The following is a 71,785-nucleotide window of genomic DNA, read 5'->3' on the forward strand; positions in this document are numbered from 1 at the left end:
AGGTGGAAGTTTTTATTTGAAAACGTTATTCAAACCCCCCCTTTCTACCGTTTTTCATACCTTCAATTGGTATCAGAGCGCAAGTTCTGATTACCACACCTAACAGTGTTCAGTGATCCGGGCCGGTGTGAAAAACAATGGCTACCACCAGTGAAACTCAAAGAGATGGTTACAATGCAAAGCCTCCCATGTTCGATGGTCAAAGATTCGAATATTGGAAAGATAGACTTGAAAGTTTCTTTCTGGGTTTTGATGCAGATCTCTGGGATATTATTGTGGATGGCTATGAGCGTCCAACTGATGAAGAAGGCAAGAAGATTCCAAGGTCAGAGATGACTGCAGATCAAAAGAAGCTTTACTCACAACATCACAAAGCTAGAGCAATTCTTCTAAGTGCTATTTCTTATGAAGAGTACCAGAAGATTACAGATCGTGAGTATGCAAAAGGCATTTTTGAATCTCTGAAGATGTCTCATGAAGGAAACAAGAAAGTCAAAGAATCAAAGGCATTGTCTTTGATCCAAAAGTATGAATCCTTCGTCATGGAGCCAAACGAGTCCATTGAAGAAATGTTTTCCAGATTTCAGTTGCTTGTAGCTGGAATACGACCTCTCAACAAGAGCTACACAACTAAAGATCATGTCATAAGGGTCATCGGATGTCTTCCTGAAAGCTGGATGCCCTTAGTGACTTCAATAGAGCTCACAAGAGATGTTGAGCGTATGAGTTTAGAAGAACTCATCAGCATACTGAAGTGCCATGAGCTGAAGCGCTCAGAGATGCAAGATCTGAGGAAGAAGTCAATAGCCTTAAAATCCAAATCTGAGAAGGCTAAAGCAGAGAAGTCAAAAGCTCTTCAAGCTGAAGAAGAAGAATCTGAAGAAGCATCAGAAGATTCTGATGAAGATGAGCTGACTCTGATCTCTAAAAGACTCAACCGAATCTGGAAGCACAGGCAGAGCAAGTACAAAGGCTCTGGAAAGGCCAAAGGAAAGTCTGAATCCTCAGGTCAGAAGAAGTCCTCACTTAAGGAAGTCACATGCTTTGAGTGCAAAGAATCTGGGCACTACAAAAGTGACTGTCCAAAATTGAAGAAGGACAAGAAGCCAAAGAAGCACTTCAAGACCAAGAAAAGTCTGATGGTGACTTTTGATGAATCAGAGTCAGAGGATGTTGACTCTGATGGTGAAGTCCAAGGACTCATGGCTATTGTCAAAGACAAAGGAGCAGAGTCAAAGGAAGCCGTTGACTCTGACTCAGAATCAGAAGGAGATCCTAATTCAGACGATGAAAATGAGGTATTCGCTTCTTTCTCTACCTCTGAACTGAAACATGCTTTGTCTGATATTATGGATAAGTATAACTCTTTATTGTCTAAGCACAAGAAGCTGAAAAAGAACTTATCCGCTGTTTCTAAAACTCCTTCTGAACATGAGAAAATTATTTCTGATTTGAAAAATGATAATCATGCTTTGATCAATTCTAACTCTGTGCTTAAGAATCAAATTGCTAAGTTAGAAGAAATTATTGCCTGCGATGCCTCTGATAGTAAGCATGAATCTAAGTATGAAAAATCTTTTCAAAGATTCCTGGCTAAAAGCGTAGATAGAAGCTTGATGGCTTCAATGATCTATGGCGTGAGCAGAAATGGAATGCATGGCATTGGCTATTCTAAACCAATTAGAAATGAGCCTTCTATGCCTAAAGCTAAATCTTTGTATGAATGCTTTGTTCCCTCTGGTACCATATTGCCTGATCCTTTACCTGCTGAAGTTGCTAAACCTCCTCTTAAAAAGGGATCTTTCTCCATGTCTAAATATCATGCAAAAATTCCTTTACATTATCATGTTGAGAAACCCAAGGTGATCAGAACCTCTGAGGTAACTAACAAGAGAGGACCCAGAAAGTGGGTACCTAAGGATAAGATTATCTATGTTGCAGATATCCTTGATAGCTCCACTGAAACACCAGTCATGGTATCTGGACAGTGGATGCTCGCGTCACATGACGGGAGAAAGGCGTATGTTCCAAGAGCTAAAACTTAAGCCTGGAGGTGAAGTTGGCTTTGGTGGCAACGAAAAGGGTAAAATTGTTGGTACTGGTACTATTTGTGTAGATAGTATTCCATGCATTGATAATGTGTTATTGGTAGACGGCTTAACTCATAACTTATTGTCTATAAGTCAATTAGCTGACAAGGGTTATGATGTTATCTTTAATCAAAAGTCCTGCCGGGCTGTAAGTCAGATCGATGGCTCTGTTCTGTTTAACAGCAAGAGGAAGAACAACATATATAAGATCAGATTATCTGAGTTGGAGGATCAGAATGTGAAGTGCCTTCTGTCTGTTAATGAAGAGCAATGGGTATGGCATAGACGGTTAGGGCATGCCAGTATGAGAAAGATTTCTCAGCTGAGCAAGCTAAACCTTGTCAGGGGCTTGCCCACTCTGAAGTTCGCTTCAGACGCTCTTTGTGAAGCATGTTAGAAAAGCAAATTCACAAAAGTCCCTTTCAAGGCAAAGAATGTTGTCTCAACCTCAAGGCCGTTGGAACTTCTGCATATCGACCTTTTTGGACCAGTGAAAACTGAGTCTATAGGTGGCAAGAGATATGGGATGGTCATTGTTGACGACTATAGCCGCTGGACATGGGTAAAGTTTCTAACCCGCAAGGATGAGTCTCAAGCTGTGTTCTCTACCTTCATAGCCCAAGTGCAAAACGAGAAGGCTTGTAGGATTGTGCGTGTCAGAAGTGACCGCGGTGGAGAGTTTGAGAATGACAAGTTTGAGAGTCTGTTTGATTCCTATGGAATTGCACATGATTTCTCTTGTCCCAGAACTCCTCAACAAAATGGTGTTGTTGAGAGGAAGAACAGAATTCTTCAGGAGATGGCTAGAACCATGCTCCAAGAAACTGGCATGGCTAAGCACTTTTGGGCAGAGGCAGTAAATACAGCGTGTTACATTCAGAACAGAATCTCTGTGAGACCAATTCTGAATAAGACTCCCTATGAATTGTGGAAGAACATAAAACCCAACATTTCTTACTTTCATCCTTTTGGTTGTGTTTGTTATGTTCTTAATACTAAGGATAGATTGCATAAATTTGATGCTAAGTCTTCTAAATGTCTATTACTTAGTTACTTTGAGAGATCTAAAGGTTTTAGATTTTATAATACTGATGCTAAAACTATTGAAGAATCTATTCATGTTAGATTTGACGATAAGCTTGACTCTGATCAGTCAAAGCTAGTTGAGAAATTTGCAGATTTAAGTATAAATGTTTCTGACAAAGGCAAAGCTCCAGAGGAAGCTGAGCCAGAGGAAGATGAACCAGAAGAAGAAGCTGGTCCCTCTGATTCACAAACTCTGAAGAAGAGCAGAATCACTGCAGCTCATCCTAAGGAATTGATTCTGGGCAACAAAGATGAACCAGTCAGAACCAGATCAGCCTTCAGACCCTCTGAAGAGACTCTGCTCAGTCTGAAAGGATTGGTGTCCTTAATTGAACCCAAGTCCATAGATGAAGCTCTTCAGGACAAGGATTGGATTCTGGCCATGGAAGAAGAATTGAATCAATTCTCCAAGAACGATGTTTGGAGCTTAGTGAAGAAGCCTGAGAGTGTCCATATAATTAGAACAAAATGGGTGTTCAGAAACAAATTGAATGAGAAAGAAGATGTAGTCAGAAACAAGGCAAAGCTAGTTGCTCAAGGCTACAGCCAGCGGGAAGGAATAGACTACACAGAAACATTTGCTCCAATAGCAAGACTAGAAGCAATCAGACTGTTGATCTCTTTCTCAGTAAATCACAACATAGTTCTTCATCAGATGGATGTGAAGAGTGCCTTCCTAAATGGTTATATTTCAGAGGAAGTCTATGTTCATCAACCCCCAGGTTTTGAAGATGAGAAGAATCCAGACCATGTGTTCAAATTGAAGAAATCACTCTATGGTCTGAAGCAAGCTCCTAGAGCATGGTATGAGAGACTCAGCTCATTCCTTCTGGAGAATGAGTTTGTAAGGGGTAAAGTAGATACAACTCTCTTTTGCAAAACTTATAAAGATGATATCTTAATTGTGCAAATCTATGTTGATGATATTATATTTGGTTCTGCTAATCAATCTCTATGCAAAGAATTTTCTGAGATGATGCAGGCTGAATTTGAGATGAGTATGATGGGAGAACTTAAGTACTCTCTGGGAATACAAGTTGATCAAACACCAGAAGGAACATATATCCATCAGAGCAAGTACACTAAAGAACTTCTGAAGAAGTTCAATATTCTGGAATCGACAGTGGCCAAGACTCCAATGCATCCTACATGCATTCTGGAGAAAGAAGATGCAAGTGGTAAAGTTTGTCAGAAGCTCTATCGTGGTATGATAGGTTCACTTCTCTACTTAACTGCATCTAGGCCAGATATATTGTTTAGTGTTCATTTATGTGCTCGTTTCCAATCAGATCCAAGGGAAACCCACTTAACTGCTGTTAAGAGGATCCTAAGGTATCTGAAAGGCACCACTAACCTTGGCTTGATGTATAAGAAAACATCAGAGTATAAGCTTTCAGGTTATTGTGATGCTGATTATGCTGGAGATAGAACAGAGAGAAAAAGTACTTCTGGAAATTGTCAATTTCTGGGAAGTAATCTAGTCTCATGGGCAAGCAAGAGGCAATCAACCATTGCACTATCCACTGCAGAGGCAGAATATATCTCAGCAGCAATATGCAGCACTCAGATGCTCTGGATGAAACATCAGCTGGAGGATTATCAAATCCTTGAGAGCAATATCCCAATCTACTATGATAACACTGCTGCAATATCATTGAGTAAGAATCCTATCTTACATTTAAGGGCAAAGCACATTGAGGTAAAGTATCACTTTATTAGAGATTATGTACAGAAGGGCGTACTTCTTCTGAAGTTTGTTGATATTGACCATCAATGGGCAGATATCTTTACAAAGCCCTTAGCAGAGGATAGATTTAATTTTATTCTGAAAAATCTGAATATGGACTTTTGTCCAGAGTGAAGATGGATCAGAACCTCTGACTATGATACTTCTTGATCAGAAGATGTCTAGTCCAGAAGGTAACTCCATCAGAGTGTATGTACCCATTGGTGCTGACTCTGAAGTTGAGACAGTAACACGTGTGTCAGTATCTCTGATGCATAGTTCCTTGTGCCCGTGTGACAGTCTGTCATAATGAGTGTAGATGTGCTTCTCTCCTGTGTGTGATACGTGTATTTACTGTTACTATGATGTCTTTAATTTTTAACCGTTGATTTTAATTTGCTTTCTGAATCAACAACGGTTATTTGTCAAAACCCACTATACACACACGATCTCCTACACTCTCGGTTTTACTCTCTCTCTCTCTTCAGTTTTCCTAAAACCTCTCACCCACGATCTCTCTGTCTCTTTATTCATCACCTTCATCCTCAACTCTAACCTTCAACCGTTCAACAATGGTGAGACAAACTATAACTGAAGCCGCCGAAGCAACCAGGTTCCCTCACATGGTAGTTGGTCAAGCTACAGGACAGGCAGGTCCTGAGATTCCGAGAAATCAAGGTCAAGCTCAAGAGCAGATGATCCCTATCGCAGAACGGGACAGTGTCGTTCACTGCGTGTATGCTCCTGATGAACTTCAAGTACTTGCAGAATGGCGATTCGACCTCGACAATCTTGCTGCAAATGGGTATGACTTGCGTCCTGAAGTTCAAGCTCAGGGTTGGGAAGAATACTTCAACAGGCTCAGAGGACCAATCTATGACAAATTGGTCAAGGAATTCTGGAAGCATGCCGATTGCGACGACACTCAGGTGGTTTCCCACATTGCCGGAAGGAGAATCATCATCACTGAGAAGTCGATTGTGAATCTGCTGGGTGCAGAAACTGCACATGGGTATCGATTTCAACTGACAGAATCGAAGCTGAAACCCAAAACCAAGGATGAAACCAATAAGGCTCTGTACACCACATACAAATCGGGCAAGACTGACTACAAAGTGGTGGATCTTCATCCCAAGCTCAGAATCTGGCACAAGATTCTGCTGCACTGCATCAATCAGAGACCAAAGGGCAGTTCCCCAGACTACATCAACTTCTGCCATAAGGCGATGTTATTCTTCATCCAAGACAAGAAGAAGATCTGCCTCCCTTTATTCTTGTTCTCTTACCTGAAGGAATGCATCAGGAAGTCAAGGACAACTGCATCCCTCAAGTCTGCAATCAAGTATATTCCCTTTGGGAGACTGCTATCAGATCTTTTCATTGAGAGCAAATTTGTCGAAGATATGATCAAGGCTGGATGCACAGAGGATCTGACCACCATCGTTAGTGATATCTTCACTGCCAATTCCTTGAAGAAGATGGGTCTCGTCAAGAAGAAAATTGCCCCAGCTCATGAAGATACATCTGCTGAAATCAGACAGAGAAGGGTGCCTCTGAACGACTATCCTCTGTGGACACAGGCAGACAACCCAGAAGCTATTAGGTGCTATGTTGAAGGCCTAAGGGCTCAAGGTCTTGAAATTGACTTAGATGAATTCTTCAGAAGATTGCCTCCGGCTCCAGAGTTTGACTCTCCTCCCAAGAGGAAAGCTCAGAGGAAGATGGTCTTAGAAGAATCCTCTGAGGAATCTGATGTCCCTCTGACGAAGAGGAAGAAGGCTGACCAGCCAAAGAGGAAACATGATGAAACCACCAAGCCAGATGATGGTGATGATGATGGTGGTCCTCCTCCACCAAAGAAGAAGAAGCAAGTCAGAATAGTGATGAAGCCTACCCGGGTGGAACCAGCTGCTCAAGTGATCAGAAGGATTGGAACTCCTTCCAGAGTGACTAGGTCATCAGTACAATCATCAAGTAAGTCTGTTGTTGATTCTGATGCTGATTTGAATTCATTTGATGCACTCCCCATCTCTGCTATGCTCAAACGATCCTCAAACCCACTCACTCCTATTCCTGAGTCCCAACCAGCTGCACAAGCCACTTCTCCACCCCACTCACCAAGGTCTTCATTTTTCCAACCTTCTCCAAATGAAGCACCTCTCTGGAACATGCTTCAGAACCAACCTTCTAGACAAGATACACCAACCTCTCCCATTACCATCCAATACAACCCATTAACTTTTGAACCCATCATTCCTGAACAACCAGTTCTTAACCAAACAGAACCTGAACCCAGAACGTCTGATAAGTCTGTCCCCAGAGCTTCAGAACGTCTGGTTGCCAGAACCACTGATACAGATTCCTCCTCTGTCTATACCCCTGTATCATTCCCAATCAATGTTGCTGACTCCTCCCCTTCCAATAACTCTGAGTCCATTCGTAAATTCATGGAGGTCAGAAAAGAAAAGGTGTCTACCATGGAAGAGTATTACCTCACATGTCCAAGCCCTAGGAGATATCCTGGACCTAGACCTGACCGTCTATTTGACCCAGATGAACCTATCTTGGCTAACCCCCTACATGAGGCAGACCCTTTGGCTCAACCCGCTCAGTCTGACCCTGTCCATCAAGAGTCAGTTCAACCAGAACCAGAACACTCTGTGTCTAACCACTCTTCGGTTAGATCACCCCATCCTCTGGTTGAAACTTCTGAACGACACCTTGGAGCCTCTGTACCTCATGTCCAAACCTTTGACATTGGCTCTCCTCAAGGTGCTTCTGAAGCTCACAGTAGCAATCACCCAACCTCTCCAGAAACCAACCTCTCCATAGTTCCCTACACTTACCTCAGACCCACCTCTCTCTCTGAGTGTATCAATGTTTTCAATCATGAAGCTTCCTTGATGCTACGCAACGTGCAAGGTCACACTGACCTAAGTGAGAATGCTGAATCTGTTGCTGAAGAGTGGAATAGTCTGAGTACCTGGCTAGTAGCTCAGGTTCCTATTATGATGCAGCATCTGACTGCAGAAAGGGATCAGAGGATCAAGGCTGCAAAGCAGAGGTTTGCCAGAAGGGTGGCTCTTCATGAACAACAACAAAGACACAAGCTCCTTGAAGCTGTTGAAGAGGCCAGACGAAAGCAAGAGCAAGCAGAAGAAGCTGCACGTCAAGCCGCAGCTCAAGCTGAACAAGCAAGATTAGAGGCAGAGAGACTTGAAGCTGAAGCTGAAGCCCTTAGATGTCAAGCACTGGCACCAGTGGTTTTTACTCTTGCTGCTTCTGCTTCCATTCCAGCTCATCAAGCTGCTCAGAATGTTCCTTCCAGCTCCACACAGTCAAGCTCGTCCAGACTCGACCTAATGGAACAACGTCTTGATACTCATGAGTCTATGCTACAGGACATGAAGCAAATGATGATGGAACTTCTGCGTCGATCTGATAAACCCTAGTCTTAGGATCTCTTCGTTTTCCCTCTTAACTTAGTTTTATTTTAACTTTTTTTTATTTTTTTTCTTAAGTTACTCTCGTTATTCTGCTTTGTTATTTTCTATTTATCTTTATATATATATATATATATATATATATATACTTGTCACATTGTGTTTGCAAAAACTTTCTTTATTCATAATCATTATGTTTACATCATACATTTTCTTTTTTCCTAAAGTCTAGAATGGAGGATCCTTCCTCATTCTTCTGCACTCTTGGCGCTGCTCTGACCTCTCCCTCTCCAGACGATCCAGTGAATACTGGATGTTGTTGAGATTGACGATCAGCTCATTCCTCTCCAGAACCTCTTCTGTTGTCTTGAGTTTCCTTTCTATCGTGTCCTTCTCTTCCAGTAGCCTCAGCTCAAGCTGGCTGAGTTCTTGAACTTCTTCCACGAAGGCAAGAAATTCCCTTAAGTCTTTCTTCAGCTCTGGACGAAGGTCCTCCTCAAGCAGTGTCCTCGTCAGCTCTGATATGGTCGTTGTACCCTCTGGATGCCTTATGTTCAGGAACAAGTCCTCCTCGAACGCCTTCCTTTTGAGCTCTTCTAGTGCAACCATGTATGAAGCCATTTCTGATTATGGTCTTGATCGAGTTGTGAAGCTTTTTCTCCTCTCCATTGCTTTATATAGGCTTCATTCTCTCTCTGAAAGTTAATGCTTTTACAGTTTCTCGAGGTTAAGTTCTTGGTAACTGAAACTTCTTTTTACTCCCTTGGCCGGTGGTAAACGTTCTAATTGTGCATTAACTATTCTCTTTAATTCGCCTAACTCTGACTCATGCATCGTTTTATTTCTTTTGAAACTTAGACCTTCTCTAAGGGGGAGAACCTTGTACTTCAAGCTAAGTTTTTCACACCCCATGCTTTTTGCTTATGACAAAAAGGGGGAGTACACCCAGTTTTTGATGTGTAAGCTGTGTTAGTGTGATTTATTTTTCTTTTGGAGAATTTAAGAGTTCCACCTTTATGACCTTAGATGTGTCACTGGGCAAATACAAGGAATACATTTCACTTCTTCTGAAGTGATTTTAGTTTGACTCTGATACCCAAGACTCTGATACCTTGTCCGTTGACTCTGATTACTTATGCGCTCTGATTATTCTATTTCATCTATGTCATAAGTTTCTCACTCTGAACTCTTATATTATTTAGCTCAGAATCTAGACTTTTATAACGTTTTCATCAAGTATTAGATTCAGGGGGAGCTAAGCTCAGAATCAAGCTGTGACTTGAATTCAGAATGAGCAAGATAAACTATTCACATGAGGATAAGTCTTATTCTATATCCCTAAACTCTGAGTGAATTCAGTTTAATGTTTAAGAATTGTTCATCAAAAATCTTAGTTTTGTCATCATCAAAAAGGGGGAGATTGTAAGATCAAGTTTTGATCTAGTAGTACAACTTTATGTTTTGATGATTACAAGTTAACCTTTTGAGTATGAACAATTATGGTACTCTAACGTGTTTTTCTGAGTGTGCTATTTACAGGCTCTGACCTTGATTCAGTCTCACACAAATCAGAAGCACTGTGCATAAAGAGTGACCCAAGCAACGCTTTCGCAACATCTATGTTCACTCTGAACAGTAGAAATGCTTCAGAAGATCTGAAGTTATACAAGCTCTGATATGGACTCAGCCACCAGAAGTTCTGAAGATCCAGAAGTTCTGACAACCAAGAAACTCTGAAGGTTCAGATGTTCTGACGGTGTAGAAGACTCTGAAGATCCAGAAGCTGAACAGTGGAAACTCTGATGTCCAGAAGCAAGAAACTCTGAAGACCATGTACTTCTCTCTGAGCTCAGAATCAGAAGATACAATGGTCAGAGGATCTGTGCTTTCCCTCTGACTCTGATCAACCGGCTTCACAAGTTCCAACATGAAGCATTCCCCTGATCAGAAGTCTCCTAGGTTTAAAGGTCAAGTCGCTATCAAAGTACAAAAGCATATGTACTATCCTGACGACCTACCTAACGTTCTCAGCCACAGCAGAAGCTGGAATTTCCAGAACTGCCCTCCAACGGTAGCATTCCCATGCAGCGTTCAAACCCTAATCCTTGGAGTATAAATAGAGGCTGAAGATTGAAAGATGCGGTTGGAAGAATTACACACGCGCAAGCTATATTCAAAAACCTTCAAGCATTCTTTTATCTGAAATTCATTGTGTTTACTATTAGCTTTTCAGAAGCAAATCTCTTGTAAACATTCTTTGTTAAACAGTTTGTTTAGTTACCTTTAGGAGATCAAGGTTGATCGGATCCTAGAGAAGACTAAGAGAGTGAATCTTAGTGTGAGCTAAGTCAGTGTAATTGTTAGTCACGTGTAGGTTTCAAGTGCAGTTGTAACACTTTACCTGATTAGTAGATTGCCTTCATTCTAAGAAGGAAGAAATCACCTTGACGGGTGGACTGGATTAGCTTGAGGGATTTATCAAGTGAACCAGGATAAAAATCCTTGTGTGCTTTTCTATCTCTTATCTTTAGCACTTAAGTCTCGAAAGATTTGTTGAAATCTTTAAGGTGGAAGTTTTTATTTGAAAACGTTATTCAAACCCCCCTTTCTACCGTTTTTCATACCTTCAATTGTTGCTACGGATTGGTCTCTACCATTTGAGATCATGTGTTATGCTAGTGATTTAGCTTTAGGGGCTGTCTTGTGTCAAAAGAAAGAAAGAGTGTTGTACGTGATATACTATGCGAGTAGAGTTTTGAATGAGGCCCAAAGGAACTACACTACAACTGAAAAAGAATTGTTGGCTGTAGTCTTTGCTTGTGAGAAGTTTAGGCCTTACATTTTGGGTTTTAAAGTTATTGTTCATACTGACCATGCTGCTTTGAGACATTTGTTTGCTAAACAGGACTCTAAGCCGAGGTTGATTCGATGGGTCTTACTCCTTCAAGAGTTCGACCTTGTGATCATTGACCGAAGAGGCAAGGACAATGGAGTAGCAGACCATATGTCGAGATTGGAAGGTGGGGCATGCAGCCCAATACCTATTCAAGAGGAGTTCCCGGATGAGAAACTCCTAGCTGTTTCCACCGAGAAATCCCTACCCTGGTATGTACATTTTTCTAATTGCCGGGTTGCTGGACTTATTCCCCATGACTTGACCTGGCAGCAGAAGAAGAGATTCCTGCATGATGCAAAATCTTACCTCTGGGAGGATCCTTATCTTTTTAAAATTTGCTCTGATGGAGTCATAAGAAGGTGCATCCCGGAAGTTGATTTTGAGAAGATTCTTTGGCATTGCCATGGATCAAGTTATGGAGGACATTTTAGTGGGGAGAGGACTGCTGCTAAGGTCCTCCAAAGTGGTTTCTATTGGCCTACTCTGCATAAAGATAGTAGAGCTTTTGTTGAGAGTTGTGATAGGTGTCAGCGGACTGGTAACATCTCAAGGAGAAATGAGATGCCCCTAAAAAATATTTTGGAAATTGAGTTGTTTGATGTTTGGGGCATCGATTTCATGGGACCCTTCCCACTTTCTTTTGGTTGCCAGTATATTTTGGTGGCTTTTGACTATGTTTCTAAGTGGGTTGAAGCCGTTGCACTCTCAACAAATGACTCTAAAGTGGTGGTTTCTTTTCTGAAAAAGAACATTTTCACTAGGTTTGGTGTTCCTAGAGCGATTATAAGTGATGGGGGTACCCACTTTTGAAACAGAGCTTTCGAGTCTCTCTTGGAAAAATATGGTGTTAAGCATAAAGTGTCTACCCCCTATCACCCTCAAACTAGTGGGCAAGTTGAGATTTCTAATCGTGAGTTGAAACGTATTCTTGAAAAAGTGGTAGATTCTTCCAGAAGGGATTGGTCAAGGAAACTTGACGATGCCTTATGGGCTTACCGAATCGCTTTTAAAACTCCGATTGGTACTTCTCCTTTCCACCTAGTTTTTGGGAAAGCGTGTCACTTACCGGTGGAATTAGAACACAAGGCCTATTGGGCCATAAGGAAATTGAACTTTGATTGGAAAGTTGCTAGCGAAAAGAGACTCTTGCAATTGAATGAGCTTGATGAGTTTCGACTCCGAGCTTATGAGAGTGCTAGCATCTACAAGGAAAAGACAAAGAAGTGGCATGATAGGAATATTTTGGATAGGGAATTTGTCTCAGGGCAATTAGTGCTGCTCTTCAATTCTAGATTGAGGCTATTCCCTGGGAAACTGAAGTCTAGATGGTCTGGACCCTTTGTGGTTAAGAGGGTGTTCCCTCATGGAGCGGTAGAGGTTGAAAACCCAGAGACCAATAATACTTTCACTGTGAATGGGCAAAGGTTGAAAGTGTACTTAGGTGGTGAGGTACTGAAGTTAGAAACCATATTTTTCAAACCTCCAACTTGACAAGGAGGATAGTCTACCTAAGACTAAAACAATGGGCTGCTTGGGAGACAACCCAAGTCTTGTTTTATTCTGCATGTTGGTTGTTGTGTTTTTGCAGGGAATGGGAGCCTGAAGTTCAGAAAAAAGCGGTTCCGAGGCCTCTGTTATGTTTGGTAAAAGAGGTTACCCCTACTCTCTACACAGAATTCATGCATTTTTAGCATATTTTTCCTTTGTAGAGTTTCTTTAGTTGTTCGATCATGCATCGTTGCATATAGAGTCTTTTGTGTCTGGGTTGTTATTTCCCTATACTTTAATGGCATGCTTCTGAGTTTTGCTCTCTCACATGATGCTTGCTTTGAACATGTTTTTAAAAGGATACTTTGTGTTGTTTTGGGGAGTGATTGTATGTTTGGGAAAGAGAGGGAGAGACTTCGATCTTCTAAGTGTTGTCTTGAGGATAGAGTTGATGTGAGTCCACAAGGGTCCATCTTTGACCCTTCACTATATAATCTCCCTGGAGGATCCTGACTCACTTGCACTTCTTGGTTCTGTGTTGAATTCATTCTTTGCATACTCTGGGAGAATTGCGTTCTTGAGACTCGTAGGTTTTATTAGACTTCATAGCTTATACCATGCATTTTTGCCCCTAGTCGACCCTATTGAGCCTTTTGGGGAGTTCTTTGTTACACTTGTTGTGTGGGCTGCCTGTTTGGTTGGAAAAATGGGGAGTTGTGGTCTTTAAATTGTTTTGGAGCTAGGTAAAGTTTGAAATGTCTCTTGCCCCAAAAATAAGAAAAAAACAGAAGATGAAAAAGAAAAAAACTCCTAATCAAGTTGGAGTTAAAAAAAAAAAAAACAAAAGAAAGTTGAAAAAGGGGGTCAAGAGACTTGCGTTAGAAAAGTTGGTTATTGAAAGCTCCGGGGTTTCTAATAAGACCACACTCAAATTTTGTGCAGCCATAGTCTTCCTTATGGACCACCTACCTTGTGCTTTACCTAGCCAACACTTCAACCCTTTTGAAGTCTCATTGAATAATGCATTATCAACTTTAGTTGCTCTTGAGTGAATGATTCCCAGAACCTATGAACTTGCTTGTGTGCTCAGTGCACTAAACAATTGTCTCATGCTAGGATGTTAGTTCTAAATGCTTCTCATGGTGGACTCTAATTCTTCTTTATTAAGAGTTGCATGAAGATGATTGTTGAATCTTTTTCTTGGAACTAACTGCATTCGCTTGATCCCCCGGTTTTCTTAAGTTGTGTATCCCTCTTTTGGCTTGTGTGTTGGGAGTAATTCTTGGAGCTTGAGGGCAAGCTAATCTTAGTGATGCTCGAGGACGAGCTGTCGTTGAGTATAGTGGTGTGATGACCCTAGTTTAGTGGTGTTTTTAGGGTCATTCCTTTGTTAGTTTTGAGTCTTTTTGTTGAGTCTCATGTAGTGTTTCATGCATTGTCATGCATTTTTACAATTCTTTGAGTTTTTATTTTGTTTTCGTAAATTTGTAGTTTTATAGGGACATTTATTATATTTTAAGTAAGTTTAGGAATTGCATTTGTTTCAGCTTTAAGTATAAGGACTTGTGTGCTTTTAATCACTTGATCTTCTAGTTGTTTCTTCCTTAGCTTGGCCATCAAGTGTGCAGCTGAAACTGGTGAAGAGATAGGGGCAAATGGCATAAAAGATTGATTAATGCATTGAAAGGGGGGTTACAAGAAGATTAAAAGACTTTCAGGGCGGAGGATAGCGCTCAAGCGCCCTGAGCGCCAGCCCTCCAGAAGCGTTGTGGTTGTTTCTGCCACTTGGGCGCTCAAGCGTCCCAGGGCAGCGCTTGAGCGCCCTAGTTCGCATAGATTGTCTATAAATTGATTTTTTGTCATTTCTTTTGGAACCTTTTGTCATTTTATCACATTTCAATAAGTTAGAAGGGAGGGTTTGAGTTCTGGAGCTTGAGGAACTTTTCCTAGGCCTTATGTTCCAGGTTTTATTTTCATCTTCTTGTATGGATTCCATAGTCATGCTTGGCTAAAAACCCCTTTGTTTTGGGTTCTTTGTAAGACTTTGGATGTTTTAGCTTTTAATTCCTTTCCTATTCGTAATGTTCTGAGTAAACCCTTGAATCTCACTTCTATGCTTAATCTTTCAAGCTTGAATGCATGCTAGCTTCTTACTTTTCTATAATCATAACGATAGTTTGTTATAGAATTGGGACTTGTTGTGAGATTACTCCTCCTATACTTGCTGCTAGGAATAGAGGAAGAGTTGGGGTTGGTTTGCCTGAATTGTATGCTTATTGCTTCTATCAAATGCTTAGGTTATCAAGGAATTGAACCTATCTTTTGGTTAGAAAGGGTTTTCTTTACGAGGCATCGATAGATGACTATCTAGGCTAGAACTTCAAGGAGAGACTCAGGATTTATTGGATAGGAAGGTTTGCTAAAACTGAATTAGTTGAACAAGAACCCAAGGCAATCTCATTTCTGAATTTCGATCACTTTACTACTTGTTCATTTATCTGTTACATAATCAAAGAAACTTTCAATCTTAAAAACTGAATTTTACTCGCTTTTTAAACTTGAACTTGACTCTTAAAGTGAATTCACATTCTAATTCCCTGTGGTTCGATAATTTAAAACCCGGAGATATATGTACACTTGCAGATTGACCAACAGATTTGTTTATAAATCTACAAAAACAGATTATAACCTTGGTTGCTGTCAAGATCATGCGTGAACAAAGCTTTCACATGGATGATACTATCTGGTGCTTTCCCCCATGTTTTGTGGTTAGATTTCAAAGAGTTCCTGATCTGCATGATATTTTTCATATTATTGAAGTCCTATATGTTTTTATTGTTAAAATAGGAGGATGTTTACAATGGCTTTTCTGTTGAGAAATTGTGTATGGAATACTTGAGGCCATTCATGTATCCATACAACACTTTGAAATATGTAAGTTTTGTTTAAGTTTCATAAGTGAAAGCATATGTCTTAACTCTCTATCATTAATGACTGTGATGCACCTTTGAACATATTTACTTGCATATGTAGATCTACATTCCTATCAAGATTGAATCTGGCCATTGGTATTTGTGCATCATTTCCATTGGGGATTACACCATTTACCACTTGGACTCCCATCTTAATGTGGAGGACATACCGGTTAGATGTGCATCCATGAAAACATTGGTAATGTTTATATAATACTTCACTTCAATCTGAATACTTTTCACATTCTAGCTTCATACTTTAATTTGTTTGCTTTTATTGTATGTCAATGCAACACATTGGTTGAAATGATGACCACAAAGGACAGATATGTGGAAACTAATTTTTACCGGAAAATGGTGGACTTTCATTCTTGAAAGCTAAAGGAAGCAAGGGGCATCCTCAATACTGGTAGCAGGTAGTCCTTATTGAAATTGAACTGCATACATTTAATTTAATAATTTTGTCAAGTTTTGGTAACTCTTCCCTGTTATTATGTTTACTGCAGCCATGATTCAGCTATGTGGCTGTTAAGTTGGCTTGAATTGGGTTCTGGGTTTAATCCCAATCGATCTGGCTATGTAAGTAAATAGTCATATTCATGGTTTATGGCTGTTTTGTTGGTTTGTGATTGTGTGTTGTAAGAATTAATTTCTGTTTTTTTTCTTATGCCAACCAAATGAAAGGGTTGTTCGTATGAACACTGCCACCACTCTGTTATGTGGTGAGCATAATGACACTCGGAGGAGCTTGGAGGAGAAGGCCACTGTCTTCTGGAATGCATATCACACTGCTGATGTTGAAGGGGTGGCTACGACTTTGTGAAGTCTGTGGTTGAAGGGCAAGTATTATTTTTTGTTGGTTGTATTTTTAACACAGGCAGCAGTAGGAGTTAATAGGCAGCAGTAGGAGTTAATAGTTGGCTGCATTTTTTGTTGTGCATATATATGTGTGTTGCACAAATTTTGGTCATGTAAAATAATCTAACCTAACTTTACAACAATGATGCGTTGGATTTGGTGGTGGTAAAACAATGCATTGAATATCCTATGATAGGCAGTGCATTGTTTAACCATTTGTTTGTCACCTTTTGGGTGGATCCTGAACTTAGCCCCCACTATGGAGTATTTGTTTAGTTACCTGGATTCCATGATCTGGTTGAATGTTTGCATTTAGTTGAAATTTTAATGTTTGCATTTAACTGATATCAATTCCTCCCCCCCCCCCCCAATTGTACAAAACCATCATTTCCCTCCCCTAAACGGTCAATGCTATCAATTCCCCTATTAATGATTCTTGGTCAGAGGAATCATGTCATAACTCTATTTACTGTTTTTACTGTTTCTAAGTGTGGTCAAATCTCTAACTTTTGAAACAGCTTTTTTGCATGTTTGTGTTCTCAACACCATCATTCCCAAAGTCCTCACTCACCCCCCCCCTCCCCCCAACTTTATCTATAAAAGTCACTATTGCCTATCTATAAAAACCACCACTATCTCTCTCAATTAGCTGTGTCCCATTCTTTCCTCTCTCCCATTATTTCTTGCTTCTCATCTCTCAATTATCTCTCAATGGCCAGCTCTAGCCAATTCCCACCCCCAAACGAATCTCAGGTTATTGACATCTCATCTGATACTGATTCTGATGCTGAGGTTTTTTATGAAAGTGATTCTGATGGTTCTGATGATTACCCTTATGGATGAATTCGAAGAAATGATCCAAGGTTTGTAGGGAAGGAGGTTAGGGTAGGTGAAATTCCATTTGGTCCAGGCTTTGTTAAACCCATTACAAAGTCTCAAGCTACAAAGGGTCAAGCATTGGTAAGCATTTTTTCTTACAACCATGGTTTCATCACTTCATTCATGAATTCCCACAAAACGCATATATTGCTAAGCATTTTTTCATACATGTTAATTTCCATCATGTTAATTTCACCACTTCATGTAGGGGGTTCCTGCATGGTTTGCGGAAAAGTGGTTGGATAGGAAATATAAAAAGGTCGTTTTGGTATATGAGTATGTGAAGCTTTATTCTGTCAAAGTGGTGTGGCACTATGCCACTGGAAACCAGTGTTCATTTGCAAAGGGTTGGTATGAATTCAAGGTGGAGAATCATGTTGGGCCTGGAGACCATATATATTGCATGCCAACAGTTTTTGAAGATGTTTTTACCATTGACATCTCGCGCGCAGCTGACCGCCGTGTGTGAAGGATTCGGTATCATGCTCTGCCCGTGTGAACAAAATAATTTCTACTTTTGTGTCCCCTTTATTGTCATCCCCTTTGTCCCTCTTCCATTTTGTAGCCAAGTATGGTCATTACTATTTCAATGAAGTTCACTTTGTGTTGGGCATATATTTTTCCATTACAACTTAACATAACACATTAACACTCTGTTTGGTTGTGAAGAGAGAGATAGAGAAGAGAGAGTAGAGAAGAGAGAAGTTGAGTAGAGAGAAATTGGTGAGAGATAGAGTAGATTTAGAGGTTATTTGGTATGATAAAAAGAGAAGAGAGATAGAGAAGAGAGAATGACGTGGATCTCTCTCTCTTTGTTTGGTTGAATAGATAGTGGAAAGAGAGAAGGTTACTTTTTGTGTTAAAAGACATTTTTGCCCAAACTCTAATGTGACATCATGTACTGGACAAGTAATTTCTGTCGGTTCCAAAAAAACGTGTTGGGGGCTCAAAACCGCCAGAAATGTATTTTCTAACATGAAGTGGCCACAATTACTAGTACTGCATGCTTGTAAAAAATCCAGATGCCTGTGAAAAATCTACCTGCAATTCCTAACAGATTTGAGACCTCGTTGAAAGATGCCCAATTGCTGTCAATTCATGTCTGACTTTAATCCCACCATAAACAAAACTAAATGTCAATACAACACTTTGCAAGAACAACACCTTATCACTTATGCAGAAATAGTAACAGATCCCTATCATGACCACCATCATTTCATACATTTGTAAGAAACACCTCAGCCAAACCTGCCATGTACAATTCAAGAGCAACCCATTGAGTGCCACTCCTTTGGCAATATAACAGCAATAGGCCACCGGCATCCTATCAAAACTTCTGCTCTTGACCCAATGCATTGGCAGACCATCCAGAACAGCAAAAACATTACAAAACAAGTCATTATTATATCAAAATTACTTAAATGTGGCTGCTCCAAATCACCCTGCAAAATCAATAAAAAGATAGCAAGCAATATAGGTAGCAATGATTCAATTCCAACCCTCCAAGGACTGCCACATCATGCAAGGAAATAACTCCCTTTGTATTAGACAACAATATACCAGCAAATATATACCTCTTAAGACTAAACCAGCACATGAAGCAATTGCAGTAGTAACCATGCACCAATTAACAATGCCCCTCCTTCAAAAAAAGCAATTGCAGTAGTAACCAGGCACCAATTAACTCAAATGAGAGTGAAATCATAATAAAGACATCAAATGTGATAAATATAAAGAAAAAGAAAAAGAAATTTGCTAATATATATTAAGATAGGGAAAATCAATAATAGAAGTAATTATATTACATTTGCTATAATCCATACATAATGTTTGAGTCTATTACATTCAAAAGGCTTACAAAGCATATGACTGCCACCAAAACAAAAAAACATATCCTTTTACATCAAAAAACCCTTCCTTAGCTTCCTACTTCTTTCCATAATAGATTACATATTAGTAACACAAAATAGCTAAAGGCACTAGAAGATGTCTTCAGTACAAACACCCCAAAATGTACATAATGCACACTAGCAAAAAAACATAGGCTGAACATGAATTGTCACTGCAGCCCACCGACATTCATCATTTGAAACAGAGTCTGCAGGCGCATGTGAGCTGGTACACCAAAAAGCAGGCGCGTCTTTTGATCATTAGTGCATAAAAATTCATAGCACTGCATGCGGAGGTGATCGATTACATTCAGTTCAGTCAACATGTTCCACACATCTGATTCAGTATATATACGTGGTTTACTATGTTTAAAGACGGTCAACTGGTCTTTGTAAATTTCATTACGCTCTTCAATTGCTACAACTTGACGTTCTGCGACTCCCACCTGCCTTTCAGCCACATCATGTAGCTTACTAGAAATACAATTACCACTAATCAATGCATCAGACATCAATCCAAGAGCACTAGTCATTTTCTCCACTTGAGAATCAAAGGAATCAATCATCGGTGTCTTACGCTTTATTCCTCGTGAACCAGATGTACCTGTAGATTGATGGGAGGGTGCTTGGGCTGGGCTAAAATAGTCGACATTAGGAGGGGAGAATTGCCCCCCCTCAAAGACATCAGCATTTGGTTCCAGCATAGAAGTGTCATCGCCAGCATCATTTAAGCCCACAGTTTCCTTCTCCATTTCACGCAATATTTGGCCAGCACTTAAGGCTTTTTTTCCCGTTGCTCGATCAGCACCAAAAAGCTCCTTCAATGTATCATAGTGCTTGACTTGCGATCGTTTCCATGAGGTTTTTCCTTTCACAAATTAAATGACAACATTAGTTAGTATTATGTTGTGTAAATAAATAGCATAATGATCAGCATCACATGTCATGAATAATGCAACTCACCTTAATTAATTCCTCCCATACATGATCCTCAGCCTCAAACCTCTTAGTCATTGGACTCCATGCAAAGCCACTAAGACCTTTGAATAGATCATAAGCCTCAGTGAAGTTATCCTTCATGGTTTTCATTCTATTTTTAATATTTTGCTTTGTCATGGTTGGTGAAACGCCAGCCTTTAATGCCTCAAGTACATTAGCATAGCCTTGCGTTGTCCATGCACCATCCGGCCTATTTCCCTTGGTAACCTCCTCACAAAAGGCATCCAGTAATATTTGGTCCATGTCTTCAGTCCACCTCAAGATCACAACACGGACTTGAGTAGGTTCCCCAGCTTGACCTTTACTCTTTGACATCTTTCAACCTATAAATACAATTGTGGTAAATAGATAGAAGGATAGAGAATGCTGACCATTGTATTTTAGGAATCAATGACAAATACATATGAAAAGAATAGTCTTTGACATTACCCAAATCAATTCAATACTTCACAGATAAATTAATAACAAGTAGAAAGAATAACCCAACACTAATGACATATGGAAAACATGAATAACAACATCAAAGTTTACATGCACATAATCCAAGTATAAATTACAAGATGAAGACCTAGGAACCATGAGACAACAACACTAAACTTGATAAACATTCCACATTTCATTTGCAATATTATCCCTTAGAAGTTGGCCTTGTCTGTACTCCTCATCACGTTGAGCCTGGGATCTATCTATGTCACGTTGAAGCAATTCACGGTCAACTTCAGCCATTAAGGCTTCATCAATGTCCACACCCATTAAAAAATTATGCAGTATATTGCAAGCAACTACTATGTTCCTCATTACTTCAAACGAATAATGTGGTTCTGTTCCGCTGAATATGATGGGAAATCTTTTTTTTAATACACCAAAAGTTCTCTCTATGACATTTCTGAGTGAAGAGTGGCGTAGGTTGAACAACTCTCTAGGATTTTGGGGGCCTCGAGTTGAATACTCCTTCAAGTGATAACGAACACCTCTATATGGTGTAAGTATCCCAGGTTTAAGCATAAATCGCGCATCCCCAAGATAAAATTTTCCTACATAAAGGTTGAGATAAATTACAACACATTAGATCGAGTAAAAGAATTGAAAATTGAATGGTTTTTACAAATTGAAAGGTTTTTACTAACCTTCTGGTATTATTAAAGGGTCTTCCCTACTCAAGGCATCCTTTAAAATTCTAGAGTCTGAAGCTGTTCCTTCCCACCCTGCTAGAACGTATGTGAATTTCATGTCGAAATCACATGCAGCGAAGACATTTTGCGTGGGGCAATCCTTTCTTCAACGAAAGCGAGGGGCTTCTGCCCTTGGAACCTTGACCCGAACATGTGTCCCATCTATAGCTCCAATGCAATCCTTTGGTCATAAATAGTAATGTTAGTTTTGTATATAATCATTAAAAATGGTAAGATAACCACAAGTAAAAAAAACCACCCTCATACCTTTAAAAATGGATAGAATCTGTCATTGTGAAGTATTTGTGCCGAGACATCCGCACCTGATGGTTGGATACAAAATTCTTCTTGTAATGAGATTAGGGAATGCAACACATTATGAAAATGACGGCTAACTGTCTCTCCGGAACGATGGAAGAAGAACGAAACCACACGATTTTTAACATTATGTCCTATAATGTGTAAAAATTTCGCCACTTGCTCCTCTACAGTGGACCATATATTATCCTTTACTAAACCTGTGCCTCTTATTTTCTGGCACAATCGAAGGAATGCTTCAGGCCCCATGCGTATAATGTCGCGACACTTCTCTGTATGTGTTAGGTAACCCATTAACTCACGACGCCTACGCTCTCTTTGTAGATCCACATCTTGGACTCGTCGATGAAAAGAAGTGGTCACCATTTGAAACAAATGCAATGCATGTACCACATAACATAGCAAGACAACAACACCAATGTATTGCCTCTTTTCCAACTCTTGTCGGGTACTATTCAAAATTTGCACTTGAATCGACATTCCAAGATCAATATGGTCATCTTCGTCCCTCTCAACTTGATTTAACAGTTCAGTATGATCATCAATATTGACATCTTCATGGTTATCACAATTCAAGGCTCTATCCATAGGACAAACTAAAAAGAGACCTTATGCAAGACATGAACAAATGAGAAAATTTTGAATACAGAAACCAGAAAACAAAATAAATTTCAATCTCAATTATGAAATTGCAAAGTGGCATGTCTTTATAATCAAGGATGAAATATCTGTAAGCTTACCTCTATTACATGTCTTTATAATCAAGTTTTATTTTTTATTTTTATAAGCTTACCTCTAATTACCTCTTTATAATCAAGTGACAATTTTTACAAATGGCATGTCTTACCTCTACAGTTCCATCAATGCTCTAGAATTTAAATTCATGTGAAAGAGTACAACTTGGAGCAAAACAATATTTGCCCCATTTCACGCAATAATAACAGCACTAATATGAAGAAAGAATCAATCCCAAACAACACAGTAAACCAAAGAATCGATATGTAATTATAATAGACATCAATCCTTCAATAGAATGAAATAAATGGATTAGAGACACAAAAACAGTGTGTCGAGTTGAAGGATGAAATACTTGAGTTTGGTGACAGATTAAAATGCGCTCGGTGGCAGTGGGTCGTAAGATGAGTCGGAAATGGTGGTGGGCAAGATCTATCCACTTAAATAAACAAAGATCAAGCACCCTTTGCTGGTGGGTCGACGCCGGATGCTCAGCCACCGAAGGTTACGTCGGTGTCGCTGCTACACACATGGAGTAGGAGAATATTTATCAGAAAACAAGGAAGAACACGCGGGAGAACAAGGAAGAACTCGCTGGAAAAGAAGGGTAGAAAAGGCAGAAAGAAAAGGGGTGAGCGTTCCTCTTATTATCTCTTTGCAATTTGGGGGAACCATAAAAAGTGGTAGGGCCCACATAAATTAACCATCTCTCTTCTGTTTATGTTGCAACCAAACGAGGGTGCCTCAAGTATCTCTTCTCTATCTCTCTCTCTCTTCCCTCAATCTCTTCTCTATCTCTCTACAACCAAACAAAGTGTAAGGGCATGAATTTGTGACATTCAATTTTGGGAGTATAAGGGTTTTTCCATATAAAAAGCCACGTATAAAATGAAAGGGAGTATAAGGGTATGAATTTTGTGACATTCCAATTCAAGGAAATATAGGAGGACGAATGAAGTAATAATGAACCTAATTCAACCTCTATAAAATTAGCAAGATGGGCAACCAAATCAAGTAGTTATTGGTTTTTTTTTGTATTATTCTGTAATATGAATAGAAACGTGTTGAATTTAATCTCATCCATTGAATTTAATCTAAGGGTTAAAAACCACACCTCTCACTCTCACATAAAAATCAGTCCTATCACTAGATACTCAAGGAATAAACAAATAGCATGTTTGACAACCATGTCTAAACCCCACAAATTTACAAGTGAAATAAACATCAATTTGTAACATACCATGTCAAATGTAACAAGCGTATGGTACCATCCATGAATTTGAAAACAGACCATTTAAAGTACTGATGGTTCAAATAAAACAACATTACAAATCCACACAATATCCCAAAGCATCATATGCCCTACTAAACATTGCAAATCCACACAAGTTTGTTAAAAAGATCATTACAAATCCACGAATTACATTACTAAAACAACCATGCTACAAAGAGCATCCAACATCCACCTGCGAGATTCCCTTCCAAGATAGATAGTGTGTGATTCCCTTCCAAGAGTGCACCCCCACCTGTGAGATGACAAAAACAGTGGCAAATTACAAGTCAGTGGTAATACGTTTGTTCATATAATTTTACATTTGTTGCATATATTGCAGATGAAGGGGTGATAAGAAATACACAATGCCTAGGGTTGCCACTAACATAACCATGTACATAAATGCAGATTATTAAAATCATAAAGTAAGTAAAAATATTCACTTCACTGTGTAGCCCGTAGGCATGTTTTTCGATTATGGCCTGCCCCGCCACAAAGACCACAGTGGGAAGTACGCCTCCCCGGTCCACTACCTCTAGAAGCACCACCAATGCGCCTTTTGATGGGTTTGAGTGGGTCACGCAAGTATTGTTCAGCATCGTTGGTCACCACATGTACAGTTTGTTTCACTCCATCACCTTTCTCCAATTTCTCCAGCTTCCTTGCTTGCTTTAGAACCAGTTCATTTGTGTCCCGGAATGTTTCCAGTGTTCTACATGCTGCTTTAGACATTCGCCTGCAGTTTTCCCTCAATACTGTAAATCTACAAAGATCCATGGGGTCCCATGTACCCAATTGTTCCCCACGCAGCTCAAGACCCTCTTTTGCATCCTTGGTCCATCTCCCCATAATTAATGATGAGGGAATTCCAGGCATGTCTAGATATCTACAAACAGCAAGAATATGATCGCATGGAATGCCATATGATTCCATCCTCATACAAGAGCATTTGAACTCACTGGTTGTTTTGCACATAGTCACATTCCATTTCCTACTAGACAAAGAAAACCTTGAAACAAAGTAAATGATGCAAGTTGAAGTCTCCTTGAAAAGACTGACCTTTAGCATCAAACACCGGTGAAGACCCTTAGAGACAAGCCTGAAAATGTTGTTCGTGTAATGGTTGGAAGCTGACTTTTCAAGCCTCTTCAATTGTGTTTGCGGCACATGGTCACCGTGCATTGATGCAAAATCTGCTTCAAGTTCCCTTTGTCGCTGATAACTCATATATCGAAAAAAGTTGTGCATAAAATCAGTCAAATTGTTCCATGAGTCTACAAACTTCCCAACTTGGGCATGTAATCCCTCAACCCGAGAGGTTGTACGAAAGCCAGCAAAGAATTCACCCCGCATATATGCAGCAGCCCACATCTTCTTCTGCTCATACAAATCATGAACCCACACATTGTCTTCACACCCACATTCAATAACCATTTGAGTCCATCTGTCCTCAAACTCCACAATTTCAAGATCCCAAAGCATGCATCTTGAAAACATTTGAACAAACTTTGGTTCCGCAACATTGCTTACTGCATTCCGAAGAAGATGCCAAGCACATAAATTGTGATGCGCATTTGGAAACACACTTTTAATTGCATTTTTCATTGTCGGATCTCCATTTGTGATTACTAATACCGGTGCTTTCCCCCGCATTGCATCTAACAAACTGTGAAGCAACCAAACATATGTCTCCTCTTTCTCATTAGAAACTAAAGCAGCAGCAAAGATAATTGTCTGATTGTGATGATTAACTCCGGAGAAAATTACAAGTGGCCGCTTGTACTTGTTTTTCTTGTATGTGGCATCAAATGCCAACACATCCCCAAACAATAAATAGTTGTCCCGGCTACAACCATCACTCCAAAACAACTTGTCCAACCTTCCTTCCTCATTAGAAGTGTGTTTCCACATGAAGTCAGGATCCTTTTCCTTCAAATTACGTAAGAAAGCGATAACACCTCTAGCATCAGATACTTCCATCTTCTCCTTTTTAAATTTTTCATTGTACTTTTGTCTAGGTCCAAATGGAACATTTTGATATCCACCCATCTGGTTGGCAAACACACCATAAGCCTGTGGAGTTGTAATTCCTGACTTCCTAAAGCAATTCAATTGAGTAATGTCAGCCTCATTCATTCTCCTATGAGTAGGTAACAATCCAATCAAATTTTCTTCAACAAGTACATGATTATGATCATCACAAACAGATCTAACATGTCAACGCTTGTTATCCTTATGAACATGGACCTGAAAATAAGTCTTACACTCACATCTTGTGGCTTTTTTCGGAAAACGCTTTCTCTTTTCACCAGCATGACCATCAACCTCTGGCTCATCTTTCTCTTTCCTTTTACCCTCCCTAAAGCAAACAAATCTCTGTTGGATTACATCTCTGTGATTTTTTTTAGAACCTTAGCCTTCCTCGCAGCAAATCCATGCATCCGAGCATACCAACTGTAGAACAAGTAAGCAACCTCACGATCCGGAAAGTGATAGGTGACTATATCATTGACAGATAGTTGTTTGAAATTTACCATCCCCAAATCTTCTAAACCATTGATAGCAATCTCAGTTGGCGGCTCCACATCAACATTTTGTTCTTCAACCCCATTTTCAGACTCTTTTTCATCTTCTTCTTCATCAGAATCAGTCCCTTGTTCTTCACCAGTTTCATGTTCTTCATCAGTCCCCTGTTCTTCATCAACAGAGACATGAACATCACCTTCCACTCCTTTAACCACTACTCTGCCAACATGCTCAGCACCCTGGCACAGTAAAATTCCCAAATCAAACAACCCATCAACACAACATGAACATGAAATCAAACACTTACCCAAATAAATGATTTTTCATGGAATGAAAAAATTTCCCAAATAAATGACTTTTCATGGAATGAAACACTTTCCCAAATAAATGATAATATGCAAAAAAAAAATCCATAAATCAAAGACAACATTCCAATCTGTTACCTGAAGTGCGGAGGAATCAAGAGCTAGTTCATCATTCCGAGTGTTCGACCTAGACTCCTGGGTATGGGAAGACATGTTCAACAGCCAACTAACCCCACAAACAACTTTAACCACCACTGGAAAAGCCCACGAAACCCGTTCCCACCAAGGAACCAAACACCCCACTGAAACGGAGCTCGAGCTCAAACTACTGCATAGGAAACCCACGAAAAGACAAAAACTCACGAACAAAGCTCACGGAAGGAAGCGGGAGCAAAGCTCACGAACAAAGCTCTAGAGTACAGAGATGTCATCAGAAAAGATGGAGGAAAAGGGAAAAGGGATGGATGGGCCAGATCGGGTTGAGGATGGCTCACGAACCCTAGCCGTCCTGGACTTGAAAATGAGGAACAAAGCTGGTTGATGATAAATGAATGAATCGGGTAAAGGGATTTTGAGTTAGAAAGAAGAAGGAGCTGTTTAGGTTGTATTAATTATGTTACATGTTTAATTTCTTACTGATGTAATTACCTGACCCAATTAGTTGTATTAATTATGTTCCAGATTTAATTTTTTACTGAGGCAATTACCTGACTCAATTAGTGCAAATCATATTAAGAGGTTCTAACTATATAACTAATTATATATAATATATTAATTTTTTATTTTTTAAAAATTACTAAAATACCTGTTGGACCTGCTATTGCAGGTCAAAAGCAAGTGGTGTAACCATGGACCACAAAAAAGTGGTCCATAGTAAACGGACCCTAAAGTACCAACCTGCACCAAAAAGAAAAATGTAAGTAGCAATCATGACTTCTCACTCAGTTTTCTAACGTCTAAGCTTCTAGCTCACTGGATTTCAAAAAAATTCTTGCACACAAAAACAAACGTGGAGTCATATATTACTTTTGGAAAAAAAGTTTGCCTCCCCTTTTCAAAGTAATAATCAGACAACCATTTTATGTATGTAAATCAGTGTTCTGAAAATCGGACCGACCCGGCCGATCCGATCGGTTTAACCGGGAACCGGGCATATGGCCGGTTCTGTCAGTATATAAAATCGGGCACTTGTCAAACCGGTGAACGAACCGCTGATCCGGTGGGCGAATAGGGGAAACCAGTAAGAACCAGCCGGTTCACAATTTTTGAATAAATAGAAAAAATTGGGGAATAAATAGAAAAAATTGGGGAAATTTGCATGTAGCAAGGTTTGAACCCAGGACGTGAAGCAATAAAAAAGGTAAGCATACCAACTGTGCCAGCATTGAAGTTATGTAATTGAAGGTACAGTTTTATATATATATATATATATATATATATATATATAATATTTATTGGATGAAATGTTGAACTTAAAGTTTTTTAACAATACTATCTTTAACTTATGACTTGTGACTTATGAGTAATGATTACTTGGATACACAAGAATTATTATATACAAATTTTGGATATATTAGTTTATATTTATTTAAGTATAGAGATAAATTAAGTAATAAATTTTTTTTACATCAAAAAACATTGAAATTCATTTTCCAATGATTGATTTTTGAACCTTACCTTCCTCAAACTATGTCCTTAATTCTTATCACTTGAGCTTTCCTTTAGAGACTAAATAATAATTTATGTTATTGTAGTATTATATTCTTTATTTTTATATTTAATAAAAAAGAATTTTATTATATATTATTAATAAGCTATTCATTATTCACAAATATAAAATATATTATCTATATTAATATATGTAATATATCATATAAATTATCACGGTCGGATCCCGGTTCAACCTCGGTTCGACCTTTGAACCTTGAACCTGTGCCTCGACCGGTTTGATGACCGGTCCAATTTTCTAAACATTGATGTAAATACTAAATTTTAAAAGTGACAAAAAAGTTATATTAACACTTTTTGTGATTCATTTTTGGTATATCGAAAAAATAAATTGCACCCGCCAGGAATTGAAGCCTAGACATCTCCCTACCTCACTCATATGTCCTCTAACTCCTACCACTTGAGCTATGATACGAGTTCCACTTTTTGTGTTTCATGAATAAAAATAATTATGAACTAGAAGTTAAAAGGCTTAATTGCACTTTTAGTCCCCCAACTTTGCCCTTCATGCGAAAATCGTCCTCAAACTTCAAAATTAGCAAAAAAACGTCCCTAAAGTTTACACCCGGTTGCAAAATTGGTTTTCCGTTAAATTCTGTCTAAAAACTAACAGAATATTCTGTTAAAATGAATTCAACAATAAATAAAAAACAAAATTGAGAAAAATAGTATTCTTCATTTATCTTTTCTTTCTCATATCTAACATCAGAAAGAAAATTTTACTCACTATCATCTTCATCATTCTTTTATCATTCAACAACAACAAAAGCAAACCAGAAAAAAAAAATATATCCAAACCAAACTCAAGCTAGCAAGAAAGATTTCCAAAAATCAACATGTGTATATCCCAAATAATTACATCAGAGCAAGAAAGATTGATGGACGTATGGCAGCATGGAAATCCCTTCTTTTTCTCATAGCCCAAAAGCTTGGTGCTTCAATGGTGAACAAAAAGGAACCACATTTGCACCTGGTTTAGGGAGAATCTCAATTGGGGTTTTCAGTTTTTGTGGTTTTGATAATTTGAGTTTTTGAATTTTCTGAGTTTATGGGTCATAACGACTCAGTGATTCACAATTCTAGCACTGGAATTGAGTTTGGATCCCATCAAATCCATCATCGTTTATGAGTGAAACCAGATCCGGTTCTTCCTCAGACCTTCTCTTTCCGATCTCGGCCAAACCATGAGCCATCTAAAGGAATCACCACCACCAGCATACTCCCCTCGCCGTCTGCAACAAAAGCCCCAAGTCAGATAGACGTTCCGTCGCTGCCGGCCGCCGCCGTCGCCACCTGTAAATGGATTTTCCGGCTGATTCGTTCAGCCTTTGAGAAATGAACACCACCACGACGATCCCCACCACGGGGAGAAGAGGTTTCAACCCTCAGTTCTTCTCCGGCGACTTCGCCGCCGTTCGCCGGTGGTGGGGGTGGGTTTTGGGTGATGGTGGTGGAGTGAAGAGAGGTTGGTGATGATGGGTTCATTGTTGAAACCAGATCCAATTAATCTAATGTTTTGCTTAAGAAATATGTTTTTTAATTTTTTATAACAAGAAAAAGTTAGTTTTTAGACCGAATTTAACGGAAAACCATTTTTGCAACCGGATGTAAACTTCGGGGACGTTTTTTTGCTAATTTTGAAGTTTAGGGACGATTTTCGCAAGAAGACCAAAGTTGGGAGACCAAAAGTACAATTAAGTCAAGTTAAAAATCAGTCATGCTTATGAAAGTCATAGTTTTTCCGCAAAGATGAGTAAACACCACATCCATGTGGATATGTTCTCAGCTCTAAAGGCACTTTGATTACAAAGAGCTTTTGTTTTTATGTTCTTATCCAAAAAATAATACACGGTAAGGATAAAATAACAAAAAGATAACTCCTACCTATACAATAGTTAAATAATAAATAAATAAATAAATTTTTTTTAAAAGACACTTTAACAAAAAGATAACTTCTACTTCCTAATTTTGAGAGGCTACACGGAGCTGTATTCTTTTTGTTGTTTATGATTTTTTTTTTCTCACTAAAATACTTATGAGCCGATTAGTATCACTTACACTTAAGCTAATCTTATATGTCTTATTTGAACAAAAATACTTATGTTTTTTTTGGCACATTTTTTATTTGATAATAAAAATTAAAATTTTCTTATAAATTATATTCCTGTAAATCTTAGTATCATTTTGAAATTCATGTCTCCATCCCTACATGATAACCTAGATCTATTTTAAGATCCTATAACATTGTATATACTTACATATAAGTCCCCGAATGATAGCTCAAGTGGTCAGAGTTAGAGACATAAGGGTTGGGTGAGATGAATGGTGAAGGGTTCAGGGTTGAACCCTGAAGATGACTAATTTACTAACAACTAACATTTACCCATAAAAAAATACTTACCTATAATTTAACTAATATGCACTGATAGTGTGCGGTGACACATCTTTCCATCTTGTCTTTTTAATTTTTAAAATTTGAATTTAGTTATGGTATGATAAAAAGGTTTTCTTTTTAAACGTGATGATAAGAAGGTTTTTTTAAACCAATGATAAGAAGGTTAAAACCTTGTAAAATTGAGTTTTCAACGAGTAATGTTTCATTGACTCCAACCTTATCTTCTATTTTATTTCTACTCATTTCTTTTCATATTTCTCTCCTCCTACATTTACAATAGCATATCATTTATTTATTTATTTCTCTTCTATCTTGTTTTTATTTTATTTTTTTATATTTCTCTTCTCCTACGTTTACAATCACATCTCATGTTATATCATTTATTTCTTTCTCTTCAATCTTGTTTTCATTCATTTTATGGGTAAATGGTCACATTAGTCCCTGGATGTTCGCACCGACTTCAGAATCGTCCCTGAATGAATTTTATTAGGCTTGCGGTCCCCAGATGTGGCAAAAAATAGTCATATTAGTCCCTGACGTTAAAATCCCCTAACGTCCGTTAACCCAATTAATAAAAGTCAACATTATATTTCTAATTTTTTTTCACTTTGGTCCCTTTCTTCTTTCTTCCACCCTCTTCACCCCCTTCTTCCATCATTTTCACCAAAACCCACCCCCATCATGCTTCAGAAACCCAGAATGTAAACCCACAATCTTCACTTCCTTCATCTTCATCTTGTTCATCTTCACTTTATTCATCTTCATCCCCTTCTTCCATCATCTTCACCAAAAACTCCTCCCCTTCTTCATCAACTCATTCCCCTTTTTTTTTCTTTTTTTTCATATCATCATCATCAACACTCTTCTTCTCCTTCTTCAACCAACCATGCCCAAACCTTCTCTCCAAGATTTAACACAAACCCAACTCAGATTTAACACCAAATTTACCCTCCTTCTCTCCCAAGTTGGGTTTGTGAGTAACATTAAAATATTAGACGATGTATGGGTTGTTTCACTGTTACAATTCACCCTAACATGTGGGGCTCAATCAATAATTAAAATCAAAAACTGCCTTGAACTTCTTCACTTCACAAAACCCAGATCTGCTTCTTCTCTTCTCCACCCACAAAACCCATTTTCTCTTCAAAACATATTCTCTGCATCAACTCTCTCCTCGACTTCCCAGGCTCAACCACAGCCACCGAGCAGGACCTCGTCCACATCTGCGTGTCTCTCGCTCTCTCTATGTCTCTCTCTGCTTTGTGCCCGGGTTTTGATTTTGGTTCTGGTGACGGTGTCGCCGGCGAGTTCTCCGGTTGAGAGTAGGATCTGGGTTGCAGGTTTGAAGATCAGGGAGGTGACCTCGTCCATATATATGTTTTGCAGCGGAGGTGACCTCGTCCATATATATGTTTTGCAGCGTGAGAGGAATCAGTTGAGGGAGGTAGAGGTGGAGGAACTGGTTGACCATGGCGGAGGCGGAGAAGCCTGAAGTGTTGGAGGCTGTGTTGAAGGAAGCTGTGGATTTACTAGCAAACCAGATCTGAATTTGTTTTTGCTTTTCTTTAGAGTAACATTGAATTTGCTTCACGGGTAGAGAGAGAGAACAAAATCTGGATTGTGGCCGGTGGGAACAAGAGAATGCGGCGGCAATGTTGTTAGGGTCGGAAACCCAAAACGTAAACCCACAAACCCAACTTTCTGGGTTTCTGAAGCATGTTGGGGGGTGGATTTTGGTGAAAATGATGGAAGAAGGGGGTGAAGAGGGTGGAAGAAAGAAGAAAGGGACCAAAGTGAAAGAAAATTAGAAAGATAATGTTAACTTTTATTAATTGGGTTAACGGACGTTAGGGGATTTTAACGTTAGGGACTAATATGACTATTTTTTTCCACATCTGGGGACCGCAAGCCTAATAAATTTCATCCAGGGACGATTCTGAAGTCGGTGCGAACATCCAGGGACCAATGTGACCATTTACCCTTCATTTTATTCATATTTCTCTCCTCCTACATTTACAATCACTTCTCATCCATTCATTTCTTTCTTTCTTTTTTAATCTCACTTTAGGTGTGAATGAAAGTAACATTTAAATAGAACATTGTTCATTACCATCTTTTCTAAATAGGAGGAAAAACAAAATAAGCAAAATCCAATCCACAATAAAAGCAAGGGAAGCTTAACCCACTTCATCTATCACCCAAGGGATTAAATGGGACCTGCAAGTGGACCCATTCAATCCTGTACTATTTGTCTGTATTCGTTTTACTTTCGTAAGCACTACCATTATCCACCATTATCCCCATCCCCAAGGCTGTCTTTCTACAAAAAATCAGACCATCTCTCACTGTCATTCTCTCTCTCTCTAGAATTTCCAGCACACACAGAGTCAGATACATCGTATTCACGTGACTGTGCATGCCCCTACCAACACACCTTAATACCCATTAATACCATCACATCTCAACCCCATCCCTTACCATAAACCACTCCACGTACCCTTCCCTTATTGCTTCCCAGAACACCCTAGAGTTTCACTTGAAATAGAAGAAAAAACCAAAGTTGGATTGTGAGAAATTGGGAATCATCATCTTACCGGCGATGAGTAACGCTGCTGAAACCACCGTCAGGCACTTGCCGGAGGAGATCCTGTTGAAGGTGTTCTCCGGGGTTAGTGATACCCGGACGCGGAACTCGCTCTCGCTTGTTTGCCGGAGCTTCTACTGCTTCGAGCGCAGGACGCGCTCCTCCCTCACGCTCCGGGGAATCGCGCGTGACCTCTACTTGATCCCGACCTGCTTCGCGCACGTCACGCACCTCGACTTGTCGCTCCTCTCGCCGTGGGGCCACGCGCTGCTCTGCTCGTCCTCCACCGCCGACCCTCACCACCTTGCCCAACGCCTCCGCGACGCCTTCCCGCGCGTGACCTCGCTCGTCGTCTACGCGCGCGAACCGACCACGCTCCACCTTCTCCTGCTCTCTCCCTGGCCGGAGCTCCGCCATGTTCGCCTTGTCCGATGGCACCAGCGCCCGCCGTCGTCGCCAGCTGGATCTGACTTCGCGACTTTGTTCTCGCGCTGCCGATCGCTCACCTCGCTGGATCTCTCCGCCTTCTACCACTGGCCGGAGGATCTCCCGCCTGTCCTGACAGCGAACCCCGCCGCCGCCGCATCTCTACGGCGGCTGAACCTCCTAAAGACGTCGTTCACGGAGGGCTTCAAGTCTCACGAAATCGAATCCATCACCGCATCTTGCCCTAACCTGGAGCACTTTCTCGTGGCCTGCACTTTCGATCCGAGATACATAGGGTTCGTCGGTGACGAGACGCTGTCGGCGATCCCTTCCAATTGCCCCAAGCTCTCGCTCCTTCACCTTGCTGATACGTCATCGTTTTCGAACCGGAGCGACGATGACGGTAACGGCGGGGAGGACGCGAGGATTAGCCACGAGACGCTGGTGGCGTTGTTCTCCGGGCTTCCCCTTTTGGAAGAGCTGGTGCTAGATGTTTGTAAAAATGTCAGAGAGAGTAGTTTTGCTATGGAGGTTTTGAGTAAGAAGTGTCCCAATTTGAGGGTTCTCAGGTTGGGTCAGTTTCAGGGGATTTGCTTGGCCATTGGGTCAAAGCTCGATGGAATTGCCCTTTGCCAAGGGCTTCGATCCTTGTCCATTCATGGCTGTGCGGACCTCGATGACATGGGGTTGATTGAGATTGCAAGAGGTTGTTCCAGGTTGGTTCAGTTTGAGCTTCAGGGCTGCAAGCTTGTCACGGAGAAAGGGTTGGGGACCATGGCTTGCTTGCTTCGTAAGACTCTTGTGGATGTCAAGGTTTCTTGCTGTGTCAATCTCGACACCGCGGCGGCACTCAGAGCTCTGGACCCTATCCGGGACCGGATTGAGCGGCTTCATGTGGATTGCGTGTGGAATGGCTTGAAGGACAGTGATGACAACATGGGAGGTGGTCTTCTCAATTTTGACCTGAATGACCCCAATGGTGGTGCTGAAATCATGGATTGCTTTGGGGATGAGGAATGTGAAGACCCAAGCAAAAGGAAGAGGCAGAGATGCGAGTATGGACTAGAGGGTGATGATTCCTTGGTGCAAAGCAATGGCAATGGTTACTATGGCAAGAACTGGGACAGGCTGCGTTATCTCTCTCTTTGGATAAAGGTTGGTGATCTTCTGAATCTCTTACCGGTGGCAGGGTTGGAGGATTGCCCTAACCTGGAAGAGATTCGTGTGAAGGTTGAAGGAGATTGCAGGGGGCAGCCAAAACCAGCTGAGAGTGAATTTGGTCTCAGCATCCTGGCTTGTTATCCACAGCTATCAAAGATGCAGCTGGATTGTGGTGATACAAGAGGCTATGTGCTCACAGCGCCTTCAGGGCAGATGGATCTGAGCTTGTGGGAGAGGTTTTTTCTCAATGGGATTAGTAGTTTGAGTCTGAATGAGCTTCATTACTGGCCACCACAAGATGAGGACGTAAACCTGAGGAGTGTTTCACTTCCAGCTGCCGGCTTACTTCAAGAATGTTACACCCTGAGGAAGCTTATCATTCATGGGACAGCTCATGAACATTTCATGAATTTTTTCCTCAAGATCCCAAACCTGAGGGATGTGCAGCTGCGAGAGGATTATTATCCAGCACCGGCAAGTGACATGAGCACGGAGATCAGGGTGGGTTCATGCAGCCGCTTTGAAGATGCATTAAACAGGCGTCATATCTGTGATTGACTTGTAACAGTGCTCAAGCCTATACGATGAAATTGCTATGCAGAGAGACCGAGAGAGAGAAAATAAGTTCTTAAGGATAAAGTTGTTCCTGCTACTTATTAACATCATCCAAATGTGTATCTTATCTGTTTCCTTCCCTCTTTTTTTACACTTGTAACAATGAGGGATCGCCCAATCTTTGTGTCAAGAATAAATCATTTCATACTCGAACTAGAAATAGATTTTGTTCTTTTCATTGCACAGAAGTGCTATCTGGGTAGAAATCAGTTTTGTTTTCTCTCATTGCCCGGCATACAGACGAAAAATGTTTGCACCAAAGGTGTAAGAAATAAAACGATAAAAGCACACAGGCCCATTTCAACATGTTTTTAGAAAAGGCCCAAAATTCATACAGGTTATACAACATTAGCCGATAACGCAAGGTACTAGCTCTACCCAAAGTTCACTATGTACAAAAGATAAACGGCAAATACAGCAACAGATAGACAGCAAACACAGCATCAGAAACGGCAAACGCAGCATCAGAAACGGCAAACGCAGCAGCATCAGTCCATGGAGTACTCGATGTCCACCAAGCGAGAGAGGATCTCCTCACAACTTGGCCTCTCATGCGGTTCTGCCCAACATTCTGCACAAGAATATCAAATAACCAGTTAAACTAGATGGGATCTGAATCATACCATCAATATAATAAGATTAAAAATAATAGAAATAATAATGATAATAAAATGCTTTGAATCCAGTGAATATCTTGGCAGATGCAGTAAACCTGATATCAGCCGGCCTAGTGGGCCTTCAGGAATCTCCAATCTGGAACCTTCGTGAGCAACGGAATAAACCACCTAATCAGCAGAGAAGAGAATGTCTTAACATAATCATTTTAGTTTCAGGACCCGAATGAAAATTTTCAATAACATTAGATACTTTTCAACAAATACTTTCAATAACATTAGATACTTATCAACAAATAAATATCAAACCATAATGGAGATAGAAATCTTCAGGGAAGATAAACAAATCCTCTTATCAAACTTACCCTCTCCGGAGGCACGCCTAACCATGGCCTTTTCAAGGTGCAGAGCTCCCACATAATCACCCCCAGGCTAAAGATATCACATTTTTCAGTGAATGGCTCATTTCGAATCAGTTCAGGAGCCATCCATTCTGGGGTTCCAGCTGAAGAAGAATCCCTCATGGGTGAATCAGTTACAATTCTGGAAAGTCCAAAATCACAGATTTTCACTGTCCAGTGCCTATCCACAAGGCAATTGGCACTTTTCACGTCGCGGTGAATAATCTTCATACGATGTATGTGCATCAAGCCCCTATTCACCATCAAGGTATTTCCATCAATGTTAACACATACATCGCAATATTACCAACTATCAAAATGAGATAGGAGGCCTGCTAGATTGTACCAATATAACCCAATAAAACTTATGCAATGATGATGTGGCAAAATCATGTAGCTTTGGTGGAAATGTTACTAAATAAATTAGTTGAAAACCACTGCTGAATTGTAAATTCCATTTCTTTCATAGAGACAAAACTTAAAAAGTCATGTTTTTTATTTGTTTTATATTCACTATCGTAGGATCCGTCTCAGTATTCCACTGGGCTGAATGAACATAAATTAATTTACTACTCCTCCATCATCAAATATACTTTTATATGAGAAGTTATGTAAAGCATAGAAACAATGCAGATGCCCCACATGAACATAAATGGACTACCGAATTTAGTTCACTTATATCAGAAAATAATGGAGAGCCAATGGATGTGTTTAATAAAGAGAAAGTGCTGGAAGGCATGAAGAACCAGAACACTTACCTGCTTATGTCCCGTAACATCTTTAGTCTTTTCCGCCAGCTAAGCTTCTTCTTCTGACCGCTCATATGAATCAAGTAAAACAAGGATCCCATCTCCATGTATTCAGTCACCATTGACAAGCCTGGAGGCTTTGTGCATGCACCAAGAAATAAGATGACTGCATAAAATTTAAACAATTGGTAAGTAACAGGTAATCTCAAAGGAAACATGCTACATGAGATCTTCAGATCTTCATTCTTATAAATACGGAAATATTGAGCAAGGAAGAATTTGGTAAACTGATTATTCCAGTAGTCATAATAAAATAATAAACAATTTACAAGAAAATGTGCATATCTGCGAAACAAAATGTACAAGATCTATAAGTGAAAAGCCTTAACAATTTGTTAGAATGTTAGAGATTACCATTAGGATGTCGGAGTCGGCTGGAGAAAGAAAAAAAAGCACACAAAAGAGAAGAGACTCAATCAGCAGATGTTGGATCTACAAGAAACTTGTTGACAAACAGAAAATAAAAAAATAAGATAAAATTTAACAACCACCTGAGAATAGATATCTCATTGCAGAAATCTTCCATGTTCTCAGCCGTTAAATCTTGCTCCAGGAAAACCTTGATGGCTACATCTGTGCCATTCCATGTGCCACGGAAAACTTCTCCGAAGAACCCTGGAAAGAAAAAGAGCAACCAAGTTCCATAAATTAGAAGCTAGTTTTCTTCAGGGCAGTTCAAATCATGAATTGCAAAAAAGAGATAGTTTCTGAATCATAAGGGCAGTAAGGTGAAAAAACTAATAAATTGACCAAACCGCGAACACAAATTCAGTAACAATAGTACCGAATCTAATTTTCTAATTTTATTGTCCCCAGATACGGAGACTCCAATTCTGATTTCTTAATAAATTCTAAAAGTTAATTTTGTTCCTTGTTATGTTTGAATAGTTTTAGGTTCTTCCATTAGTAATTCATAGGTAGATTTCTTTACTAATTTACTCATAATTTAATTTCTTTCCACCTTCCCATGCACATATCCTTGGCCGAAATTTACCTATACTGCTTCCTTTCATTTTTTCCTTATTCTTCCCTTAAAGGAGATACACATTCAAAGACAGCTCCACCCCTTAAAATTATTGAAACCAGAAAGGGGGAAACAAAAAAGAATCATCCAATTTTATTTCCTTTTTTTACGCCTGGGAGAAGTAGATTTAGTGCTGAAGGTTTTCTTCTATTTAAAATCAAATAATGAAAATACAAGGAAATTTTCAAGTTGGCTGTGCCAGATCTGTCCGGATCTTTTATAATCAAGCACGGATATGTAGAAATACAACCTAATGAAATAGTAGGAGTCAGCTCCAACCCTTAAAATTGTAGAAACAAGAAAGGGGGAAACAAAAAAGAATGTTCCAATTCTTTTCCTATTTTTCTTTTTTACACCTGCGAGAAGTAGAATTAGTACTGAAAGTTTTCTTCTATTTAAAATCAGATAATGGAAAACCAAGGAAAATTTCGAGTTGGCTGTGACAGATCTGTCCAGATCTGATATAGATCTGTCCAGATCTTTTATAGTCAAGCACAAATATGTAGAAATCCAACCTCATGAAACAGTTGGAGTCAGCTCCAACCCTTAAAATTGTAGAAACCAGAAAGGGGGAAATAAAAAAGAATCATCCATTTTTTTTTCTTTTTTTCTTTTTACACTCGAGAGAAGTATAATTAGTACTGAAGGTTTTCTTCTATTTAAAGTCAGATAATGGAAAGAAAAGGAAAATTTCCAGTTGTCTGTGACAGACCTAATCCAGATCGGTCCATATCTTTTATAATCAAGCCCAAATATGTAGAAATCCAACCTCATCAAATAGTTGGGGTTAGGTGATTCAGCCAGAAGCTGATTCACAATCATTTCAGTGGTTCGACACTGAATCGCACCGAGATAATCACAAATCTATGATTTTAAGAACTATGAGGGGTAAAAGTTAAAACTTACCGATCCCAATACGAGTTCCAACAGACAATTCTGAGAAGTCGATCTTCCACTCTTCATATGGCAACAGAGGTCTATTATTAAACATTGGTGATTCAAGGACTTTATTCCAAGTCGACTCTAGTTCATCATTCATTCCATATTCGGATGGCCCGCTTCTCTCTGAAGTTTGTCCTCTATAATCATGTGGTGAAGAGGGTAATGACATTGCCTTCTGAGAAGTTGCATTGTCACGATGAAGCGAATATAAGGGGGATCTTTCACGATGACCATCAAGATGAAAATTTAACACCTGTATTGCAGTAGAGGAATCACGTGTCGGAATTTGTGGGTTAAAACAGAAAATAATCCAATTTTTGTTTATATAAATTAACATGTTTATCCTTTGATCATCAATAATGAAACCATGTTTAAAGCCTTTTCTCACTAAGTGAGATCGGTTTCTATCATGTAATGACGATTTCCCTATAGTTTTCCTTAGGGTCTATTTGTGAGTTGAGATTTGGAGGGAAGGGGGAGGCTAATGAGAAGCCCTCATAAGCCCTCCCCTTGTTTGGGAGATTTTAAGATCGGGGGGCAGGGTTTGGGGTATTTCTGAAAACCCTCGAAGATCCCTCCAAGACCCCCCTCTTAATTATAGTTGTTACTTCAACCAAATGGGCGGGTAGCTGGGGGGGGGGGCGTGTTTGAGGAATTGGGAACTTCCAAACAATGGAAGGGCTTCCCCCCCCCTCCCTCTTGCCCTACCCTCAAAGCCTTTTCCTCCTCTCCCCTATAAACTATAAACTCTCAAAAAAAGCCTTAGTCTCCTTCTGCCTCTAACTATTGGACTATTTTCCATCTAGTCCGCCTACTTTTCTGGGGCTTCTGTACATGTTAGCCTTACATGCTCAAACCACCTAAAGTGAAACACTATCATCAACAATGAAACGCATGCACATAACTCAATAATCATTATGGAATTAGGGTTCCATTCTCAGTTGTTGTAAAACAAATGCTTTTTTGTTACAAACAGCACATTGCCCTTTTCTAGTTTTCATGATTGCAATCAAACCGTAGTTGTGATGCATAGGAGATGCTAATAGTGCCATGTGCAGAGAAAGAAGATTAGTATAACAGCATACTTCATTTTTACCATAACTATAGACATACATTTTTCTGAAGATCTGCAGTGCTAGTTCTATCATTTGGAGAGTGGGACAATGGACTATCATCCCCTTGTTCTCTCAGAAGACGATTTTGCTTTAGCTTTTCATTCATAGCCCGTACAGCCCTACAGAGATTAGATCAGGAGTTATCGCAGTAATACAACAACTTGTAAAGCAGCAATAACGCAATACAATACATTACACATTGAATTAAGATGACTGATGAGTATGCACCATGGAAATTGGAAATAAAGGATCAATAATTTACTTGATCGAAGTGCAAATACAGGCAATGCGTTCTTTGTGTTTGTTATTTAGCCCACAGCGGAACCATTTTAAACAGGCAAGCATCTAACAATGTAAGAAATTAATAGGTTGAATTATAACACAAGCAATGGTTAATTGATCAAACAATAAAGGAAAAAACACAGCAATTCCCTTTCATATCAGATAACAGAAACCCTTCCTACAGCAAAGCTCTAGCCCCATGCACATGTCCATCAAGAGGGAAAAATTCGAATTCCAATAGAAGATGAGGTGCTAACTAACTACAACTTAAAATTCATGCAGCACAGTTTAAGGCAGCACAGTTTTCTGGCAAAAAAGACAACTAACTCCATAACATCACAGCAAATTAGTTCTAACAGCATAAACTTTAATGGTGAGATTGTTAGGAACCCACTCACACAACAACAAATAGCAAGGTAAATACTGAAAGTGATTGTTTATTGATACTGAAGAAGATTTACAGAGAAGGAATGAACCCAGAATACTCTGCCCAGAGCTATGCTCCTAAGGAAGCTAGTGCTTCCTTTCCATACTAATATCTCAGCAATTCTCTAGGATACCCACTCAACCTCTCTTACTCTCCTTATATATCGGAGATATTACAACCACTCTATCTCTCTCCATTCTGCTAGTCAGTTAGCCACTAATCCCTTTCTTACCCCTCCTAGAATATACCCTCCAAACCTTAGGCCCCACCTCCTCATGATGAGCCAATCTATCCTGTGGCCTTGACTCCTGCCCAACGTTCCTAACAGAGATCATACAAACTTTTGTAATCATAACATCGTTTTGTGGAAGTCTCAACGAAAACCTTAAAAGGCCAGAAATAAGTAACTTTCAACATCAAATGACAAAAGAAACTTCTAAGTGGACCAAGTCAACCTCTACTTTCTAAAAGCAAAATCCAAGGTATTAAACATTTCTAGTCATTTTAAAACAACTTAATACAGAACCTCTACTTGAGCTTTGTGCTAAGGTCATCATTGATTATCTGTTCATGAAATAGGGTAACAGAGTCTCCAATTGTTGACAAAACTCTGTTGCAACCTAAAGGGGGGAAAACTGAACCTTCTAAGTTCTAACCTTGAACAACAAAGTGCACAAAATAAATGAAATGAAAGAAATAAAAAATACACACAACATATACAGGTGATTAACAAACGAAATGATCCAGGGAAATTATCATCTTTAACATGTCCATGAGCTACATTAACTTGCATATGGAAAATGATTTCCACGGTATAAGTCTGAGTTTGAATTCGCTTATCCTTTTTCCAGAAAAAAAAAACAAAAAACAAAACTTGTAATCAAAATGTTCGAGATAGATTTTGGCTAAAAGCTATTTTTGAGTGCAAAGTAATCAATACCCTTAATGCAATAAACAATATTGATCTTCTAAAGGATATTGTTTATTGCATTAAGGGTATTGTTTAAACAATACCCTTAGTTAAGCATCTACCAATCCAGAAGCATAGTAGAGCAACAACCAACCTTACGATATCATCACCAATTTCTGGTGTAATGGTGATGCTTCTTCGTATTCTACGAGCTTCTGATGAGGATGCACCATCTGACTTATAGCTGGATCTGAAAAATGAATAAACTCATCTATTTGAAAATGTGAGGAAGAAGAAGGCAATTTCATGAAGGTACATATGAAATGAACATATGCCCACACCATCAAGTTTATGTTCACTACACCTAGAGTGATGATAATTTATCATTTATATTATATTTACTTAGTTAGTTTTCGGCCTTGTCTCTTCAGATGAAATTCAACTAACCGATGATTTTATCATGAACTTGAACTGACACTGAATGTTATGGTTTTTTTTTTCAAGTTATTACGGCTTTATCCATGCAACAAAGTTTCATTAAGTAAATGCAACATGATTATGTCTAGAACCCATAGAAGTTACAAAATTACATGTTTTGATAAATAGTTACATATATACAACCAAAAAACAGGTGAAAAACATGACAGAACAAACCAAACTTGGATACAAAGAAATTGTGGAGTTAAGGAGCAACTGGTTTCCATTCAGTAAATAAGAACCCAGTAAAGAAATTTAATATAAGTGAAAAATAAAGTAGCCAGCAGCCAATCAAAGGCAAGGGGCAAATATTAGGAGCCATAAAGGCATAAACCTTGAAGTAGCCTGGTCATCGGCGAAATCCCTAAATGCAGTCCTGTCACCACTAAGCATGGACCGTCCACGCGCTCGAAATGATGGATGTTCTGGACTGTAAAACCAGATATATATGAAGACTAATAAGAGACTGAGCATAAATTATTAATAAGCTAAGATAGTAAGCACGATGAATTTGGAGATCATTCAAATACCACTTCCACTGATTCACAAGTAGACAATACATAGACCGATTAAAAAGACAAATTGGCATATCACATTCACATCATCAATATACAAGGAGGTCACGCATCACTTTTTCAGCAGCAGAAAAGTCATCTTTAACCAATAGAAATAAGAAACCAAGTATGAGCACAAACATAGATAATACACAGGCACATGCACAAGCACATCAAAATCGAAAGCTTGATACTTCAAACCAAGAATAGTTTGTAGCAGAATACGGGTTTTTCTAATCCAACCATTAGATTTTAGGGATTATTATGTTAATCATACATTCAGAATAAATACAATTGAATAGCACAAATGTGTAGACAATATTGTACATTTATCAACAAAATAAAATTTATCTGAGATCTTCTAGTCACAGGTTACAAAGGCCTCTAGTATCACATACACAAGCTGCAGAAAATAAGACCAGAGCAAATATTGACTTAAAATATAACTGGTTTCACAGAACTTGTGGTGGTCATAGCAGCATATCATCAAACACTTATTCTAAAAGTACCTGAAAATAGGTCTTTTGTATATTCTGATTGCTTACAAAATTTTATCCAAAACAAGTGAAAATGTGAGAAGAGATTTTCTTTAGAATACTTTTGTAAAATCATTTGAAACGAAGTCAAGAAAATACCCATAGAGCCAGCTAGCGAGTTAAATTGAAGGCTTTATCTAAAAAAAATCAAATCTAAAGGAAGTTTATATTTTATAAGCACCATGAATAAGTAACTAAAATCAAGATAATGATTAAATGAACAATACCGATAACTTATTCTGAATCTAAAATGCATACTCATATCCAGAAAAACATAAGGAAAATATGGATAACCTTGAACTAGCAGTCCTCTGTTCAGCAATGACCTTCCTCCGACTACGCCGACCAAATGCAGTTGTAATGTTGGGTTCACTATGAGAGAAACTGAGGGAATTGACAAAACCATTCAACAAAATATGGTTGGTATTCTACATCTTTAAGAGATTCTAGTCAAATAAGGTTCACAAACAATTGAAAGGGGTGAAAACTGATCATATTGAGGAAAACCCCTTTTAAAGTGATATGGTAAAAAAAACTAAGAATAGAATCTTTAACTGATAAAAAGGTAAACGGGACAACACATAAGATCCCAGGAATAGATGGAAGTTTTACCTCAATTTCCTGTCCAGAGTAGAATTTGATCGTAACATCATATTTCGCAAGGGAATTCCTGAAACATTTGAAGATGCTTCAAATCTTCTATGGAATTGGAGGTTATCCTCCTTCTCTGCACTGTAAGAGAGCCAAGAAAATTAATAAAAGTCAATTGAATTTTCTTGTCGATGACAACATATGGCTTAAAAGGTCAATTGATCAATGTATAGTCAGATGTTGCAATCAAAAGTGCAAATTCAAAAGGTTTAGGGTCCATTTGTTTTCAAGTTGAGTAGAATACCTATTGATAGATTAAGTTAAAAAAATAAAATTTTGAAAGAATGCATTGTGTTAGAATCATTTGTCTGCAGAATTACTTGTGACGTGTAAACTGGGAATTGTGAGAGAAATAGAACAACTGAATCTGAATCTGTTATTGTATTGTTGAAAGGTGAATACAACTATGACTTAACTACTATATTTATACTAGAAGCAAAGCTTCTTACACAAGCTATTACTATTGTACTCTAATAGTTGGGAATACACGTGTCAGTTTGGTATCCCACATTAGTTAAAAGTGGCTAGATGAAGTTAATATAAGATAACAGACCCATATACCAAATTGTTTTAAGATTTTGGGAAAAGATGTGGTGTCAGGTTTTCTTGGTGGTCTGTTGCTTTGCCCCATTGGTGCAACTGTGCAAGTCCCCCTCAGAAAGTGCTATCACAGCCAATGGTTCGACTACTGAGTATTTGAAGGAGGTGATTAGGTTATGTCTTTGGTCCTAGGCCATGTTTGTGAGACATGTTAGGAGCACGCTTTGGCTCTTTGTGAGAACTTTTGTGACACGTTTGTAAGGAAGAGCCATTAGGCCTAAGGGAGAGCATAGTAACGTATTGTAGTGTGGTAGTAAAGATTTTTGGGAATCCAAGTTTAAGTTTGAGTTCCACATTGGTTAAGAGTGGGCTAGATGAAGATAGTATAAGAGAATAGACCCATATACGGATATACCCAATATTTTAAGGTTTTGGGTTAATATGTGGTGTCGGGTTCTCTTGGTGGTCTATTGATTTGAACCGTTGGTGCGGGCACTATCTGGCCAACATGTTCAATAAATATAGTTAAATTTTATGAGTCTCACACGTAGAAGACCTTTTCTCAATGGAAAAGTTATCCATGTTGACGTGATTAATTGTAGCATTGGTTAAGGGATTGAGACAACAAGGCTTAATTGGATGGATATGAAAATTGAGGACAAGATTGTCAATCTGTTGCAATATAATTAGGGGACAATCCAGTTCTGAGAAACAAAAAGATAGCAAATTGCAACTGAGCCAAAGCAAAAAAAATAAAAAAATAGCCAGTTTCCAAGCCTTTCAGGATCTTACCTCTCTGAAACCCCATATAAAGGACTGTTTGGTTCTAATGGTGAATCACAAGAATCATTTTCTGCTGAATCACTCTCACCTGCTGCAGAAATGTGTGTCATAAGAATTGACTTGATTGATTGTGGTAATAGTTGACCAGGAAAGCGCATAAGATCCACTAGGAATTCCACAGAATTTAACACAACTACAACAGACATATGCTTGTATGAGTCTACACATTCAGCAGCCCCATCATTTGGAAAACCCTGTAAAAGAGAAACAGTAATCCTTCAAAATTAGATACAAATACAATAGTAAAAAAAGTTGAATATCTGTAGTTCTTTTGCTAAATATATTCTCATTAGATTGTAAGCAACAGTAAACAAGTAGTGACGTGTTAGGCAGGGAGTGATTCTGATTAGCAACAAAAGAAATCAAACCTTACCATCATAAGTTTACTTTCAAGACCTACAGTATCTGCTAATACTTTAAATAAGATAGCTCGAGGACGGCATGAACCATGTTTTATTTGCCCAAGCATCTGGACACCACGATTCTCAAACACGTGGGAGCATTCCTCAAGTGCAGCTTTTGCTGGACTTTCTGCATTTGGCCGCTTATAAAAATCAGAAACCTGTGCAGAAAGTGAGGTCAAAGTAAATGCAGAGCACCTATACACTAAACTTAGAAAATAAACTGCATAATGAATTGAGATAATAACAAAAATTCTTATATATAATTGACATATGCCTAGCCTACCACGTACCTACAAAGTTGCAATTGATAATTAAGACGAATAATTTTTCACCTAAAAAAAAGTTCAAGCTGACTAAAACAAGAAATTAGAAAATATAAATAGCAGAACCTACTAAAATGAACAAGTTTCTTAAAGATTGACAATGGAACTATTTTGGAAAGTATTGGCATTGTAAAAAACATTTTTGTACCAGGAAAAAAAAATTATGACGTGATGACAATAGAACAAATAATACTATATGAGGAAATCCATACATGGTAAACAAGAGCTACAAAATAAGATATAATAAAAGTCCATACTAATCCAGCAATCTTCTTAATCACCGCAGCTGGATTGGAGTTCAATCCCTTAACCAATGCCACAATTAATTGCTTCAACATGGATAACTTTCTATCTTTCTCTGCATCCACAACAATGATATCAGCCCTAAAACCCTCTGCACCCAAAGCATGAAGCTCGTCCAAAGTAGGAATACTATCAAGAAAATTCTTGAGCCTTTTCTCCTGCACAATTTCAGATTAATTAGTGATAATAAAAGATGTTGGAAAAAACATTTTAGTTACATTATAAGAACAGGGATACCACATATAAATTAATACAATATTCATGCCAAAAATGAGCTGAAGGTTATTGTAAAACAATGGAACGTTTTAAAACTATACTGCTAAGTAAATGGCTGGTACAAGTAATAATTAGAATTCAACAAAATACATATATTAAAATGAATGGGCTGAATTATGATAGTCTTCCACCAAGAAACCTCAATAGCATATAATCATAACCATGTTGAATTCCAAAATATACTTAGTTTAACTCTTCCTGCAAAACTAAATGATTCTTTCTTTTACAATCAATGATACCTCTAACAATAGTATGACCCTATAAACACCAACTATACTGCATAGGCTAAAGAATTTTTACAATTCTTTGCCCTAGTATGCACCAGGCAAAGTAAACATGTGAATTGTGATGTCAAGTTAACAAGCACCTTCACATGCAGATTGCTATCCAGCTCCACTAATTGCGTCAAGCACCACTTACATGTATGCTACACCACTCATACCAAGAAGAAGCAAAAGATCCCTAAAGCATGTTCCTATTTCTTAAAATTTGTATAATCTGAGTACTTAAACTCAATGATTGTAGTTTGAGTACACCTGAACTTCCATCAAAAGAATTATAAAGAGGATGAACAAGATAGTACAGAACGGAAGAAAATGTCCTCCCACTAAGTGAAGTTATATAAATAAAGAAAAAATGCCAAAAAAGATACATAGAAATTAATTGAAAATTGATAATAAATAGGTTTCCTCCCATGTGACTCCAGCAAGAAGCTTCAACTCAGCGCAATTGTTATGAAGCCTCAACAAAAGGAATGTAACTGGTTTTCTAACAATTCTAAAGGCCTATATTGTATAGAAAATACAACTATCCTCCAAGCTCGAGCAATTATAACAAGATCCATCAAAATATTTTGTGCTAGGAACTTACTGTATAAGAAAACAAGTACATAATAACAGCTATATAAAGAAAAGATACATAAGACTCGAGAACTTCAGGGGAAGGTTTGGAAAATAAAAAAACAAAGGAAAATAAAAATCAAAACTGTTACAAACTTCGGAATTTTTCTCTAATGAGTATAAAATTTCACTTTTCAGTAACAATTATGCACAAGAAATTACTAGTGATTCTACCAAGAGCAATTGTATATCCTCACTCAGGGAGCATATGAATCAATCCTCACCGGAACGACTGAATAAAAGCCATTTGGTATTGGTTCTGAAAGCATTCCAGTGCGCCAGAGAATTTGTGATGCCTTCTGAGGTGTCATGAAATCTTGGTTACAATGTCTAGGTGATTCTTTATTATTTAAAGTCTCATCTTGAGAGTCCAAAGAAACAGATCCAAATTTTTCAACGAAATCTGAAGGCCACCATGACACATTGGATGGCCTTTGCGCTACCGGCCCGGCATCTACTCGTGTCACCTCCATGATCTTATAAATTTGGAATGTAAGACCATTTCTGCACTTCTTAACTCATAAGAGGCGTATCAAAGCTAATGGTAGTTCTAAAACCACAAATCATTGAAAGACATGCTTTAGCTGCTCCAAGTTCTTCAAGCTGGAGACCACGTAGCCTGCATGAACCCAAATTTGAAGGTACATTACAAATCATCACATACGACATGAAACAGAAGCATTTCCAGTCAACAGTCAATGAAGTCACGTACAAAGATAAAAAGTTGATAATTTTGTTCAAAAAACCCTAAGCTCCTCTTGCGTAAATTTCTTAACTTGATTATACAGCCACAGTATAAAATTCCAAAACAGATGAATAAAAACAATTTAACATTAAACAACCAGAAGTAGTAAATCTCTGTGCAAGTCTATTATTCCTAATAAATTTTCATGGGTATGTGATAGGAACAGAGAATTATATTATAGAATAATTATACAAGCGCTGGTTTTCGAGAGCCAGCCTCTCCTAGTTCTGGAATTTGAGAGTCCAGACCTCTCCCACCATAACACACAACTTCTGAATAATCCTAACAGAAGATACAACTCCTATTTATAACCACTCCTATATTATTTAAATTCAAACCATAGCAGTTACCTAACTGCTTTAATCATAAAATTACCCAACTAATAAATTAAATAATAACTTCCTAACTGCTACTGTTCACGAGTACTGTTCATGCAGTTTCCTATCAATACCCTGCCCTAAAAGATCCACCTTGTCCCCAAGGTGATAATTCAGAAAAGTTTCTTGCACTATGGCCACAGATTTGCCAACTGATTTCACATGAAGGAAGCCTGAATCCGGTGGCTTTGCCGGAGGTCGTTTGGCGGTTACCAAATGGCATGGAATACAGCCCAAGGTGTTGGGATCACCGACAGAGAGGTCTGGTGGCTTAGCCGGCGGACGATTGACGGTCATTGTCTTGCAACGGAGTGAGTCCGGCGGTTTTCGTGGTAGCCTTCCCGTGCGAACTGCAACGCTGTTCTGGAATTGCAGAGTCTCAACCTTTGTCACCCTCAATTTCATCTTTACTATAAACTCAAAATACAGCGATGGTGAGTGTTCAACCCGCAATTTCAGTCTTCCTGTACCATCGAACCCTAAGTTGGCCTTTTGGGGCCAAACAGTGGATTCGTCCTCCGTTTCCCGTTGAAAGATGCAATCCTGTCTTTCCACCATGGTCGAACCATGCTGCAGCAACTGCTGGATGAGAGAGATCTTCTCTATTTCGTCCTTTCTCTGACATGCGATTTCCTCTCTCAAATCTGCAATCTCCTTCTTTATTTGTCTAAGAAGGCCAATTGTTGTCTCCTTCTCCATTTCTTCACGATTCATTTGCACCACAGCACCTGGATGGTGCTCTGATACCAAATTGATAGGAACAGAGAATTATATTATAGAATAATTATACAAGCGCTGGTTTTCGAGAGCTAGCCTCTCCTAGTTCTAGAATTTGAGAGTCCAGACCTCTCCCACCATAACACACAACTTCTGAATAATCCTAACAGAAGATACAACTCCTATTTATAACCACTCCTATATTATTTAAATTCAAACCATAGCAGTTACCTAACTGCTTTAATCATAAAATTACCCAACTAATAAATTAAATAATAACTTCCCAACTGCTACTGTTCACGAGTACTGTTCATGCAGTTTCCTATCAGTTTGTCATATATATTGAACCTGTAAACTAACCTCACTCTTAAAAGGATGGAGAAACCAAGTGGCTTGAAGCATAGAAGTTGACTAGGAGGCAAACTACCGAGAACCTCTACAGACCACTTCCAAATCAAAGTCTTCCACACTAATAATGCAGCTACTGAAGTCCATTTATACAGTGATTAAGAGCAGAACATATTTAGGGTTGTGATTGTCAAAGGAATTGATTGACTAATCAATTGAATAACAGTTACTGACCAGATTAATTGCTGTATATAATTGTAGTTGACCAAGCCTGTAATTAGGATTAATTGTTGATTAGCTGTTACAGATCAGGGAAATTATTCCCATAATTAGGAGAGATATTATTTCCATATTTGTAATATGTTATCAGTATAAAGTTAGCTCTATGCTGTGTACTCAGCATCAAGACAGTATTTTCATTCCATATTTTCCTGAGTTTGACATGGTATCACAGCTGGTTTTCGATCATATCCTAGTCTAGCCAGAAAATTCCTAGTCTCTTGTCCTAGACCATGTTTTTTTTCTCAGCCTTGTCCTAGTTCAGACCACGTTCCTTCGTGGTTATCCTCGATACACCCTTTGTCTTCGTTTTTTTTCTCAACCTCATGGCTACAGAAAAATTTGATGTCTTATTTGTTCGCCTTAATGGCAAGAACTACTCAACCTGGGCATTTCAATTCGAAATATTTGTCACGGGTAAGGACCTTTGGGGTCATGTTGATCGCAGCGACCCAGCTCCTGATAAAGACAAACATAAGACTGAACATGCCAAGTGGGAGGTAAAAGATGCTCAAGTCAAGACATGGATCATCAGCTCTGTTGATCCCAGCATCGTTCTTAATCTTCGACCGTTCAAGACGGCTGCCGATATGTGGGACTTCCTAAAGAAAATCTATAGTCAGAATAACGCTGCTCGTAGGTTCCAACTGGAACATGACATCGCCATTTCTCAGCAGGAAAGTCTCTCGATCTCTGAATTTTACTCTCATTTCACGAATCTTTGGGCTGAATATACTGACATAGTCCATGAGAACTTGACTGCTGATGGTCTTAAATCGGTACAGTTAGTTCATGAAACTACTAAACGAGATCAATTTCTTATGAAATTGAGATCTGACTTTGAAGGCATCAGGTCTAATCTCATGAATCGGAACCCTGTACCCTCATTGGATTCATGTCTCAATGAGCTACTTCGTGAAGAACAACGCCTCCTCACTCAAACATCCATGGAACAACAAAAGTCCACCTCTGTTCCAGTGGCATATGCAGCACAAGGAAAGCCAAGAGGGCGAGACATGAGTGCTGTTCAATGTTTTTGTTGCAAAGGCTTTGGACATCTTGCTGCAAATTGTTCAAAAAAGTACTGCAATTACTGCAAAAAGAATGGACATAATCGAGCAAATGGCGGTTTTTTCTTTCTGCTACCCCGTTTTGTTGGGGAGTTGAAGGGCAAGACCTTTGAGATAGAATACCATTATTTTGCAAGAACTCTTGAAACAAATGAGATGTGTACTCCCCTCCATTGTCAGAGCGAAGAATCTTAATTTTTGATGAAAATTGGGTTTGAACATAAGCATGGAAGAATTTGAATGTAGAAAATACTTCAGCTTTTGAGCGCAAAAAATAGATCCATGTGAAACGACTATAGTCGTCAATAAAAGTGACAAAATATTTGTCATTAGCATGAGATGTAACAGGGGCCATCCCCCATAAATCACTATGGATCATATCAAAAGGTTTTTCTACATTCGAATGATGAGTTGGAAAAGGTAGAATCTTACTCTTGCCAAGTTTACACGAACTGCAATCAAACTGAATAGTACTAAAAGATGGGATCTTTTTATTTTCAAGGAAACCAGATTTTAGCAAGTCATGAAGTACAACTGAGTTTGGATGACCAAGACGTTTATGCCACGTTTGGTAATCAACATTAGCAGAATTACAAGAAACAGAAGGCAATGAAAGACATTGAGACAAAGGGAAATGGAGTGGAAAAAGACGTCCAACTTTAGGCCCCTTCACGATCATCTTCCCCGTGTGTTGATCCTGCACAAGACAACCAGATTTTGAGAATTCTACCCGACAGTCATTGTCAACTAACTGACCAACAGAAATAAGATTACTAGTGAGACCAGGGGACACAAAAACATCTGTTAGAGTTGAAGAAATATCACCAGTGGCTGTAATAGGTAATTGGTTGCCATCAGCAGTATGAATCATGAGATTTCCAGAATATTTGGTGACATCAGTAAGGAATTGAGCATTGTTTGTCATATGGTGGGAAGCCCCAGAGTCAAAGTACCAAGGGGAAGAGGTAGAGAAAGATTTACCTTCATCTTCCTCCCCAAGAACGCACAAAGCTCACTGCTCAATCTATTGAATGTGCTTTCCTTGGATACTCTACTCACCATAAAGGTTTTCTATGTTATGATCCTAGTCAATGTCGGATTCGGGTCTCAAGAAATGTCATCTTTCAAGAAAATAAATATTTTTTTGCATCTCACCTAGACCATAGCTCTCCTTCAATTTCTGTTTTGCCATTGTTTTCTAGCTCTGCTATAGGACCACAATCAGCAAGACCTCTCTTGACGTATCAAAGGCGTGGTAATGTTGCTCCAAATTTGCCACCAGAACCTCCAAGGCCTCTTCAGGATCCTTCCCTGCAAGCTGATCCAGTACAGGCTGCACTACCAGACCTTCTACGACGCAGTTCTCGCGTTCGTAAACCACCTGAAAAGTATGGTTTCACCTCTCCCTTGTCTTTGACAGCAACTTTATCTTCTGTTTCTATCCCTTCCTCTTATAAACAGGCAATGGAGCATGAATGTTGGCAAAATGCTGTTGAAACAGAACTTCTAGCATTAGAAGAAAATCAGACATGGGATGTGGTTCCGTGTCCACCATCTGTTAAGCCTCTTGGCAGCAAGTTTGTGTTTTCTATAAAACTTCGTTCGGATGGCTCAATAGACCGGTACAAGGCTCGACTGGTTGTTCTTGGAAATAAGCAACAATATGGACTTGACTATGATGAGACCTTTGCACCTGTCGCCAAGATGACAACGGTGCGTACTATTCTTGCAATTGCTGCCTCCCAGTCTTGGACATTACATCAGATGGATGTCAAAAACGCCTTCTTGCACGGTGATCTCAAGGAGGAAGTTTACATCAAACTTCCGAGTGGTATGCCCACACTCTCCCCTAATGAAGTTTGCAAACTGAAGCGCTCTTTGTATGGTTTGAAACAAGCACCAAGAGTCTGGTTCGAGAAGTTTCAATCCACACTACTTGGATTTTCCTTCACACAGAGCCAATATGATCCATCCCTTTTCTTACAAAGGACTTCAAAAGGTATCGTGGTACTCCTAGTTTATGTGGATGATATTGTGGTGACAGGGTCTGATCAAGAGGTTATTTCTACAATTAAACAATTGTTGCATTCAACTTTTCGCATGAAAGATCTTGGACAGCTCACTTACTTCTTGGGGTTAGAGGTACATTATCAGCCCAAAGGAATATTTTTAAATCAGCACAAGTATATTCAAGACCTGATCCAATTAGCTAGCCTCACCAATGTGACCTCAGTTGACACCCCCATGGAAGTTAATGTGAAGTATAGACGGGATGAAGGTGACCTTCTAGAAGATCCCACTTTATATCGCAAGCTGGTAGGTAGTCTTATCTACCTCACCACCACCCGACCTGACATTTCTTTTGCTGTCCACACAGTCAGTAAGTTCATGCAATCACCTCGGCATTTGCACCTTTCAGCAGTACACCGCATCATTCGATACCTCATTGGTACCTCTAAACGTGGCTTATTCTTTCCTACTGGATCATCACTTCAGCTCCAAGCATACAGTGATGCTGATTGGGCCGGATGTCCAGACACAAGGAAATCTACTACTGGTTGGTGTATGTTTCTGGGTGATGCTCTAATCTCATGGAAATGTAAGAAACAAGATTCGGTCTCAAAGTCATCAACTGAAGCAGAGTATCGCGCCATGTCTGTTGCTTGCTCCGAGATAATTTGGTTGCGTGGTCTTCTTGCAGATCTTGGGTTCCTTCAAACACAACCAATTCCACTACATGCCGACAACACCAGTGCCATACAAATCGCAGCAAATCCAGTATACCATGAACGAACAAAGCACATAGAGGTTGATTGTCACTCTATACGAGAAGCCTATGACCGCCGAGTTATCACTCTACCTCATGTCTCAACTGCTGTTCAGATTGCTGATATTTTCACCAAATCCTTGACACGTCAGCGCCACAATGTCCTAGCTAGCAAATTGATGCTTGTAGACTTACCAGCATCAATTTGAGGGGGGATGTCAAAGGAATTGATTGACTAATCAATTGAATAACAGTTACTGACCAGATTAATTGCTGTATATAATTGTAGTTGACCAAGCCTGTAATTAGGATTAATTGTTGATTAGCTGTTACAGATCAGGGAAATTATTCCCATAATTAGGAGAGATATTATTTCCATATTTGTAATATGTTATCAGTATAAAGTTAGCTCTATGCTGTGTACTCAGCATCAAGACAGTATTTTCATTCCATATTTTCCTGAGTTTGACAGTGATAGGGTTATACAGTGATTACTGATTATTATCAAATAGTCTGACCATTCTTGCAAATGCCAAAAATGTAGCATTCACATACTTGTGCATAATGCGCTGAACGCTGATATTTCCATTCCATGTGTACATTATGTACAATTGTAACCCCAAATGCCATGTCATTTTAATCATCTAATCTTCATCCATAATTATCTACATTAACTGATTTTCCACTTATTAGAGCAATATAGTTCTCACTCTTTTATCTGAGCATATGGTTAAAAGATCCAGAGAGACCATAACTGAGTTCTGTTGGAGATTCTGTAACAGACAGTCGATTAGTTACAATCTGTTACAAACAGATTGGTTCAGTTACAGAGAAAACTCTAACTACAAAATCCTGTGCTTAACTGCCTACACTCCCTGCATTCATGTTTTCACATCAAAATCCACAATATCAGATTCAGATTCACTTCCTTCCTCCTCTTAAGTTTTTCTTTAGCTGCTTTCACTTTCTTGTCCTTAACAAAACTGTTTAATTCCAGCACTACTCAAGTCTCCAAGTCTACTCTCTTCTCTTTCCAAAGTCAACTTCTACAACTGTTTTATACATAAAAGATAGAGCTTTGTACTTCATATTAAACCATCTCCTTTTATCAGATCATTCATTAATGTATTTCTATTTCTATAATTTAATCAGTACAGCCGAGAATGACGACAATTGACATATACATGTGTACCCTCCTGATCGTACGCACATTGTTCCGCGGTCATTCTTAGTCAAACCTTCTCGCCCGTAATTCCGGGCTTGAGAGGCTATCTACCTCCCGGTCGTCTATTAATGACACCTCATTCAACTTAGCCCATATTGACATCACCCACACCGCCTCTCACCAAACACCTCAACTAACCGGCCACCCGCGGATGACCATATAGCATTATAGCGAGTAGGAGCATTATAGTTGTTACGGGGACCAAGCAGTAACAGAATCACGGATATCGCGGCTGATGTACAGCAAAACACTATCCATAATTAAGCAGTAAACCAAGGCAGATACACTGTCGCCAGAACGGAAACTTCTTATCCAAACAACTATCAAATAAACTGGCTAAAATCATGGATAGGGGAGATCTGACGGAAAGAAGAAGATCCTAAGCCGTCAAACGCGGTGCTATATAGCGCTCTGATGGCTCACCGCTTTCCGCAATATCCAGCTATTTTCCATTATTTTACCGTCTCAGGACTTGAAATAGCGGATTTTTGGCTTTCTGCTATTTTCCGCAATCTGCAATTAACAGCACTGTCCTACGCTCAATACGAAGAAAATCAAACCTAGGTATACAGAGGGGAGCAACAATCAATAGAGGATCTTTATTCTTAACACACCCCACCACCATTCTCTAATGCTCCCTTAGCAGACTAGGTTAATGCCAAAGAGACATTGAGTAATCAATCAACATAAATAAAAATGTGTGTGCTCGCGCCTTTCAATTATAACAAAACAAGAAAGAAACCGCCTATTATAACTAATAAAGAGCCTGCTGAAGTAGAAAAAACATAAAGATCACTGTACCAGCATGCAATTTCAAAGTCAATAGTCAATACAGTACACACATACGAACCTTATTATACTACAACACACAGACTCAACCACTCCATTCACTCCGGAATTGAAAAGGAAATGATTAGATTATATGCAAACAAATTAAGAGAGAAGACAAGGTTTTAAAAAGACGAAGGAAACAAACATAACGGAATTGAAAATTTGGCACCACCGACTAAAATCCAAGAATGGTGGCACGTTGACGATGAAGAAAGAGACAAAACAAGAGAGAGAGGAGCGGTTATACCTTGAGGAGATCCTGGCATTTGAACGCGAACATGGTGTTTCATCCAATACTCCGCCGCATTTGAATCTCAAGAACCCCTCTGCATCACCGTCGAACACGGTTATAGGAGTGGAGAGGAAGAAAGAGCGTGATGATGATGATGATTTGATTTTGATTTTGACGAGTTGTGTTGGGTTTTGAAGTGATGAAAAATATGAAGGAAGAAGCGATGGGCTTTGTTTGGGTTTGTGGGAGTGAGTGTGTAAGAGAGAAAGAGAGAGAGGTTTTGTTGTGTGTTGTGAGATGAGGAGGTGGTGGTGAGTGAGTGAGAGTCACGTGCAGGGGACCGAGAGAGAGGTTACACGGATCTGGGGACCTCTCTCCGACAGCCAGCTGTAGTTATATATAGCTGGCTCTTTTTCAACCGCGTGAAATTAATCAAATCAACTCAACTCTACTCTTCCCCTCCTTTCACTTCACCTCTTTTTTCCCCTATTTATTTCACTTTATAAAGGACCAAAAGTACACTTAAGCAGCACAACCCTGTTTATTAGAGAATACTCGTAATGGAACTAAATCTACAGGAGCAAGGATCGATTTCGTGCGAGAGCTACGCAAATCCAATGAGGCTAACTTATCTGCACACAAATTAGTGTTTCTCCAAATATGCTAGAAAGAAATACGTCATGAGTGAATAGAGAAGTAAACAATCTGAGCAGACACTACTCCTAAATGAGAGGACATGGCAAAGATAGTGGAACACTTAAACAGTCACATTTTGTAGTCGGTTGTTTATTAGTTTATATGGAAGTATGTTATGAAGGGATTAGTCATGTCATCAGAAATGAATATTCGAGTTTCAACCAAAAATAATAATTTTCTAACGTGTGATTAGTTTAAACAATACATGTTTAGTTCTCTTTAATCAAATTTTGAATTTGAACCTGTCGTATAGAATTAAAATCTTGATGTTGCTGCTCAAACATGATACAGATTTGAATTCAATTCAATTCAATTGAATCCAATAATGAATTGATACAGATTTGAAAACCTCTCTTTGGGAGCACGCACCACCAACTAGGAATGAAATTCAATTCAATTTCTAAGAAAATCAAAGAAATCATATTACTCTGATATGATATTCACCCTATGTGGTTTTTTCTATGCAGTGCAGTAGTTTTAGGGGTTTAAAATCAAAACTTTGAAAAATATTTTATCAAACAACTTTTAACTTAAAAGTAGCTTTTAAGCTATTAAAAAATGAAAACTGACAAACAATTTTTGTTTTTTTTCTTCTAAAAATCTTATTGTGAGCTTAAAATTAAAAGTAACTTAAAAGCTGGAAAAAAAAATGGATCAAACACTACCTTAATATACCTTCTTGCCTTTGACCATATAATCTTTGCTATGAGATCTATTAGTTGAAAAGGCTGGCCTGAAAAATGATGACTCATTCTAATCTCTAATAGCAGAGTTAAAATTCATTTGGAGTTGTACTTCACTTCTACTAGAAGTAACTACATTAATTACTTCAACGAATGGTCTAAAAGTTGTCGATAATAGGAGTAATTAAATGAATGACTCTAGAAGTTTGAGGTTGACTAGAAAGTTTTAAAATATGATTAGTTCTTTATTCAGAAAATATAATGAATCCAGGATGAAAATAAAAATTGTAACTTCACAATTCATATTCTTCTAAATTATTTTTTTTAGAAAGAAAAATTAAAATAGTCCCTAACATATACTCCCTCCGTTTTAAAATAATTGTTCATATAGAGAGAGAAAATATTTGTTTCATAATACTGTTCACTTAGAATTCCAATGAAACATTAATTGATGTTTTTCCATTTATAAGAAGAATAAATGATGAGATATAATAGTAGACTTAAAGGGTAGAATATAAAAACAAATTTATCTTCTAAAATGTTAACAAAATTAATTACATTCTTTAATATGTGTGTATCTTTTCTAAGTGGACACTTATATTAAAACACATGGAGTACATCATCATAGGGTTAAAGAAAAAACTTTCTTAATTAAAAAAACTGCAGCGTTATTGTCACTTCTACAAACAAACAAAAATGTCTATAAAATTGAAATTACAAGTGATCAAAATGACAATCCTAAACTGAAGAAAAAATACACGACAACCCAATTGTAAACAAAAAGTCTCAAAACAAACAAAACAAATCCTCAATTCACAGCCATAGAAAGAGCTCAATGGAAGCAAAGGGTCTCCGCTATCAAAGGAGAAAGTACATGAAATGAAGAGGTTGTAGCTACAGCAAGAACCTCACCTTTATCGTCACAGGCAAGGAGGCCAAACCCCGCAGCAGAAGACTCAATAACAGACGCATCAAAGCTCACTTTTATCCTCTGATCCCATCCATAAGACGATGCCAATTGCCAAGAAGTAAGACAGACCAGCGGCAGACACAACAGAACATAAATCAGGAGGAGAAAGCAAACAAGAAGATCATTGCATAGGCCGCGACACATCATGCTGCAATTCATTAAAAATGACGTCATTCCAGTGATCCCAAATACAATATAACAGTGAAGAACAAAGCGAGCATCTCATCATCCACATCTGCAATAAACTATAACAAAGAACCGTACCATTAAGAGAAATGGCAAAAACATCTAACCTGCACAGAGATCCAAAGGAAAGCCAAACCACATCATATGGACATGACCACAACGTCAAAAAGCATGATCAATAGTTTCTTCCTCACATCTACAAAGAGAGCCCAATCCATCTGTATCCACACCGCGAGCATGTAAGCAATGTCGCACTTACACCCCAAACAAGCTATGTACATCTAGGGAGTGTGGGCCGCTTCAAATCCTCTTCAAAGCCTTGTAATGAACAATTTTATGATAAAATAATTTATATTGGTTAATACATGGGGTTGTCTAATTGACTCAAGGTAAATATTGGGTAAATCAACCTAGGTTTAGGTAGCTAAATACTCCCTTCATTCTATATTATATGTCACTTTTTGTGAAGAAAAAAAATTGTTCTTAAATATAAGTTAGTTTCTAATATCTAGGAAGCATTAATAATATTTTTCAATTTTATCCTCATATTTAATATGAAAGTGATGATAAACTTTTGAAATATAACTTGGAGAGAAAAAATCATAAATAAGGGTAATCTAGGAAATTAATTATTTCCTTTACAAAATTACTAGTAATAACTACTTTTTTAAATGTAAGAGAATTGAGTATTTGTGATTTATATATAGAAGAAACAAAGAGAGTACTATTTTAACATGTATCATGGACTAAAATTTTCTAAGACACATGTCAAATATTATTAAATCACTTAAACTAGAGTGATTTTACCCAAAATAAATCTTAGGCCATTTACACAACCCTTTAAGTGACAAACCCTTCTTTAATTATGCAACCCCTTTTATAATGAAAAATTGAATTATTACATTGATAAAAACTTAATTAGCACACATGACACATACATCATGAATTAAAATATATATATGAAATATATTAGGGTCTTGTCCTAGTTAATTATTTATCCTTACCATCTTTTCAGTATCATATTTTATATTTTATAAGCTTTTTAACTACTATTAACTTGCTGCTATTGGAAAATTCAAAGGACAATTTATTTTATTTTCGTAATCATACCTACAAAGAGTATGCTAAAGAGTCTTATTTTAATAGCAGTTCTTCTGTGATTTCTTTGTACTATACATGACATGATTGAAACTAGCCAAATTATTTATGCTAAGTAGTAAGAACTTTAATAGTATATACTAATTTACCCAAAATAAATCTTAGGCCATTTACACAACCCTTTAAGTGACAAACCCTTCTTTAATTATGCAACCCCTTTTATAATGAAAAATTGAATTATTACATTGATAAAAACTTAATTAGCACACATGACACATACATCATGAATTAAAGTATATATATGAAATATATTAGGGTCTTGTCCTAGTTAATTATTTATCCTTACCATCTTTTCAGTATCATATTTTATATTTTATAAGCTTTTTAACTACTATTAACTTGCTGCTATTGGAAAATTCAAAGGACAATTTATTTTATTTTCGTAATCATATGAACCTACAAAGAGTATGCTAAAGAGTCTTATTTTAATAGCAGTTCTTCTGTGATTTCTTTGTACTATCACTACAACATTTTGGGTCTACGGGAACACCTCTCCTTGCTACGGACGGAAAAGCGTTGCCATAGATGACATTAGAGAACAATTCTGAAATACGTAGCTCTGGTTGTAAAACAATAACATCGTCCATCAGCAACGCTCCAATAAGTGTACCCTAAGGTCAAGGAGAACGTTTTTCTACACTTTTCTTTTTCTACGAGATTATAACTGTTGCGGAATCTAGTAATTTCTAAAAAATGTTCTCTAATGTTATTTGAACAAAAGAGAAAAGAGTTAATTTCAATGATTTAAGTTAAAAAACTTTGACATGAAATAAAAAAAAGACAAAACCCTATCTCTTCTCTGCGCCGTGAAAATCGTCTTCCCCTTCCTCCCGTAGCATCGCACTCGCCGTGAAAACCCTAGTTCTTTGATCGAAGCTCTCTCTGCGCGAAAATGGATCCTCCGATCGAATCTGCTTCCTCTGGGTCGTGAAGCTCTCTCTGTGCGATCGAATCCTCCTCGACAAAGCTCCGTTCGTGCTTCAATCGAACCTGCTTCAATCGCATTGAATCTTCCTCTCTTTGCTTCAATCGCATCTGCTTCAATCGCACTGAATCTTCCTCTCTTTGCTTCAACCGCACCTGCTTCAATCGCACTGACTCACGTCTCATTCTGCTTCAATCGAACTGTGTCGTTCAACTTCTGGTAAGCTCTCTCTCTCTTTCTCTCTCGTATTAGATCCTCAGCTAGGTCAGATTGAGAAATAGAAGTTCGTTTACCAGTTCCTCTTTCAATTTCGTTTCCATTTTGTTAGAATGTGAATGAGAATGAGAACTTCGTTTCGTTTCAACTGAGTCAACATTGCTGAACCTGAATCAGTTACACGTTTACAGCATTTTAATTCAATTTCTGGTCAAAATATGCATTTGAATTTTGCAGCATGAGCTTTTGTATTCATATATGATAATCACTCTCTATCTTACTATGTTTTTGTTTCTTTGAGTTTCTGTTTGAATTCTCCTATGTTACTCTCTATTCATTTGAATTTTGAATTTTGCAGCATGAGCTTCTGTAAAATCTATCAATTCTAAGTTTGGATTAACAAATTTACACATTGTGCAGTAAAATATCAAAACTAAAGCTATCTATCTTATAGGTGCAAATTGTAAATCTACTACATGTAGCATGTTTAGATCAACTTTACTTTCATCAGAATCAATTTTGAAATCTAAAAGCTACTCACAGAAACTTACCTAATTCTAGCTTGAGAATCAATTTTAGAAATATTTACAAACATGAACATCAGAACATGGTTTATTAGGGGAAAAGCAAAATCTGAAGACAAAGCTTCACGTTATAAGAATAAAGTTCAAGTGTTCAAGTGTTCAAGTGGGGGGTTTGAACTTTGAAGTTTTTTTTTTATTGATAAAGGCAGAGTATAACTGTGAGCCAAGACACTAGTGTTGTAATGGGTGAAAAAAACACCAGCACGGCAGCACACAACTATTTTAACTTGATCTTTTGCACACTAACAATATTCCTTCTATTCTTATTTTTTATTTATCTATAATCATTCTTTTTGACCAAGCTATTATTTTCATCATTTGACTAACAGGCCTACTTATTACCAAGATATGGGATAATTTTCACAGACACCATAACATACTATGGGTCAATTACTGAAATAATCGAGCTAGACTACTATGGTAGTTTTATGTTTGTGTTATTTAGATGTGATTGGTATCAAGTTGAAGAAGATAAATACGGATTGACTTGTGTTTATTTCAATAGGAGATGTTATGTGGATGAACCTTTTGTGTTGCCTACTCAAGTCCGACAATGCTTTTATATTGAAGATCCTTTTGATTCAAATAGGAATTATGTTATGAAGACCATACCAAGGGATCTTTTTAATATGGTTGATGAATTAGATTCAGATGCCTTGGAATCATGTCAAAGTGAGCCATTAGATCATGCAGTGAACCTTGCAACAGTTGATTCTGATTGCGAAGTTGAGTTGGTTAGGGATGATATGCCTCCAACAATTACTGAAAATCCGTTGCTTGAGTTAGAAGACTTTGATTTTGACATTCAATCTGAAGATTCTGATTTTGATGACACTTTGTTGGACTACATGGATTGATGTATCTTTGTCAATTTTTCCCCTTTGTACGATGTTAGTTTGAAGCTGTGATTACTTTACATTTGGTTGTGAATCTAATGCAAAATTTGACCAAGCCTAGTTTCATTTGCTTTGAGTTTTGGTGTTATTTGTGAGCTGAAGTTCTTTTAAACTGAAGTTTATAAATTTATTAACTGTAAATTTGTATATTTGCAATGTCTTTGAAGTTAACCTTTTGTTGGCTGTTTTGTTTGCTGCTAATTCAAGCTTCTGTTTCTGAAGCTGAGTTTTGGTATCTTATTCTTTGCTCTCTTGATGGTTTACTTTTATGTTATAATTTTGTTTTCCTACTGTTTACAAATGTGATTGATTATTTTTCTATTTTTTTGTAGGAAAATGAAAAGAAGAAGTGATTATGATCTCCAAGCTAAGACTAGTGCTGAATTGCTTCAGCTGTACAAAGTGAAATTGGAAGGTGCTAACAATTTGAAGAAAATGAAGGGGTCTAGTCAAATACAACAGCAAAAGAAAAACCAGAGCCAGCAAAGCGAAGATCAAAGGAAGAACCATGTGAGTTTTAGAAAATCAGTTCAAGTAGAAGAATCTTCCTCTATACAACAAAAAATACAGCAGCAGAGGCAGCAACCGGTGAACTCTACGAAATCTAACCAAGAGGATCATTCTGATGAACAAGGCTCCAAAAAAAAACATATGATGCAACCATTGAGCACTAGAATAGAACTACAAGCAACTAGATCTACTCAAATTCCAGGCATAAGAGAAGATCAAAGGAAGAACCATGTGAGATTTAGTACCAGAGGCACACTTTAGAGAGTTGATAGATTATTGGAGGCTTGAAGCAATTAAAGTAAGATATATATACCTACAGTTCTTTGATGTTTTGTTATTTTTTCATGTGTAATAATTTTTTAATATTAACACAGGAAATCAGTGCCAAAAATGCTAGAAATATAGCACAGCAGAAATGGAGACACCGAGTGGGGCCTATAAGCTTTGCTTGTATAAGGGAGAGATTGGTATATCATTGTCATTGCAATAAGTGGGCATTTAAATGTGTATGACTTTTCTGCTAAAATCATTGTCTTGATGCAGCGTGCAAGCAAAGAGGATGGAGAGAGCTCTACTCAAGCTGATATTTTCATTGAAACTCGTAAAAGCAAGAAAGGAAAAAAGGTGGATGAAGAAACAAATAATGTGATTGTAAGTTTCTTTCTTTGATTTATTTTTTTGAATATGATTATGCATATCCTCAACTAACATTACTTTTAAATTTGGTAGACAAAACTTCATGACTTGGTTGAAAATTGTGGTCAATCTTCTTCTGAAGCTTTTAAGCAAGTGTTTGGCGACGAAAGACCGGGGAGAGTGCGATGCTACGGGAGAACTATGACACCAAGTGTCTTCAAAAGGAATAATGAAATAGCTGAAATTGAGAAAAAACATGCGAAGGAAGTCCAACGTTTAACTGATAAGGTGCATGACATGGAGGCAAAGCATGAGGACATGGAGCGAAAATTTCAAATTCTTCTACGGACCATGCTGAACCATACTGACAACGCAGTTGATTTGGATCCTTTAGCTGCCTTGTTACTCCCCAGTGATGACAATGGCCCTCTATATTCATCTACATCTGTGCATGCTCCAAATAATCAAGAGGTAAAGTAGAGTTGCATGCTATTTTTCTCTTCTGATTTGATCTCTTTGTCATATTCATGGATTTATCATTGGGAGGCTTGGAAGATCCTCAAAGTTCTGTTGTTGTGTTTTGTAATCAAGAGGGATTTCACTATTTTCAGCAATGAAGATGCTAGTTCCTACCATATTCTTACTTTGGTTTGCTTAGTATTGAACAGTTGGCATGCCTGCCTAGTAGAAGCTGAAACATGACAACTAGTTTATTTTCTTATTCTAAGTCTGGTAATTGAATGTAAACTATTCATGTTCCCTTGTACAGAAGAAAGGCCACAATCATGGTGCAACGGCCGAGACGTATTTTCTCAATTCTTCGTCAAATGAATTAGGATGATATGGCCATCATTTTTCACTATGCTTCTTGATTGAATGTAAATTTTTTATTCTTGTTACACATGTTTTATGTACTTCACAGTGACTGATATATATGTATATATTTTTTGTTTGTAGCAAAATGATGGTGGCATGATGGCGGAAGAAGATGATGCTACACTTTGATGGTGGAATTTGGATCCTGTAGTTTGGATCTTTAGTTTGGATCTTTAGCTTATTAGTTTGGATTATTAAATTTGTTGGATTACATGGATTAAATTTTCCACTCCTTGTTGGATTACGTGGATTTAGATGGTTATGGAGGATTGCAAGATTCTATCTGATAATTTCTACACAAGTCAGTTGCTGCAGGTTAAAAGGAATTGCAACAAAGCTGCTGATTTTATGTCAAAATATGCTCTTTCTTTTGTTAATCATGTATGGTTCTCAATATGGGTCCATGCGGTCTAGGACAAATTCTGTTAGATGACTGTGGGGTTCCCTCTCAATTTCCATTTCAATGAATGAAATACTATTTTAATTAGCAAGTATATAATTGTATTCAATTTGATGACAATATTTTTTATGAATCTCCCCATATCAACAAAAGATCAATTTCCTTATAAAATAGAACATTTTCAACTGTTGACAAAAAAAATAACATTTTCAACTTCACTGCAAAAAGCTGTTCTCTTAGGTAGAAAAGGCAACGCTTCTGGTATAGCGAAATCTACCGCTACACTTTAAGATCTGTTCTAAAAAACATAAGAGAACGCTTTTCTCTAGTTATTTACGAAAACGTCCGCAAAAGTGTTTCCGTAGGGAAATTGGAAAAACGTTTCCCTATCAGATAAAGGGCTACGCTTTAACCCCAAGTGTTGCGCTATATTATGAAAAACGTTCTCTTAGGCTTAGGCAACGCCTCAGACGACCACACTTGCAAAAGCGTTTCCGAAACCAAAGGCAACGCTTTTTTGGGATTAGGAAACGCTTTTCGAGCGTTGCTGTAGACCCAAAATGTTGTAGTGTATACATGACATGATTGAAACTAGCCAAATTATTTATGCTAAGTAGTAAGAACTTTAATAGTATATACTAACTAAGCGACAACCATAACAAAGACAAATAGTATATCAATAGTATCCTGGTACAAGCAGGTACGATCCTGGTGGACCCTAGAGGTCAATAGACTCAGCAAGCTCTAGTCCTTGATCAAAGCTACCACGCACGTGGAGAATTTAGTATGGGACCAGAGCTTAGTTACTGACACAGTCATATGAAATGGGATTCTTTTTCCTCCGTCGATGTTTTTCTTTATAAGCTCCTCCGTCGATGTGCCTTGGTATCTTTGAGTATCTTTTCAGGGAAGCTTTTAAAAATATGGCTAAGATATTGGTGTTCACTAGGGTGGACCATTTATATTTTGGTCCACCCATGCACCATCCTTAAACACAATTGGATTAGAGAATTTTAAAATATTCTTTAGATTAACGGTTAGAATTCACTGAAGACTAAAAGGGTAAAAATGTAAAGTGTTATATCATTATCTCCCTTTTCCCGGTGAAACAACCTCCATAGCCGATCCAAACCATGCCTTCTTCAATCTCTTCATCATCATTCTCAAATAATTTCAGATCCATCATTCATGCAATTTAAATTACTGATTCCAGAAATCAATTCTAGAAACAAATGAAGCAATCCCAAAATAAATTCCAGAAATTAAAATAACCAGATCTTAAATAATTCCACAATATATACCAGAAATCAATTCCAAAAATCAATTCATACATAAAACTGAAAATAACCCAAAAATTACATGGCTAAATTTGGAGATGAACAACTCAAAATCATCCCCCTGAATTGAAAACGTGGTAGCAGCGGTGGAGCTTTTCCATTGTGTCAAGATGAAGCATTTGCTGGATATATGTTTCCTCATGTTTTCCACAAATGGTTTTTGACCACAGACATGGTAGTTTCATGAGAACTAGGTCCACATCACATCTTAATACGTAATTTCTCAATTGCCCAAACTCCTAAATAAAGACTAAACACCTCTTTCCTTCTTCTCCTTTCTCTGAAATCAGCTTCTATTGATCTCGCTTTCTCCTACCACACCACTCTCACTCTCTGATAATTCCCCACTCGCGTGGGTTCCAAAATCCACGCTCAAAATTCTACCAGTGGTGATTGTGTTCATGTTGGTTTCAGTTGTAATTGGAGAAATCCAAGCTTGTTTTCTTTCAGATTAACCCAGGTGGGAAAAGGTAAAGGGAGGAGGGAGAGGAAAAAGGTAAAGGAAAGGAGGAAAGACAAAATTACCCTCTGGTCCACCGATGGACCAGAAAATAACTAGTGCACCCTAGTGGGCACCTAAGATATTGAGGAATTTTTTTATATTTAGTAAATTGATTTCATGATTTCAATTCGCGTATCTCGAATGATACCTTAAATCGGTATAAGTTTTATTAATCTTTAAATGATACAATTTATTTTTCTAATATATAAAAAAATATTTAAAAAAAATCGCATGTGATGACACAAAAAGGATCAGATTTTTAACTTATGATTCTCATTCTAATCATTTTTTTTGTTACATAGGAAATTTAAAGAACAAACAAACTAGACTAAAACATCCTGGCAAAGGAAAGATACAATATTGGAAGGTGGAAACTTTCAAACTTGCCTCCTACAGCCCACCCGAGTTGCGTACTTAGCTAACTCATCCGCCACTTATTTCTTTCAAGAGGAACATGGCTAACTGAAATACTCCAACTCCGATTGAGTAATTCTTGAGCTTGTTGAATCACTAAGCTATGCCAAAGGCGAGAGACATCATGAACTCCATTCACAACCTTCACCACTTCTGCACAATCGTAGAAGCAACGAACTGCCTAAAATCCAAGCTCCCACACGTGTTGCATTCTAATCATATTTAAGCTTGTCAATAACATTTCATTATTAATTTAATTTAAAATATTATAATATTTTTGCATAAAATCAGTTGTTATATTTTTAGTTTACAAATAAGTTTACATTGAAGAAATTTTATCATATTTCAAATATTAAATATCTGAGACTCTTTAAATATTTATAAAAAAACCTAAAGTGGGTGCATGTTATGTTTTTTCGAGGAAACAATGGTCCGAAACTCAAATATTGGTGGATGAAGATGGTCATAGTGGGGTGGGTTCAAGATTTTAATAATGCAACAAGAATAATGTTGGTTCAACTAAATTTAGGTTTAATAATTTCCTAAACGAGCGATCAATCAAGAAAGTGATTTTATTCCTCAATGCAGGTTCTCAAGACGCTAAAAAAAAACTCTTAGTGATTGCAGTTATGAGGCTGAGGACGGCGTAGTTAAGGGTAACTAATGTAATGGAGAAAAACGGATGAATGAAGATTTCAGCAGCTAGAAATAAAGACATAAACGAATAATTCAAAGCTAGGATAAATGAATAAATTAAAGACTTGTAAAAGTGAAGGAAACAAATATAGAAACTAATGTAGTATTTGACCCAACTTTTTTATAGCTTTTAAGTTACTTTTAAGTTTAAGCTCAAAAAAAAAAGGTTTAAAAAAAAACAGAAGTTATTTGTCAGTTTATATTTTTTTATAGCTTAAAACCTACTTTTAAAATAAAAACTGGTTCGCAAAATACTTGTATATATATATATATATAAACTAAGTTAAATAAAAATTCAAATACAACCTCATCCTGTACCTAAAAAAAAATACAACCACATTAAGATGATGGGTATTCAGACTACGAAGAGCTCACAAATTAAATCTCCATGTCACGACTCACGAATCACATGTTAATGGTTTATAGTTTGTTTATCAAGGACCATGATTTCTGTTCTATAAAAAAAAACGAAATTAAAGAAGAAGCCAAGGTCGATTCCCACAGTTCCAAAATATCTGGATATCCCAAAACTCACGCTCCCTCTCTCCAATTTGAAACAATACCTTGACACTCTCAACAGCTTATTAGAAAAAAGTTCATTCATTTAACTTTTTTCTTTAAAGTTACTTTTTTATATTTCTTTGTAAAAAAATAAGTTACTTTTGAAGGTATGAAAAACGATAGAAAGGGGGGGGTTTGAATAGCGATTTCAGATAAAACTTTTCCCACTTGAGATTTTAACAAATCTCTCAAACAAAGAATGCAAAGTGCTAAGATAAGAGTTGAGGAAAGCACACAATGATTTTATCCTAGTTCACTTGATAAATCCCTCAAGCTAATCTAGTCCACCCGTTAAGGTGATTTCTTCCTTCTTAGAATGAAGGCAATCCACTATTCAGAGTTTGTAATAACTGCACTAGCAACCTTCTCAGTGACTAACAATACAATGAATTAGTAAACACTAAGATTCACTCTCTTAGTCTTCTCAAGGATTCTGACCAACCTTGGTCCCTTAACGAAAAACAAACTAACTATTTGAATGTTGAGTTTACAATAAAATGCTTCTCAGAAAGCTAAGGTAAACACAATAAGATCGGTTTGAAGAAATATTGCTAAGAGAATATAAATATTGCTTGAGCTTGAACAAGGTTTCTTAAGCGACATCTTTCAACTTCAGCCTCTTTATATACTCCAAGGATTAGGGTTGTATCCGTTACATGGATTGCTACCGTTGGAGGGCAAATCTGTAACTTCCAGATTCTGCTATGGCTGAACGTCTTAGGTAAGGTCGTCAAGGTAGTACAATTGCTTTTGTACTTGGATAGCGACATGACCTTTATCCTAGTTGACTTCTGATCAGAGCGACGCTTCATGTTGGAACTTGTGAAGCTTGGTGATCAGAGTTAGAGGGAAGCTTGGATCCTCTGACCTTCGTAACTTCTGCTTCTGGACCTCAGAGTAGAAAGTACTTGGTCTTCAGAGCCATCTTACTCTTGGACTTCAGAGTCTTCATTTCTCAGCTTCTGGACCTTCAGAACTTCTGATCCTTCAGAGCCTCTGGACCTTCAGAGCTTCTGGACCTTCAGAACTTCTGGTCTTCAGAACTTCAAGTGATCTGAATCCATATCAGAGCTTGTAAACTTCAGAACTTCTGAAGCATATACTACTGTTCAAAAGAACATAGTGAGTGCGAAAGCGTTGCATCGGTTACTCTTTGGGCATAGTGTTTCTGATAAGTGTGAGTATTGACCAGAGTCAGAGCCTGTCACATAAACACTCAGAAAACAACGTTAGAGTACCATAATTGTTCATACACAATAGTTAACATGTAATCATCAAAACATAGAGTTGTACTACATGATCAAATCTTGATCTTACAATCTCCCCCTTTTTGATGATGACAAAACCAAGTATTTTGATGAACAATTCGTAAACTATAAACTGAATTCACTAAGAGTTTAGAGAGTAGAGATAAAATTATCCTGAGATGAATGGTTTATGTTGCTCATTCTGAATCCAAGTCACAGCTTGATTCTGAGGTTAGCTCCCCCTGAATCTAAGACTTAATGAAAACATTAGTAACATATAGATTCTGAGCTAAATAATAAAAGAGATCAGAGTGAGAATTTATGACATAGATAATATGTGAATATCAGAGCGCATAAATATTCAGAGTCATGAGCAAGGTAAAGGTAACAAAGTCAACCGATTGAGCATAAGATCACTTCAGAAGAAGTGAAAATGTATTCCTTGTATGTGCCCAGTGACAAATCTATGGTCATAAAGGTGGAACTCTTGAATTCTCTAAAAGAAAAAGAAATCACACTAACACAGCTTACACATCGAAAACTGGGTTGTACTCCCCCTTTTTGTCATAAGCAAAAAGAATGGGGTGTGAAAAACTTAGTTTGAAGTACAAGGTACTCCCCCTTAGAGAAGGTCTAAGTTTAAAAGACGGAGAAAATAAAAAGATTAAAGAAAAAGTGTTTAATTAATGCATATGCAGAAAATTAAATGAGATAGTGGAACGTTTACCACCGGCCAAGGAGTTAAAGGTAAGCAGTTGTTTCCAATGAATAATCCTCGAGAAACTGCTTCAGCAATAACTTCTGGAGACTGAACTGAGCTTATAAATAGCGGTTAAAGCATAACAGTCTTCACATCTCATCTGCTTCTGAAATCAACATTGCAATGGCATCCTACATAGCTTGTATCGAAGAACTAAGGAAGAAGGCCTATGATGAAGATCTCTTCATCAATGTGTGGCATCCAGAGGATCCGAGTGTCTATAGTCTGACAAACCAGCTATTAGGCATGGGCCTAAGTCCAGAAATGGACGACATCCTTAGAGGGTTCCTTGCTTTTGTAAAGGAGCTTCAAGAACTTTTCCAGCGGGAGCTGGATAACTCTGGCAAGATACAAGCGGTGGAGACTACACTGGAGACCATGGCGGAAGGTCCTGAGAGGCAGGAAGTGTGCCAGAGCTTGGTCCAATTAGAGTATAGGCAGCATCGTCTGGAGCTTGAGAAAGCAGCGATGCGCAGGCAGTGTAGATCTTTGAGGAAAAATCCTCCTTTTTGAATGTATGAATGTAAATGTATGAGTGATTTTAATAAAAGAAGCTTGTTTGTTGATTAATGCATATGTGTAAAATGAAGTAATAATGAACAAGTAATTATGCAAACACATAAGAAAAAAAATAGTATGATAAAAAGAACAGAGTTAAAGAAAAGAAATTATAATAACATAGTAACAGAGTAATAAAATCAGAAGAAAAGAGAGTTCCTAAACTAAGGTTTAGTTGTCCTCTTCAGAATTTCTGTGCACATCTCTTGAAGACTCTGGAGAAGAGCTTCTTGAGAATCAAGTCTTCCTTCAATAAGGTAAAGTCTGGAGACTGGCTGAACTAGAGCAGACGGAGCAGCTTGATTAGAGTGAGGAGCTCGTGCAGAGGTTGAGGGGATGTCTGTGACCGGAACAGGAGCGAGCATTTGAGCTTTAAGGGCTGCAGCCTCAGCTTCTAACCTTACAGCTTGTTCCAGAGCATCAAGCCTAGCAGACTTACGTAGAGCTGTTTCTAGCCTTGCAGCCACTTCTGCTCGCTATTTCTTCTTT

At 38.1% G+C, this 71,785-nt stretch overlaps 5 protein-coding genes across 6 annotated transcripts; 2 read left to right on the forward strand and 3 right to left on the reverse strand.

The window, feature by feature from the left end:
• Nucleotides 1-19,258: 19,258 nt before the first annotated feature.
• Nucleotides 19,259-23,263, reverse strand: LOC130742783 (uncharacterized protein At2g29880-like). Its single transcript, XM_057594880.1, has 3 exons — nt 22,907-23,263; nt 20,291-20,649; nt 19,259-20,195 (listed from the first exon to the last, which is right to left on the reverse strand). The coding sequence occupies exons 2-3, from the start codon at nt 20,639-20,641 to the stop codon at nt 20,148-20,150; spliced, it is 399 nt and encodes a 132-aa protein (XP_057450863.1). The 5' UTR covers nt 20,642-20,649; nt 22,907-23,263; the 3' UTR covers nt 19,259-20,147.
• On the reverse strand, nt 20,796-22,375 carry LOC130742782 (uncharacterized). The gene is made up of 3 exons (XM_057594878.1): nt 21,766-22,375; nt 21,454-21,679; nt 20,796-21,360 (listed from the first exon to the last, which is right to left on the reverse strand). The coding sequence occupies exons 2-3, from the start codon at nt 21,554-21,556 to the stop codon at nt 20,918-20,920; spliced, it is 546 nt and encodes a 181-aa protein (XP_057450861.1). The 5' UTR covers nt 21,557-21,679; nt 21,766-22,375; the 3' UTR covers nt 20,796-20,917.
• Nucleotides 23,264-32,978: 9,715 nt separating the features above from the next.
• Nucleotides 32,979-35,724, forward strand: LOC130742786 (F-box protein MAX2). Its single transcript, XM_057594885.1, has one exon. It carries the CDS (start codon nt 33,378-33,380, stop codon nt 35,505-35,507), a length of 2,130 nt encoding a protein of 709 aa, XP_057450868.1. The 5' UTR covers nt 32,979-33,377; the 3' UTR covers nt 35,508-35,724.
• Nucleotides 35,719-56,862, reverse strand: LOC130742785 (serine/threonine-protein kinase EDR1-like). Of its 2 annotated transcripts, none has more exons than XM_057594884.1 (17): nt 56,501-56,862; nt 48,119-48,513; nt 46,674-46,877; nt 46,063-46,251; nt 45,639-45,883; nt 44,268-44,387; nt 43,950-44,027; nt 42,900-42,995; nt 42,243-42,338; nt 40,468-40,588; nt 39,319-39,607; nt 37,880-38,003; nt 37,743-37,762; nt 37,338-37,494; nt 36,544-36,832; nt 36,277-36,349; nt 35,719-36,135 (listed from the first exon to the last, which is right to left on the reverse strand). In XM_057594884.1, the coding sequence occupies exons 2-17, from the start codon at nt 48,365-48,367 to the stop codon at nt 36,053-36,055; spliced, it is 2,433 nt and encodes an 810-aa protein (XP_057450867.1). In that variant the 5' UTR covers nt 48,368-48,513; nt 56,501-56,862; the 3' UTR covers nt 35,719-36,052. The 2 variants fall into 2 exon arrangements, with proteins under 2 accessions (XP_057450867.1, XP_057450866.1); XM_057594883.1 differs by having other exon boundaries at nt 43,950-44,039.
• Nucleotides 56,863-63,135: 6,273 nt separating this feature from the next.
• Nucleotides 63,136-65,308, forward strand: LOC130744174 (uncharacterized). The gene is made up of 6 exons (XM_057596364.1): nt 63,136-63,511; nt 63,558-63,607; nt 63,684-63,776; nt 63,853-63,960; nt 64,039-64,416; nt 64,903-65,308. The coding sequence occupies exons 1-6, from the start codon at nt 63,136-63,138 to the stop codon at nt 64,948-64,950; spliced, it is 1,053 nt and encodes a 350-aa protein (XP_057452347.1). The 3' UTR covers nt 64,951-65,308.
• Nucleotides 65,309-71,785: the final 6,477 nt, after the last annotated feature.

Source organism: Lotus japonicus, chromosome 3 (genome assembly GCF_012489685.1).
Source record: "Lotus japonicus ecotype B-129 chromosome 3, LjGifu_v1.2".
Taxonomy (NCBI): domain Eukaryota; kingdom Viridiplantae; phylum Streptophyta; class Magnoliopsida; order Fabales; family Fabaceae; genus Lotus; species Lotus japonicus.

Excerpts from the sequence above, each read along its gene's own strand:
- LOC130742783 (XM_057594880.1), bottom strand. The coding sequence starts at position 20,641 with ATGTCAAAGAGTAAAGGTCAAGCTGGGGAACCTACTCAAGTCCGTGTT. Across the intron at positions 20,196-20,290 it reads TATGGGAGGAATTAATTAAG|GAAAAACCTCATGGAAACGA; the intron begins GTGAGTTGCATT and ends AATTTGTGAAAG.
- LOC130742782 (XM_057594878.1), bottom strand. The coding sequence starts at position 21,556 with ATGAAATTCACATACGTTCTAGCAGGGTGGGAAGGAACAGCTTCAGAC. Across the intron at positions 21,361-21,453 it reads CCCTTTAATAATACCAGAAG|GAAAATTTTATCTTGGGGAT; the intron begins GTTAGTAAAAAC and ends ACCTTTATGTAG.
- LOC130742786 (XM_057594885.1), top strand. The coding sequence starts at position 33,378 with ATGAGTAACGCTGCTGAAACCACCGTCAGGCACTTGCCGGAGGAGATC.
- LOC130742785 (XM_057594883.1), bottom strand. The coding sequence starts at position 48,367 with ATGGAGGTGACACGAGTAGATGCCGGGCCGGTAGCGCAAAGGCCATCC. Across the intron at positions 40,589-42,242 it reads ATTGGTGATGATATCGTAAG|GGCTGTACGGGCTATGAATG; the intron begins GTTGGTTGTTGC and ends TAATCTCTGTAG. Across the intron at positions 36,350-36,543 it reads TAGGCGTGCCTCCGGAGAGG|GTGGTTTATTCCGTTGCTCA; the intron begins GTAAGTTTGATA and ends TCTGCTGATTAG.
- LOC130744174 (XM_057596364.1), top strand. The coding sequence starts at position 63,136 with ATGAAAAGAAGAAGTGATTATGATCTCCAAGCTAAGACTAGTGCTGAA. Across the intron at positions 63,608-63,683 it reads GGAGGCTTGAAGCAATTAAA|GAAATCAGTGCCAAAAATGC; the intron begins GTAAGATATATA and ends ATATTAACACAG. Across the intron at positions 63,777-63,852 it reads CTTGTATAAGGGAGAGATTG|CGTGCAAGCAAAGAGGATGG; the intron begins GTATATCATTGT and ends GTCTTGATGCAG.